Below are 70,459 nucleotides of genomic sequence, written 5' to 3' on the forward strand. Positions count from 1 at the left end.
CTGGTGAGAAGAAAGTGTCTTCTACTGTCTCACCTTTCCCCTCCTGCTCAAGTTCAGCTCAAGTTCTCTGGTTTTGTCTCCGGAGAAAACAGGAGTGTTTATGGGTTCCCTCCTTCTGACAGTTTTTCTTATGTCTGTTCACAAAGCTCTTCTCTAAGCCCAAGTTCCTTTTGTGACTCCTAGAACCCAGTTCCTAGAGCCCCTCTGCCCCCCTTAACTCTAGGACAGCACCCAAATCCATGGACCCTTGATCCTGTGGTCCTGATCTCCTCCTCCCTTTGCTGTCTGGCACACCTCAGCTCCTGCTCTCTCAGATTCCACCTTCCATTTACCCTCCGTGCTCCCACCTTGCTCCCCACAAGTGAGTCCCACAGCTCTGGAGGTTCAGCTCCTCAAAATGGTTCCTTGCCACCTTGACCCCGTCCTCACACTCCTTCCTCCAGAAAACATCCCTCTCCCCAGTCTAGGCTCAAGAGATAGATGGATCTGAGAGAATGCAGGCTCAGGCAAGTACCAGCCGGGCTACCTTATCTTCTCTAATCCTCAGTTTCTTCATCTGGAGAATGGGCTGTCAGATATGCTGTGAGGCCTGAGTAAGGTGACGGATGTGGACATGCTTAGCACAGTGCTGGTTCCTAGGTGATGCTCTGGGAGACAGACTCCTGTCCTTTCCTTCAGGACCGCTGACACCCCCACTGTCCCCCAGCTCCAGCCTGTTGGCAGGGACTACCCGTGTCTCTGCACTGGCTGCTTCTGCTCCCCCTGCCACCCCTGGGCAGAGCTCTGGCCTGGGAAGAGGGGGATGGACCAGAGGACTCAGGGGCACACAGCCCCCATACTGAAGGGATGGGGCAGATGAGGGCTCTGTGAGGACCTCAGATCTGAACTCCGTCTGCAAGGCTGTGTCCTCAGGCTACCATGCAGGAGGCCTGGAGTGGCATCCCCTCTCTTCCTCCTTGGAATTATTAGGGGCCCCTCCTGGCCTGGGGAGGAGGGGCTCCTGCAGAGTCCCCTGAGGCTTTGAGAGGACCAGAAGGGTGGTGGGCGGTGAAGGAGGGGAGGCAGGGCAGGGGGAATACCGACCACACAATATTCCTAGTCCCTTCTCCTTTCCCATCCACCCCCACCCCTCCACCAAACACGATCCCTGGGTTAATTTTTAGCATCGCAGCTCGCACATTAGTCACTCCCCGTCACCCACCTACACGGCAGGAGGCTGCTGTGCTGGCGCCGTCATGCCATCAGCTGAGAGGTGGGATCCAGCCCCGCCCCGGGCACCTCCTCAGCCTCCTCGGGGTGCACACGGCCAGCCAGGAGCCCCCTTCGGCCTGGGTGAGGGGGACTGACATCACTGCCAACACTAGCTGCAGGGCGGGGGAGTGGGGAGCAGGCTGGTAGGAGAGGGGCTGGGAATCTGTTCTGGGAGGAGAAAGTCAGGGAGGCTCTGGCAGCCCCCCAACACCAGGAAGGTGCTAGGCGATGCCCAGGCAGCTGGGCTCCTGGCAGCCTGGGGCTCTGGGAACAAAGGTGTGAGAGGGCCCCTCCCCTAGACCTGAGCCCCTGGGAGTGGCTGTTTGTCATCACAGCAGAGCAGCTGTTCAAACAGGGAGCTTGGGGAAGCTCCATTTTCTTAATCAAATGTCCTCCCTCCCCAGGACCAGGGAGGGCAGGGTGGCCAGGAGCAGGTGCCCCTGGCTGGAGCCAACACCCAGCCCCAAAGGGATTTGGTGAAAGGGGTCCAGAGATGCCAGCTACAGATGGAGCAGGGGAGGGGCCTCCACCCCACCTTCCAGGACTAAGAGGTGTGGAGGTGGTGGTCACCCCTGTGCAGGGTTGGTCCCCAGGGGACATTCTCGTATATTGAGCAGCTGCTGTGTGCCAGGCTGTGTTAAGCCCTGAAGGTACAGTGTAACACAGAGGAGTTTTCCTGCCTTAGAAAGGCAAAAGGCAGATACAATAGATGTCAGTATAATTACCAATTGAGAGTAAATGCTATAAAGAAAAAAAAATAGAGGTCTCAAGATAAATAATAATGGGGACAGAGAACTACTTTCGATCAGATCAGGGAAATCTCTTTTCCTCAAGGAGGTGATATTTAAGAGATCTGAGGTTGGAGGCATCAATCTTACAAAGACTCTTCCAGGCAGCGGGAACAGTATGGGCAAAGGCCAGAGGCAGGAAGAGCTTGGCATATTTGAGAATAGAATCAGAAAGAGAAGTGTGGCTTAAATATGATAAGTGACATAGAGGGAGAAACAATTTGAGCTTGAAAAGGGTAGGGCCCAGATCCGAGAGAGCCTCGTGCAGGGCATCCCAGTACAGTTGCAGAGGTTGGGCACTGCACAGAGGCTCACAGTTGCCAAACTGTTCAGTCTGTGTGGCTGCCGTCAACCCACAGGAAGGGATGCCTTTTCCTAATTTGTCTTCCCAGAGGGACATGTTATGGAGTTTGGATTTTGGACAACATGATAAAGAGTTTGGATTTTTTTTTTTTTTTTTTTTAATTCCAGGGGAAGCCATAATGGGTTTTAAGAAGGGTTGTGACCCAATTTCCTTTTTGGAAAGATCACCCCAACTGCTGTGTAAAAGGATGGTCCGAGGGTTAGAGGGGAAGCAGGGAGCCCCTTCAGGAAGCAAGTGCCCCGGTGCAGGAAGGCGAGCATAGGAGGTGGCCTGCCTGGGGGAGGGTGCCACTGAGACCTCTCAAGGGCGCCCTTTGTATGATCCTACTGCCACGGAGGAACGCTACTAGCACAGGAGGCTCGAGTCCTGGGCCCTACTCTGCCACTTACTTGTGACCCCTAGACAGCTCACTTACCCTGGGTCACCTCAAAGAAGGTGGTGACCACCTTTTGCAGACGCTTTGAGCACACACCGTGTTTACTGAGGTTCTACTATGTGCTAGTGTTGAGCATGAAATAAAGCAGTAAGACAGGAGAGGCCCCAGAGTCCTGCTCTCAAGAGTGTTCATCCTGTGGGGAGGGGAGCCAGGCAAAAACCCAAACCCGTTCAAGTCAAGACAGTTTCAGATGGGGATGAGTAATATGATGCAAATAAAACAAGGCTCGGCCATATTTTAGACCAAATGGGAGGGCCCTGGGGAGGCCATGCTGCATACCAAAGACAGAGCAAGTCCACAGAGACACTGAGGGCAGGACACCTGAAGTGTACCGTGGGCAAGGTGGCCGGAGCAGGGAGCGAGAGGGGAGGCAAGAAGATGAGGCAGGCAGGGGTCAGATATGCCTGCGTAGGAATTAGGATCTTATTCTGGGAGTGATGGGACACCTTTGAGGAGTTCTAGAACGAGTGACCAGTGATTTGGCTTGTCACAGGTTGGCTGGATGATGGCTAGGGACTCCTATGCAGGAGGCCCCAGATTGCTAGGAGAGAGAGCGGCCAAACAGTTGTTTACCCAAGGCTAGGTTTAGAGGAACCTCGACCCCACCTGTTGTGGTATTTGGGGAAGGGGCAGTTCCAGATGCATTAAACAAGAGGCCCAAGTTCTGAAGCAGTGTGGGGCCTCTAGTTCAGGCCCATACATGTAAGTCAGAATCCCCCAGTCTGTTTCCCTGGCTGCAGGCTCCAAGCAAATAAGATGTAAAATATAGTGTGTGTGTGTCTGTGTGTGTGTTGAGGGGCGGAGTGGTGGAGTCAGAGCTTGCCGGAGCCCAATCCTCCCCCTCAGGCAGTCACCACACTGACACAGATGCAAAAAACCGTCCATTTTATACAGTTTGTGGTTCAGAAGCAACAATATGCAAAACGGTGGAACAGTCTGTACTGCCCTCACCCCACCCGGATGTGCCCATTCCTATCTCCCAAGGCAGAGGACCCAGGACCCCTGCCCAGGAGGACCCCACTTAGTTACAGGCCCCTAGGGGGGCCAAGCCCTTAGGGGTCAAGGCTGAGAGGGAGGGAGACCAGCACCTTGGGCCCCCTCAGGCGCCCACTGGATAACTGGAACTGTGTCTGTGTGGGGTGGGCAGGGGAACGACCGGGCGGAGGCCATTTATCCGCAAGGCCAAGGGTGGGGAGCAAGTAAAGCTGAGGAGAGGGCTTCGTGGGACAGGGTCCCCCCACCTGAAGGAGGAGTTTTCCTGGATACCCCACAAGGCACTACTGACCCAGATGTAGGACGGCACGTCCCATTTTGGGCCCCAGAACTTCTCCCAACCCCGAACTCTCCAGTTCGCCTGTGCCCACCTCCCAGTGTAGTTTGGGGGAGGACGAGTGAAGAGGCCTGGGGCTGGGGTTCACCACGCTGCAGAAACTAGCCAGGACCAGCTGGGGTTGCCAAGGACCCTTCCCCGCTGCTCTGGGCTCTTGGGGTCCCCTTGGCGGCCGAGCGACCGCCCCCGCCCCCTTTTTGCACTGGCTGGAAAGAATAAATAAATAAATACGTTCCCCCGCCCACCACCGCCCCTACAGCTGGCTCTCCTCCTCCTCCAGGGAGCGATTGAGTCCGGGGATGAACTTGAGCAGCCGCCGGCGGAAGCTGCGGTACTTGGTTTTGCGCAGGCCGGGGCCGCGCAGGGCCTGCTCGCGGGCCTCAGTCCAGAGCGCGGCGCTGCCGCCGCCGCCGCCACCGCCGCCGCCCGCGGGGCCCGCGCACCGCACACTGGCGCTGCGGCTCAGCATCGCCCGGGACCCCGGGGCCGGAGCGTCGGCCGCGCCCGATCCCGGCAGGCGCGCGAGGGGCGGTGGCGGCGGCGGCGGGGGCGCAGGCGTCTCAGCGCCCCCGAAGAAGCACGTGTGGTAGACTGCATCGTCCGAATCGCCCCCGGTCCGCCGCGCTCCCCCGCGGGAGCTTCCCGGGGCGGCCAGCAGAGGCCCAAAGGGCAGCGAGCCCGGGAGCAGGCCCGCGCCGTACAGGCAGGAGCGCACCGACTCCAGCGTGTCATAGATGCTCGGGTCCTTCACCACGAGACCTGGGGGCAGAAGACACGGGGGGCGGGGGGGGGGGGGGGCGTCAGAAGGCACGGATAGGGGGCCTTCGCTCCTTCCTGTTGACCATCAGTGTGGCCCTTGGGCAAGCTAAAACTTTGAACCCTACTTCCCCGGTCTGTAAAACACGAATTATACACTCAGATCCTCATGAGGGTCGCTTATGACACAAGAGTCACGAAAGGGGCCTGAAACACGCTCTTGGAGCCTTGGTGTTCCCATCTGTAAGATGGAGATGGTTCTGTGTAGTAGTTTCCTTCAGGGCACTATTGTGAGAATGAAAATATGTGGGCCCCCAGCTCAGGGCAGCATTGCACCCAGAGCAGTAGTTCGGCAAACCTTTCTTCACCTGAAGGGGGAAGTAACCCACTAGTTTTGGGGGAAGCAGGTATGGGGGTATAGGTAGGGGCCCAAGTGGCCCTTCACACCACTCATCTACTCACCATGCACCAGCCGCTGCTCCTGCACCATTAGGGACCTGTATTCTCCCCACTTCTCATATAGGGTTTGCTGCAAGAGACACACCCACCTCACTGTCAGGAGTCAGCAAGAACCTAACCAGAGGTGGCTACAGACTGAGGGATCGGGGAGTACACAGAAGAAAGCTGAAGGTTAAAAGGAGGTTCAGGCAGATAAACGACCCCCCAAAAAGAGTGGGAGGACTTCTCTGGTGGTTCAGTGATTAAGGCTCTGTGTTCCCAGAGAGGGAACTAAGCCTCCCATGCCATAACTAAAGATCCTGTGTGCCACAATGAATATCCCACATGCCACAACTAAGACCCAGCACAACCAAAAACCAAAAAACCAGCGGGGCCTGCAGGGGCAGGGGTTTGGGAAGAGGAGCCTGGCGCCTGGATGGTTTCCAGGCTGCTTTACCTTCAGGTACTGCAGACGAGCCTCCAGTTCCGCCTTCCTGATTGATGTCCCGTACAGAGTTTCCAGTCTGAGAAGACAGGGGAATCAAAAGATGAGTGGGCCCCCAGGGTGGGGAAGAAAGGCTGGGCTCAGGAATCCCCTAGGGACCACAGCATCTGGATGTACCTGAGAACGTTGCCAGATGCCTTAATGATGTTGACAATTTCCCGATGTCGGATGCCTTCCACGTTCAGGCCGTTGACGCTGGCGATGGTATCCCCTGCCAGGCAGAGAGGGGATCAGCATTTGCTCCACTGGGCATGCGGAAGAATTCCAGCCCCCTACCTTCACCACAAACCCCAGAGAACTCTCCTGAGCTCCCCACCTCCACTCATGGTTCTGGGGCAATCTTGTCCAGACCTGGCACCCTAGCATAGGGGCCAGGGCCCTCAAACACCTACATCTGCATCTCACTCTTAGGAAGCTCTGTCCCCAAAGGCTGAGCCCTATCAGCAAGCCTGGGCTTCCCCCAGAGCTGGTTATTTTGGTCCAGCCCACAGGCTGTCACCAGTGAGACCCAGCTGAGACAGGAAGGCAGGAGGGTGAGGAGCACCACACCGGGAACTAACACTGGCCTCCAAGCTTGAGGCTTCAACCTCTGACACCCTAGGCTGCTGCAGAGCCTCCTGACCTCCAGCAGAGCAGACCACCCTCTCTTAGGACCCACTGCCCAGTTGGAAAAGGAAGTGTGGACCCCTGTGGTGGCTACCATGGGGATGTGAAACTACCTTGCAAAGTTGCAGTATACCACTTAGCTACCAGAGGCTGCTGGTGAATGGGCAACGAGATGAGGGCTTCAGGAAGAAAACAGTGATAGGATTGGGTAGGAGGGGTGGGGGTCAGTTCGTGCAGTCTCAGGCTGCCCCTTCCTGGGACTTGGGGCTCTAGATTTGACCGGTCCCAAAGGTCTCCTACTGGCAGCACCATGTCCTTGTTAGAGGAAGTATCACGGGTACCCCAGTATTGGGCCAGGTTGGGAACAAGATGGACTTGCTCTCTCCCCGATTCCTGCCCATGCTGGGTTGCCAGATCGCCAGGAGGAGCCAGAATAGCCGTGGCACCATCTGCCGTTTACCAGGCAGGCCCTGGCTTTGTGCCCGGGAAAGCCCCTCACCACACTGATGTGAGGACATGTTACTGCCCCCAGTGTACAGATGGGAATATTCAAGATCATACAGTAAATGGAAAATTTGCCTTGATCCAACTCATTCTTCTTTCTGGCCTTCTCAAAATAGGAGGAGGAAGGGGAACTGATTGGATTTCTTGCCCCCTCTGCTTGCCCCGTGTCCTGGGCTCAGGCCCCACCTGGTGTGAGCCCCGCCAGCTGGGCAGGGCTGGACTCATGAACCCGGCAGACAAAGGTCACCATCTCCACACGCTGCTCCTCTCGGTGGTGAAGGCCGTAAGTCTGTAACAGGCAAGGGGACCCTCAGCCCAGGGGTGGGGCAGGATCCAGCCGTCCCTCAGACCGGCCTCCCAACCCTTCCCTCCCTCTGCACCCAGCTTCTCCCACCTGGATCTCAAAGCCAAAGGTCTGGTTCTCCTCCTTCTCCAAAGTCAGCACTTTCCTGCAGGAGACACAGGGGCCATCTCATCAAGTCTGTCAGGATTAAAGAGGAGCCTGGTGGGCCCATAATGTGGCCCTCTGCTGATGCCAGAGTCTGCTCTGGAACATCCAGGCAGGGCTCACTGTCTCCAATGACAAGCCACACTCATCCCAGGCTGTCGGGATGGCTTTCCCCATACTGAAATCAGCTTCATCAAGCCACACAAAATCAATCCCCTCTGGTGGGGGACACACGGCAATGGCTAGCCCCCAGAGCCAGTTGAACTAGCTGAGTTTTTCGGCCACACTCCCAGCTTCCTAGTGAGCCCCAGAATACTACTGACTGACTAGCTGAGGCCCCCAATTCGGTCGGCCCCTAATTCGGCCCCAGACAGCCTGGAGCGCTGTCTGCTCCAGAGCCCTGGGGAGAGGGCTGGCCCCACCCCCAGAGGCCAGTCACGAGGCTCAGCCAGGACCCCAGCGGCTCCTCCCAGCTGTGGTGAGGCCAGCCCACCAGATGTGAGAGCTGGGGGGAGGGGAGCCTCGAGGCCGCCCCTTCCCGCACTGAAGGCCTGCCCACTGGACACAATGGTTTGGAGCAGCTCCAGATCCTCGCCTGCTGGGGGAGCCCAGAGTTTCCTCTGCCCACTCCCACCCCCTTCCTTCCCGCCCCGCCAGAAGCCGAGTTGAAGCAGCCTCCAAAGTCCTCTTCAAGTCTCTCGGCCTCAGCAAGGCCCTGGAGACCCAGGCCTCTCGGTGCCCAGCCTGACCCACATACCCCCACAAATGCTGATCGGCAACTCCTACCCCAGCGCGAGCTCCTCCCTGCTTTGAAAGCAGGCCTTTCCCCCTCTGTGTGTATCCGGGCCGGGGTGGGGGTGGGGGGCAGGGTGACTGTGTCTATTCCAGTGCTGTCTGCTTTTCTAAAAGGGTTGGCAAAGTTTTTCTGCAAAGGGTCAGACGGTAAATATTTCAGCCTTTCGAGACCTGAATTATTTGACAGCCTCTGTCCTATATTGTTCTTTGTCTTTATTTTTACAACCCTCTAGAAATATCAAAACAACTCTCAGCTCAAGGCCAATCTGGCCAGCAGGCCATAGTCTGCTGATCCATTTTAGAAACCAGGCTCACATCAGGATGGGACACAGGCGCAGTAGGGCTAGTCCTTCTGCCCTCACCTCAGGCCCTTCCTTAGAGGCCACCACCGATGGGACCAGCAGAGCACTGAGGTTTTGGGTGCAGGGCCAGACAGTCGAGCAGCTGGATGCAGCTTGCCATGGTTTGGGCCTTCAGGGTTTGCTGGGCTGGGAAGGCCCAGGGGAGCCCCCCAAACTTCTCCTGCTTCCCCGCTCCCAGATCCAGATTTCTCCAGGGAGGGGTGACTGGCAGGGACTGGGGGTGGTTTAAGGAGCACCTGATGACTCAAAAGTCCCTCCCTCCTTCCTCCGCCACCCTCTTCACACAGCCCACACCCCCACCTGCCCCTCATGCCTGGTGAGGGCACCGTGCTGAAAGGGTGGGAGCGTGACTCCCCCTGGGTGGGCTGTGATGCTGCGTCATGCTGCCCCCTCCCCAGCACCGCATCCTTTGGACCAGGGCAGAGGCGGGGGGAATGGTGACTCACCGCTGCTGCTCAGGGCTCTGGCTGAGGTTCTTCCAGCGGAATCCTGAGCCCTGGGTGGGAAAGAGAGTCAGGAAGAAGCAGGTGAGAGGGAGGTGTCCTGGAGCAGATGCTGAGAGCCCTCCTTTTGGGGGTTCCTCTCCTGGGCTCAAGTCCTAGACCCAGCATCTCACTTCCTATTGCCTATCTGTCCTGTTCCAGCTCCATACCTGCTCTGGTGCCGGGGTAACTAACCCTGCAGAGTGCCACCACCAGTATCACTCCACAGCTTTCTCCCTAAGCTTTATCCCCACAACTGGGACCTTGGGAACACAACAATCTCCTGGGCTCCAGATGCATGAACCTCTAAGTCCTGTCCTGGTTCCTAGTCTGGAGGGGGTGGGAGTTTTCATGACTCTAGGTAGAATAGCCTCTGCCCCCAGGGTGCATGTCTGCAGGGGCCCAGCACCCTAGACCCCAAATGGTGAAGCAGGGGCTCTTCCTATTCAGATATTATTCAGAGAAGGGCAGGGGCCCCTGGGCTTGCCTATCAAGACATTTCAGAGCCCCAAGGCCAGTCAGATCTCTCCTAATTTCTCAGTCACAAAGAGTGGCTTGCAGGAGCTGGGGTCAGGGGCCCTGGTCTAGAAGGCTGGAATCTCAGCTTGATCATGGAAAGGCGAGGGATAGAGGGGCCAAGCCCCCTCCCTCAAACTATGGAGTCCAGCTGCAGGTGGCCAGCTGTGCCCAGCTCCACCTGGGCCTCTCAGCATTGTGACACATGTTGTTGCTTTCTGGGACAAAACAAAAACTTAGATCTCAGACTTGTTCCAGTCTCACTACACTCAAGGAGAGAGAGGGGGAGGTTTTGTTATCATTGTTGTTTGGTTGGTTTCGTTTGGATTTTGGTGTGAGGGATGACAGAGCTGAGGGAACCCTACCTCTTTTGGGTCCTTGAGAAACTAAAGCAGTGTCTTTCCCTCCCTTAATGACTGATGCTTGGAAGAAGCCCCATTCCAGACCAGCCCTTGTCCCGTGTGCCGCAAACAACCCAGGAGCTTCCTGGTCAGTGCACTGGTTAACCCTCCCCCCAGGCTACCCCGAGGCCAGGAAGAGAAGTAAGCCCTCCTTCTCTAGAACCTTACAGACGGGCCTCAAGGGTGGGGACAGTTCCCAAACGGGCCAGGGAGGAAGGACTGGGCAGCATAGAGAGACCCCTTTGTCTTTCCACCCGATTTTCATAAAATGCAAATTCTCAACAAGCTGTTCATTGTGTTGGGGGGGGGGGGGGGAGCCAGGGGCCAGAGGAAGAGGAGGGGGGCTGAGCTGGGAAAGGCCACCAGTCCCCTCTCCTTAACCTGAGTCTTGAGTTTTCTTTCTGAGCGCTCGGGTCTCCCTCGGGCCAGAGGAAAAGCCCGGCGGAGGGGGAGACTCCGAGGGCGGGCGCGGCCCGCATCCTTCCTGCCCAGCGGGCGCCCTGCGACCCCTCCCACCGCGTCCGGTCGCGGCGGACGCCCAGGGAGCCGTGGCCTCGCGGGGGCCCCGCACCTCAGAGGCAGGGCGAGGCGGCTGAGCCCAGGAATGCGGCGACCCCTCTGAAGGGTGAGCTCTCAGAGTCGGCGGCGCCGCAGACACTTCCTCGGCGAGAGTCCCACCCCGGGCCCGCCGGCTCTCAACTTGACCGGACCAGCGGCCGGACCCCAGCTCGAGGCCTCTTGCTCCCACGGGAGAAGCCCGAGCGGGGGGATCCTGGGGACCTCAGTACTCCTGGGCGCGGGGAGGCGGGGCCGGGGTGGGGTGCCGATGGCCAGTTGGGGCGAGGGGACAGGGACTCGGGGAAGCAGCAGGAAGGAGAGCAGCGAGACCGGGCGGCGTCGCGTGGGGAGTGGAGAGCCGCCCAGCTCGCGAGCGGCGTGGAGTCGGGGAGGGGGTAGTTTGCGCCTTCTGAGCAGAGGGTCGAGGGGACCCAGCAGGATCCGAACGTGTCCGTGGGGGTCAGAGGGCGGGGGAGGAACTGGGGGACTCGGGGACCCCAGGAGCATGGTGTGGGTGGGGATCGGCAGGCGTCCATGGGGACCGTGGCGGGTAGCTCTGGTCTTGAGAAAGGGACACCACAGGGTACCGGGGGCCGAGGGGGTCCGCGGGAGTTGGGGAGGTACGCACCTTTCGACGGGGCAGGGTGCCCCCGGACACCGCGAGCGCGCGATACAGCTCGGCGGGGTGGTAGTCCTCCAGTGCTGCGTACAGCTCGTCCCCGGGGGTCCCAGGGCTGGCGGCTGCAGCAGGGGGACCCGAGGCTGGGGTCGGGGTCGGAGCGGCGGGAGCGGTTTCCGAGTCAGGAGCCCGAGCGGCGGGGTCTCGGGCGGCCGCCGCCTCCTCTTTCTGCTGCAGCTTCCTGAGTCGGCGAAGGGTCATGGCTCCGGCGCCCCTCTCTGGCGGCGCTTTCTCCGCGCGGCGTGGCTGGCGGTGGCTCTAGGATGCCAGCCTAGAGGGTGGTGGGTCGCCTCCCTTTATAGGCTCGGGGAGCGGGGCGGGCTGGTGGGGCGGGCGGGGAGCTGCGGGCAGGGAGCGGCCTCGCCTCCTGCGCGTTTGGCTCCGCCCCAGGGGCGGAGCCCACTGCTCCGGAGCCCCGCCCACAGCTCCTGAGGCTTGCCTAGACCGGGGAAACTCTTGGGGACCTCGAGCGCCCGTAGGGAAAAAAGCTAGCCGCGGAAAGGAGCGGGGAGGGGGTGGGGGCGGGCCAGGGCATCCTGGGGCGGAGTATGGGTCTCTGTGATACCTGAGGGACGGGGAGCCTGTGAAAGGGCTTGTGCACGAGGTTTGAAAAGTTAGGGATGGATGTCTTCAGAGATTCGAGGAGTCTGGCGGTGGAGTGACAGTAAGGAGTCTTTAGAAGGAGGTTTGGAGGCCCAGAGTAAGATTTGAGGAGACCCAGGGGGCTGCAGAAGACTTTAGGCTAGGAGAAGGAGGCAGGGGGAGGGGTGAGGTCTCTGGTGGGAGGAAAAAGATGGCCCTGAAGTAGCTGTGTAGAAGCCACTAGGGGGTGAAAGGGTCCAGGGTTTCTTCTTTACATAGCTCCCGAAACAGTGAAAAGAGCTGCCTCTCCTTCCCAGGTCAAGGGAAAAGGGAAGAGACGGAAACCCAGAAAGTAGTAGACTTAATTCTGGCCCGTCAGCCTCACCTCCTTATATTGGAGATCAGGTAACCTTTCTCCAGCAGACAGATGCTCACTGTAGGGCTGACTCATAGCAGGGCATATGGTGCGCTGAGAGGGTGCTCAGGATTCGGGGTTGGTGCTCAACCATACTCTGACCCTTCTTGGGGACCACCTCCCCCCCACCCTCGGCTGTGTTGTCTGTGGCTGCCAGCCTATGGGAGAGGTGGGAATGACCCAGCCGAAGTCTCTGTCGTCAGTGGTACCTGAATAAGAAGTGAGAGGAGGAAGTGGTAGGTCAGGCCTGGCGTCTGAAGAGTGGCCAGCCACCACAGGGCGTCAGCACCGCAAGCTGAGGGCTCCACATCCCGACGTCTGCCGCTAAACAGAAGCCAGGAATGCACTGTCCTCATCTGTCCCCTCCTCCAGTGTTCCCAAATCTGTGTTATGCTTTATATTAATAGCTGACATTTATGAAGCATTTACCATGTGCTGTGCACACTGTTCTGTGTATTACATCCATGAATGAACTTGTTTGGTCTTCATAACAACCCTATGAAATAGATACCATTATCATCTCTTACGGAGAAGGAAACTGAGGCCCAGAGAGGTCAAGTAACTTGCTCTAGGCCACTCTGTGACAGAGCTGATTCAAACCTGGGCAGCCTGCAGAGCCTGAAATCTACCCACTGTGTGATGCAGTCTTCTGCTGTTCTTCATTCACCTTAGGTTGAAGCCCTGCTCCGGGCCAGGTCACAGAGGCTCTTGGTCAGTGGGGAGTGATGCACGCACCAGTGCTGTGTTAGATGCATGGTATGTGGAGCACAGAGGGGCTAGTGACCCAGCAACCTGGGAAGGTTAGGAAAGGCTTTCTGTCTCCTGTGTCTCTCCGTCCATGGGTCTGTCTCCATCTTCTTGCTTCCTAGTCTCCTGACTCTGTCTGTCTCCCCCAACCCCAGGCCTCTGGGGCCCCAGCCCCTGTAGGAGGTGTGGGTGGGAAGGAGTGCTTCTCCACCCCGCAGTGATTACACAAGTCCAGATGGCAGGATGCTTGTTGGGTGGGGGGGCAGGGGTGGATTGGGGACGGCCAGGAGCCAAGTACCAGCTCCCTTAGAGCCTTCCTCTGCCTCCTCCCACCTTCCCCCTTGGCACCACCAAGTGGCCATCAGCTGAGGGGCCAAGGGGGCGTTGGTGGGGAAACATGGGGCTCTATTGTGAAGCAGTAGCACAGATGGACCCCTGGACCGTCTGCTGCCTGCTCCTGACAGACAGCATCTGTGGTGGGGGTGGGGATGGGGAGGCGAGCGAAGGCAGGAGAGGCAGTGGTTTCTATTCTCCTCACTCCTCGCCTATCCCTGAAGGCACTCTCAAAAGGGCGTCTTATAAGTGCTTCTGTACTACCACCCCACCTATCCCACAGTGGTACCTAAGGGACGCCTCCTTGCCTAAAACCTGGGGGAGCAGATGCCATGGGTGTCACAGCATTGGTGTCTGCAAGCCCTGTTGAGACAGTCCTTCTTCAGACTGACGTGGAGACAGAGCCTTCCCGTCAGCATCCAGGCCAGTCTGCCTCTCCGCCTCCAAGCGAGAGAACAGCACCAGAGAAGTGAAACTCAAGTTTCTGCCTCTTGCCAGGCAGTGTGCTCTGGAGAATCCCAGAGTAAAGGTGGCCCCAGGAGACGCAATTTCTGTCACCTTCCTCGCATGATTTCCTCAAATCCTAGTTCAGAACCGAAAAGGGCCTTGTGGTCCAGAGTGGACACCAGGTGAACCAAGCCCTCATTCAATGGAGGCAGCAAACTGAAGCGGGGAGGGAAAGATGGTGGCAGAACAAGCATTAGAACCCACAAGAGCCCAGTCTCCCTGACTCTGGAGACTATTTAATTCAGTGGTTGGTAGCTCCCCCTGAGAGCTCAGAGATCCATGCCTGCTTCCTCCTCCCAATATTCCCAGTTCCTCCAGGGAGGCAATGGGGAGCCCAGGATGCCATACGGTGGGGTAGTGGTGCCCTCTGCTGGCCATGAATCTCTTGGAAAATCTTCAAATCAATCTGGGAAGGGCTGTCCGGCATGCGCTAGAGCCCCATTTTAAGGACCCCCCACCCAGAGCTCCTCTTCCACCTGAGAAGTACTGTGTTCAGCTGAGACACCAAGCTCTGCTTTGGTCACCAAGTTCTGGAGTTTCACACCTGTTAGGAAGCTGTGTTTGTGATCTAAGCCTGGCTGCAGGTGACATTCCTCAGGGAGAGGGCAGACAGCCAGTGGGCTTCCTCTGTGCAGGAAGCTGCACGCGCCAGACAGTACACCGGGCCCGCAAAACTTTGCCTTTTCCAACCCTCCACTTCCTCCTGAGCCTGAGTCTCTAGTGTAGCATCTGCTCCCCTCATCCCATCTTCGGCAGCTCCTTAAGGCTGGGGATGGGGGTGGGGGACATGCTACACTCTGCAGCCTCATACTAGGATACCTCCCCACTCCACCCTCCTCCCCAAGGAAGCCTCCTGGTAAAAGCAAAGCCCTGTTGCTCTGGCTCCACAGACATCTGCACTCAATCTGTACCTTATTCCTGAGCAAGTGCCAGGCTTTCAGAAGAATTTCCCAGGCTTTGCATCCTTTTGTTCCAGCTGTCCTGGCTCCTAGCTCTCAGGGTGCACAGGGCTTGGTCTGTGGAGGGGGGCACAGACACGGGGGCTTGGCTGATGGACGAGGCCTAGGTGAGATTCCTTCTTTGAGACAAGCCCTTTCCCAGACACCTAACCATCAACAGTCCCTTGAGTACTATCCTCATCCACCTGCTCAAGCTCTCGGATGCCATCAGGAGATCCAGGCACTCAGGGCAAGAGCTGCAGAAGCCCAGGCCCCTCTGGTGTCTGAGTTGATGTCAGAGTTCTCCCATGGTCATTTCATCCCAGGACTGGGGTGTTGCCACTGCTTCTGAGTGGGAGGTGGGAGGGCGAGGGCTTGGAACTCAGCTGGCTGTCTGGGAAGGAATGGGGCTGGGCCCCGGGTGCAGGCCGCTAAGGGAGGCCTGGGCAGCTGGTGGGCAGCTGACTGGGCAGGGAGCGGTTGTTTTCTTTAATGGCTCCTATTTCCCAACTGTTTCCACAGGCTAGTGTCTGTGTGTGGCACTGGGGTCCAGGGAAGCCCAGCAGCAGAGGCGGGGGATGGGGGTGGGGGGCGTCTGGGAACTGGAGCAAGGCGGACATGGCAGTTTGTTTGTGTTGGATACAGCGGCCTCTGAGTCTGATCCCAGTCAGAGGTCAGGGACTATCTTGCCTCCTTAGGTAGGATGGCAAGATATTAGTATCTCAGGCGTGGACAGGTTAGACTGGCAGAGGGGAGACAGGGTCAGCTCTCTAGTTTTCCTTACAGCATCCACTTAGCACTTTTAGGACAGAGGGCATGTATTATTTTATCCCGCCTCATTTCAGACAGGTACAGATAGCTAGGAAAGAAAATGACACCTTTCAGGGCCCCGGACTCCCCACATCTCCTCCCTCCTAGCAAACCCAGCTGCTCTGGTGGTCCACCCCTGGCTCCTTCTCCCAGGGACAGCACTGTACACGAAGCTAAGATTCTCCTGTAGACTCCGAACTGAAGCTGGCTCCTCCTCACTGTCCACATCTGACCGTGCTCCCAGCCTGAGCGTCCTACCCACTGCCTCTCCCTGTCCTCCAGCGTTTCCTGCTCTACCACTCCGGTAATTGCCTTCTCAAGTCAGCATCATGTTCTTCCGCAAACACAAGATGACATGACTCTGCTGCTCAGAACCCACCGAGGGCTTGTTCCTACATGCGGAACGACAAAGAGGTGTTCACTTATGGGACAACTCCACATAAACATGCTACTGAGAATTTGGAGACCCTGTCGGGACTCAAGAGGGAAAGTGATGGAGATTAGCAGCCTGAGGTGGCTGTCACAGGGAGGTGGTAGCATTGGTGACCCTCGGGATGCAGTCCTGACTTCTCAGCAGCTCTAAGAGATTTCCTCTGTGCACCCTGGCTCCCTTGCTCTAGGATATTGAACATTTATGGTTCTTCTTCTTTTTTTTTTAATTAATTACTTTTGGCTGTGCTGGGTCTTCCTTGCTGTGCCTGGGCTTGCTCTATTTGCAGGCAGCAGGGGTTACTCTTCCTTGAGGTGTGTGGGCTTCTCATTGTAGTAGCTTCTCTTGGTGGTTTTGTTGCAGAGCACAGGTGCTAGAGCATGGGTTCAGTAGTTGTGGCACGTAGGCTTAGTTGCCCCATGGCATGTGGAATCTTCTTGGACTAGGGATCAAACCTGTGTCCCCTGGACTGGCAGGTGGACTGTTAACCACTGGACCACCAGGGAGGTCCCACCTTTAGTTCTTGAATGGTGACACTCTTTTTGACCAAATCTCCCGTCCCCAGTCAGTAGGCCAATGCCGAACCCAAAATAGATGAGACATCACCTCTCTTGACCCCATCTTCCTGTGTTCCCAGAGTATTACATGTCTGCCCTTATCATAGCACTTAACTCGCTCCATTGTAATTACCTATTAACTAATCCATTCTATCTGGTGGGGAGCCCCTGGAGGACTGGCTTTCCCTAGGCACCTCACCTGTGCTTCCATGACGCGTTACACATGGCTGTGTAGCAGGACTTGCTAAAACCTGCCCTCCTGTTCTCTGTACAGATTCTCTCCATCTCGAAGGGCAGGGGCCACAGATTGTTCGTCCTTCTGTTCTGCCTACTGCTTTACACACTAAGGTTGTTGAACAAATACTTCTTACTTAATAATAATGAATTTAGAGCCCAGTCCATCCTGTTGTTCCTTAAACTTTCCTATCCCATTGTCCTCCATCCTTGACCTCCAAGGACCATTCCCAGGTGGATCCAGAGCTATCTGCCATATTCCTTAAATCTGATCCTGTCTGGCCATGGGATGCCCAACTCCTCTTGGGGTGTGGTGCCAGGGGTTTGGTCAAAGACAAGTCCGGATGTTACTGTGAAGTTATGTTTTAGGTGTGATTAACATTTAAATCAACAGACTTGCAATAAAGCAGGTAACCCTCCATAGGGTGGATGGGCTTTACCTAATCAGTTGAAGGGCTTAAAAGATTGCCGTCCCTTGAGGAAGAAAAAATTTTGCCTCCAGACTGTCTTCTTTCCTGCTTCTCTAGCCTCTCTCTCTGCTCTGCAGATTTCAGATTTGCCAGCCGCACAGTTGTGTGAATCAATTCTTTTAAATATCTATCCATCCAGGCTATTAGTTTCATTTCTCTGGTGAACCCTAATAAACCATTCCTGTCTTGACCCAAAGCTTTCCCCAGGCCTTCATAACATGTCCCTCACATGTTCCTGTGTGTCTCTTAAACTTTTGCTATTCTACCCCTCATTCTGTTTTGGTTGTATTTAGCAAGATCCAGACTGTAGATCAGAAGATATGGTCTGGTGGGAGGACGGCAGGGACAGAAATTTTAAATGTGGGCAACAAAACCCCCACATTCAAACGAATTCAGGTCTCCTGTGTCATGGGCCTTACAAAGGTGAAATGTTAGTAACCTTCAAGGGCACATGAAGAGGTCCCAGTGTGGTTGCCTTCTGATTTTCAAAATGATGGAAGTTGAACCTGCAGTTCTTAGCCTAGTGGATTTGGGGTCCATAGTTGGCAAGATGACTCACTACTGATTAGCTTTTGAACTGGGATGAGGTCCACTATAACCCACTTCACCTTTCCTTTCGACAAACACAAGAATACCTTGCTACATCTGCTAGGTGCTTGTGCCTTTGCTGTTATTTTGTCCATTAAAGAATTCTGGCCAGGATGCAAGGACAACTTAATTAGTGGCTGATTTGGGTTACTGGGATGTATGCCAGACTTAAAAGCCAACTTCTAGAGGAAAGTTGCTTGATTTTCTCCAGTCCAACAATCTCAGATGACAGGACAATATAAAACTCTGGGTAACAAATCAGAATTTTAAAATATTGACAGGCTGGAGCCATTGGCAGGTTCTGTGGTAAAATTTAATGGGGTAAACACATAACATCCTGTACTTGAGTTCAAAAATACCAATTTCTCACATACAGGATGGAGGAGGGGGGCTGGATTTTACTCAACCCGCGACATGCAGTGCAGTCCTGGGATGTGACCTGAAGGTGTCAAACAGTCTGGGATTCTCAGCCTAGTCTGTGCTGTCAGTCAATGTCCGGGTGGACTGCTACGTGCCCTCCGTGGCCCCAGGCTCCAGCCAGGTTCTTGGGAAGCAGCCAGCGTGGGGGAAGGACATGGCGTCATGGAGGCAGGATGTGCCGAGGCTGAGGGGCTGCAGTCTCTGGCCAGACACTGGACCCAAGGTCTTTTCCACCCTTGTGAGCTACATACGTGGGCAATTTGTCTTCTCTAACCATCAGTTTCCTAATCCACAGAGGATAATAATGGCCACCTCATGTTGTTTTGAGGATGAAAGCAGTTCATGTACGTAAGGCCAATTTTGGCACACTGCCCAGCACACAGTAACTTTTAAGTAAGTATTTGCTAATATTAATGGTAGAAGCTCTAAGCTTTGCAAGATTCATGAAAACATAACAGCTGCCTTCAAGTATTTTAAGGGACCTTAAATGGAAGAGTGAATTAGTGCTCTGAACCATCTGTGGAGAGAACTCACAGGGAGGCTGCCCAGTTCTATGCAAAGAAGAGCTGTCTGCTGAGCAGATGGCCAGCAGGTGGGGGCTGTGGTCCTGAGTGTCACGGCATGAGGCTATGGCCACTTGGCGGGGATGCTGTGGGGGAGTCAAGCACGTGATGGGTGGTAGACCTCTGGAGTCCCGTCTAAACTTGAGATCCTATTCTAGACTTTGTCTCTTGGGTTCCTCGGCCTAGAGATTTTTAAAGACATTCACAGCCACCCACACACTGAAAATCCCAGAGTAACCACTGTACACTCCCATATCAAAGTCCCCTAACCCATCCCCAAATTCACATTTCTACTCCAAGTCAGGAGTGGGGAAGCGAAAACTGAGGAGGGTCTAGGCTGCTGTGGAGACTAGGTGGCTTGTGACTTACCAGGATCAAGACCCTCTTTTATATAAAGAGAAAACTGCCAAAAGACAAATACGGACAAAGCCCAAGAGAAGGTGCTGAGTTTGTCCTCCCTTCCCTCTCCAGGCCAGGCCCTCCTTCTATGAAATGCAGAGAAACAGCCTCAGGAAGACCCTCCCGATGTTCCAATCAGGTTCTCTTCTGACGTGAGCTGCTGTAGCAGATGTTCATGTACATCATGCCCTGGCAAGTGGGAGGGGAAAGATACTACCTGAGAGCATCTGCCCAACTCCCCTGACAAAGGCCGGGCAGCCAGGTGGTCCACAGATGTCAAACAGACAGCACCAGAGAGGCTCTGTGAATAAAACTTTAATAATGTACAGCAGAAATTGGACAGGCTCATTCTTATATTAAAACAAAAGATTTCCTATATTACAACTTATTTACATTTGCATACTGAAGAGGTAAAGTGTCTAAGTGGCTATTTTACAGTCCATTCTAATAAAATGTACAAAAACAAACAGAAGTACCGAGAATGCCGTTCAGGGGCCTTGATGGCGACATTAAGAACGGGCTTGGACTTGGTCTGTGAATCCAAAATCCAGAGGTGCAGGTAGCCCTATGGATCAGGGTTAGCCTCAGGGAGCCAAAACCACAGCTTTAGTTTCTCCCCAACTCTCTAACTCCTAACTCCTGGGTTAAGAGTGGCGGCAGTGGGGCTGGGAGCTTCCCCCCAGAACTGCTGAGTCTTCCCCGGAGGTGGAGGAGTGTGTGGTGAGGACAGCTGGGCCACCTGGGCAGTGGGCTAGTGGCTTGGGAGTCCCTGGGTCGAGGAGTGTCGGCAGATCCCAGAGGCTGGTTGAGGCAGGGAGTGAGGAGTCTGAGTTCCATCAGCTCCCATAACCCGCCAAGCTCTGCCGGAGGGCAGACAAGAAGGGGGAAGCGCGTCAGCAGGGGTAGGGAAAGAAGATCCCCCTAATGACACAATTGGTATTTAAGGGAAATTAATCAGTAGCCAGTAAATTGGCCCAAAGGGTAAGGGGAAGATCTCCTTTAACGCAAGGAAAGAAGCACTACACCGGGAAAATAAATAGGAAGGCCAGGGCACTGGGGAGATGGATGGAAGTGGGGGGAGGGCTCCCCCCTCCTCCACAAGCTTTGGCAGAGAATCGCTGGGCTAGAGGCAGGGATGGGCTGAGGCTGCACACACACTGTGCCTCCCCTGGGGGGCAGGAAGGGGGCTCTGGATGAACGCAGTGATGGGGGTTTCACTGCCCACCACTGGCCTCTTTGGTGGGGGGCAGGGGGGCATCCTCGCCTCCTTAGTGGTCTTGTATAAGAGCAATTGCTCCAGGCTCAAAAGGCTCAGAACCAACTATGAAAACTTCTGGTCTCAAGATAGGCACCCCCTGACTTGAGTCAGTCCCATTGTCAGCGCTCCAAGAGCAGGACCCAAGCCTATCTTTGTTCACAGCTGTATTTCCCAGCACCCAGCATGGTGCCTGACACCCAGCTGGCACTCAGCGAGTGTCCGCTGAGTGAGTGCCTGGAGGAGAAGGTGCAACCTGTGGGCGACGCACAAAAAGCTAGAGCCCCAGTGCAAAACCCACTTTGGGTGGGACTGGGCAGGGAGGCAGGACGCCAGCGAGACCAACCCCCAGGGCAGAGGAACTCTTGCAGGTGAGGTTGGGGGGGAGCAGGCTCAGGTACAAGGAGAGATATTTCCAGTGTGATTGAGCTGTGTGCGTCTGATTGAAGCATTTTTTTGTGTGTGGTTGTTTTTATAGGGATTTCCTTAAAAACAAATGGATTGAGAGGTAATTATCATATAGAGATGGTTTTCCTTTTATAAAAACTCAACAGTATTTAAAAAAAGTTAAAATCCAGACCCTCCCAATAAAATTAAAAAAAAAAAAAAAGAAAAGAAAACCAAACCACTCCAGTTAAGTTATGGCTTCAAAGTTATTATATACCTAAGATATGCTGACCGAACCACCACCCACAACCGTGCTTCTAGACGTCGTTAAATACTACACTCAGGTTAAATAACAGGTTCAGCTCAGGCTGTTCCCTTTAGTAAAGCCCCTGAAGTGGATGCAAGTCTCACATCTTCCCTCCACCATGATCGGATAACCCAGTAAAAGACCCATGCAGATGCCTCCCTCCCCCCCAGCCTCCCTCCCCAGTCCTCATCCCTGCTTCCCTTCCCCGCCCTAAACCCACCACCACCGAAAATACACACTGCTGTCTCCAGAATCTGGGATATGAAAGACAGATGTGACATTCCAGTCTGAGTCTCCCCAGGTCTGGGCTGCAAATTCCTCGGCCCCTCCTTGACGCTGCTGAGGATGATGCCCTTAGGCTGGCTCATTTCCCACGGTGGCCGCTGACCACAACACCCCAGGTTTCCGCCGAGATTCTTGCCCTGCCCATCCCACCCTCCTCCCTCACATTTGGACCCAAAAGCCTCGCCTGCCACGGACAACTGAGCCAGCTTTGGTTCCACAGTCTGAAGTGGAGAAGGAGGGCCAGGCGACACAGGGGCAGGCGGAATAGCCTGCTGGGGGGTGGGGTACCACTGTGGAGTGGGGGTTCTGGAAGGAGGGGTGGGGAGGGAGACCACTGGGAGGGGCACCAGGGAAACTAGACGCTGCTCACTACTGAACAGAGGCACCAGCACGCAGAGACGGCATGACGACCACAGCCCCGACCTGTACATGCACAAAAAGCTCAAGCAGGTAAGTGCGCACCTACAGACACACACGTATACACACACACGTGTAAGGGCGTGGCACAGACCAGGCACAACAGGGGACGCACCTCGGCACATGCACACACGGCTGGACAGACAGGCACCAGCAGTCCCTCCAGGGGTCCTCGCAGGCGGAGAGGAGCCGGAGACCTGGAGCTGCCAGGAGGGGCCATCCTTCTGGTTCCCGGGGCCGCTCGCTGCACTGGGGTTGGTCCCGGGGTAAAGCCCTCAGTGCTGCTTAGCACGGGGCCACACTCAGCTCCTCCCGGGCCGCGTGTCGCCACACCAGGCTCCTCGCTGGGGGCACCGAGCTCTGTGGGACATCCCACGACAGCCGGTCCGGGTCGCGGCATTGAGTTCTCCATGCCATTTGCTCTCAGAGGTTCCATGCCACTAGGAGGTAAATATCAAAGGTGTCTGTGTCTCAAACCCATCGTGGGAGTGAGCGAGTCTCCCGGGCTCTGTCCCTCTGTGGGCCAAGCTCCTGGCCACAGAGGGCTGGGCAGAAACGAGAGGTAGGCCTCCATTTGATGCTCGACGCGGCCGCTCGGCTGTAGGTCCCGCGGCCTGGCGGCTGTGGGGGGCGGCTAGATCTTCACGTCCTCCTGCACACTGAGCTGGGACAGGGTCTTCTTGATGCGCAGCGCGGTCAGGCGGGCTGCGCCGTTGGCGTACCAGCACTCCCGCATCATCTTCCCCATCACCCGCAGCGCCTGCACAGAAACGGGGTCACTGGAGCCTGCCCCGCTGCTGCCTGCCCGATCCCCCACCTGCCCTCCTTCTGACCCCGGGGAAATGCCCGCGAGCCCACTCCCCCGGGGCTCGCCAGTCCTTAAGCGACAGCCTGTGGAGGGGCCTTCTCTGCAAGCATGGTCCGCCATTCCCCCAAGTCCAGGTGAACTTGAGAGCAAGACCTGCCACAGCCTGTGATCTGAAAACCACTTCTGGAAGGTCCAAGTAGCCACGCTTATGACTGTTTACTGATGGCTTTCTCAAAGCAGCAGGTGAACCAGGCCCAGCAGGGACAACCCCCGCAGGCGCACGCACGCAGCGGTGACCCCACGTTCACCCGCAGAGACACAGTGGAGGAGGAAGGGGAGGAGGCAGCGGTTTGCAGCCAGGGCCTGGATGACACAGGCGGCCACGGCGGACAGGCGCGGGGTGGATCTGGGGGGGTCACCGGTGGAGGCTACAGAGCTCCCTGACTGCTGACCCAGGCCAGTGTTCTCGATTCCTTCAGCAGTGGGACCTGTATTCCCAAGCAGAGTCCCGACCCACGAAGAGCCCTGACTGAAGACGGAGTGTGGGGGGCAGCTAGAGACTGGCTCTCTGCTTCCCTCACCCTCTGAAGTAAACAGGCCCTGAGGTTCCGAGGAATATTGTGGAAAATGCTGCTCTGTCAGGCAAAGAGGAGGCGCCACCGAAATGTGCACTCTGTTCCTCAACGCAGAGCTGCCCTCTAGTGGTGACACGCCTTAACGCAGAGCCACCAGTGAAAAGGGGCCCCAGGACCACCAGCTAAGCAAATCCTGCACCCCCAAAGACTCGAGCACCCCCCAACTCCAGGTTTATTAGGAATCTAGATCATAAATTTGTCCTCGCGTCTATTATTTCCACCGAATGTCGTCCCCTTCCCACTGCATCCACCATTAACCCCAAATCCAAACCCTCCGCACCCTCCTTGCTTCTGAGTTTTCAGAAAGCCACCTCCCTCAGACCTGTTTTCTCACTGAGTCCACCTCTCACTTGCTGACCCCTTGTGGATGCTGCTTCTGAACTCTCCCATAGAGCTCAGCTCACCCACTATGGCTCCAAAGCCATTTTTCTAGTTGGACAGGTCTAACAGCCCACTCAGATTTTGTTTTGTCTCTGATCTGTGTCTTGGGAACAAGCCTTTCTTCTTCTAAGTTCCAAAGGGGATCCTAAGTGTCTAAGACAATGACTTAGTATGTAACAGTATGTAACAGAAACATAATAACTATTATTACACAGGTAGTAGCCCTGGGGTTCCCATTTTTGGGAAACCCTTCTTTAAGGTAGAGAAATTGGGCAGATGGAAGGGCACAGGAGACGGGCGCTTCCTACCTCATAACTCTGCCACCAGTTGGGGATGTTCGGACGGAGCTTCTGGTCACATACAACCTTCCGCATCTCCTCAATGGAAGGGTCAGAGGGCACTAGGTCATAATATGGCAGCTGATATTCTTCATGGACTCCTAGGAGAAAAAAAAATATCCACCAGAATTACCAAAAGAAGGAAGGGATTACTCAAAAGCCAGTGACAATACTCATGTCATGATCAGTAAATCCGGCCCACCACTAAGAGGAACCAGGGCTCCTTGGACAGCCTGGTCAACGCTAGGTATGGGACAAGATATACACGGGATTAGCCAGGAACAAATTTTCCATAACAAAAAGCAAGGAAACTACCAAAGACTATAAGGTTATGTCAAAAAGTACCACCTTGAAAAGCTCCCAACTGGCCAAAGATGAGAATATTTAAGCAATAGTAAGACTTATAACATCAATGGAAACAAATATTTTAGATCATCAGTTCATGATGACACTAAGAAGAAACAAACCAAAACTTCAGTCACCTTTGTAGGATGATGAAGAATAAACTCATTATTTTGAAAAATGGTAAATAAATGGAAAGAATCAAGTGTTTTTCCCACCTTTCCTTTTCAAATTAAACATCTTTGTAACCAAAGAGACAATAAGAGGACATTTTTCTTTAACTAAAAATCTAGCTAATATGAGAAGTTTGACAGAACTGGAATGCTGGCACTTTTCAACCTCTGATAAATCTGGATTTGGACAATGATCAACGATGGCTGTTATCACAAAAAGAGAGATAACCACCATTATATGTGCCTTTAACGGAAGGATTTTGGGGGGAAAATGATTCTAGTCTTTAGATGTAATTCCCATAGGAAATTCACAGAAACAGTAGAATGTGTAAACTCCATAAAGAAGCAATCAGGAAAATCTACATAGGAAAATCTTACAGGACAAAGGACCTGGATTCTCCAACTTTAAAAACTGCAGAAGGAAAAAAAATGGAGTGGTCAGCTGTACATCATAAGAGACTTAAGAGGTATATCAATCAACTGCAGTGGATGGATATTCACCAAGCTGTTTTTAAAAAAATTAGGAGACAACGGAGGAAATCTCAACACTAACTAATGTTAACTGATATTAAGAACTACTGGGACTTCCCCTGTGGTCCAGTGGTTAAGAATCTGTCCTCCTGGTGGGGGAACTAAGATCCCAGATGCCTCGAAGTAACTAAGTCCTTGAGCCACAATTAGAGAGGCTGAGCCCTGGAAGGAAAGATCCCACAGGACACAACGAGGACTCTGGGTGCTGCAACTAAGACCTGACGCAGCCCAACTAATTAACTAACTGAGAGAAAAATAGCCAGTAAACCCACCAAAGCAGCTAAAAAATTTATAAAAAAGAATTACTGTTGATTTTTACAGTGTGATAACAGTACTATATTTTTGAAGTCTTTTACCTTCTACAGCTACAAATGGAAATATTTTCCATAATAAAAAGTTATTAGTATTTTAAAAAATCAAATGTAACTTTCTCATGCCTTTTTTCCAGAAAAATTCTACTGCCCTGAGCTGATGGGACAGATTTTTTAAATGGAGTCTGACTTGGTAATTAGCTAAGATGCAGTTAGCTTCAACTCTGGCCTCAGTCCGCCAAGGTCTGAATCCTAGTTTATTAGCAGTGTGACTCTGGACAAATTACCTAACCTGTGACTCATATTCTTCATCTGCAAAATGGTGACAATTAACAGTACCCACTTCATAGGTTTGCAGTAAAGATTAAGTGAGTTTATACATAGCAAGTGGTGAATAAATCTTAGTACTATTATTACACACTTAGCCCCAATTTCTGGATGGTATGGAGAAAGAAAAATTTAACTTGTTCAGTTTAAAATCTGTGTGGCTAGATATATCTTGATCTCTTTTATTTGTATATCATAATCAAAATTTAAGATGTACAATACCTAGATGCCTCCCTATGACTCGGACCTTACCAAACGTATCACAGAAGGAAAAAGGTAGTACAACACAGAAATGGGCTCTGCTGGAACACCCACCAGTTGTTTTTTATTAATTTAATTCACTTCCACTGATCTGGACTCTCTTACATCAAAGATAAATGGCTGAGGGCAGGGTTCTAGCGGCTCTTGAACTTGATCACATGACAGAATACTTGGACGTCACTGTAAAATTCTAACGTACTAAGCTGATGATAAAAAGTGTTTTCTGCCAAATCCGGTACTGCTTTTCACTGGGTTCTGACATGGTTGAGCAGTTGCAAATGCCAAAGATTTAAGAAAATGTTACAGAAGAAAAAATTCACTGTGAGAAAATTCTATGTGTTAGTAAGCTTTCTGCTACGAATTGAGAAATCACCATTATCAATAAAACCCCACGTTCCCCAGGCAGGTGGCTTGAGAACCAGTGTGTCAGAATACCCTGGCTTCAGTGTGAAGGAGACCCCCTGCATTAGTCCTGTGCTATTCCTGTCCAGGGCTTTCCCAACCTCAACAGACCACTAAAGACAGTGTGTTTAAAAAAAAAAAAAAAAGCCAAATGAGCCTCTGGAATGGTCACCACAACATAAAACAAGAGTAAACACACTCTTAGCAACTGCTGCTCCCAGGTCCCCTCCCTTGGCTAGGATGAGAATCCTACGTGTGACGCGTGCTGGCATGAGGCATCTGACAAGCTGTGAAAAGAAAGGAGGCTGCAGTCAAAACCCAGGCTCTCAGGTGGCCTGGCACTCTGGACGGGGAGGTAGGAGCAGGGAAGGCAGGAAGAAAGGTACCTCCAGAGTTGCATCTTCGGGCAATCTCCCAGTACACAAGACCGAGGGCATAGATATCAGCACACTTAAAGGAGTCGAAGTGCTTCATGTTGATGGTTTCATCGAGTACTTCAGGGGCCATGTATCTGCAATGGCAAAGGAAATGTGGTCATGCATGGAAAACAGTGACTTCTCTCCTGACTCAAAACACTGGTTTCAAGGGTCCCCTGAATGTGGGACAGCCATCACCAAAGACTGTCCCTTGGGGAGGAGGAAGTGATGGATTCTTCTTATTGCAAACTCCCATGTTTTGCATTCATTCATTCCTTTTTTAAATTTTCTGCCAAGCCACACGGCATGTGGGATCTTAGTTCCCGGATCAGGGATTAAACCTGTGCCACCTGCAATGAAGGGCAGATTCCTAATCACTGGACCAGTGGGGGAGTTCCTGTCCCTTAGTTCTTTTTCTAAATATTTAGTTACTTATTAGGTTATGCTAGGTCTTGGTTGAGGCACACAGGATCTCTGATCTTTGTTATGGCATGCAAACTCTTAGTTGCAGCATGTGGGATCTAGTTTCCCGACCAGGGATCAAACCTGGGCCCCCTGCACTGGGAACGTGGAGTCTTAACCCCGGGACCACCAGGGAAGTCCTTGTCCCTTATTTCTTACTTTACTTTTCTATGAAGCAGGAGGGAGACCCCACAGTCCTGAAGGGGGCCCCTTATTTTCTACCCTGGAGTACCTCTGCTCTTGCTAAGTGAAACTGCTCTCCACACCCCAAGCAAAACATGTCCTCTGCCTCCTCAGGGGTCCTGCACAGGCCACCCCTCCAGACTGCATTCTCCCTTCCGGCTAGCCAAGCCCGGTGCCTGTTCCCCTTCCAAACCTTGCTCCAAGCTCTCTTTATCCGCTGCCTCACCTGCCCAGCGTATACCTATGGGTATACGGTTCTATGGAGGTATGCTGCTGACACTTGTATCTGCTCCATGCAACCTGTGTGGCTTTCCAGTGTGGGGGCAGGAGTTCAATTCAACCGCCAGCTGTCTGAGACCACACTCCCTCTCCCGTGCACATGGGCCAGGGCACACATGGGCTATCAGTACAAGTGTTGGGCAAGGGCACAGGCCCTGGGCCTTCCTACCGTTTAGTTCCCACCCTCTGGTTAGGGGCAATGTCAATGGTGTCTGTGACCGCATCGTGACGGACAGCCAGACCCAGGTCTGCGATGGCGCACATGCCATTTTTCTTCACCAGGATGTTCTTCGACTTTAAGTCTCGATGAGCAATTCCAGGTTTCCCTGGTGGAGGATAAAAACAGGGATCTTCAGAGAAAGACAGCATAAGCGTTTAAAGCACAGTCTCTGCAGCTGGATATGGGGGTTTCAGTTCTGGTTTTGCCCCCCACTAACCCAGGAAATGCAACTTAATCTGTCTATACATTGGTCGTCTCATCCATAAAATGAGAGTAAACACCAGTGTGTGTGTGCGTGCTAAGTTGCTTCAGTCATGTCCAACTCTTTGGGACACTATGGTCTGCAGCCCACCAGGCTCCTCTATCCATGGGATGCGCTAGGCAAGCATATTGGAGTGGGTTGCCATGCCCTCCTCCAGGGGATCTTGCCGACCCGGGGATTGAACCCACGTCTCTGATGTCTCCTGCACTGGCAGGCAGGTTCTTTACCACTAGCACCACCTGGGAAGCCTAAACACCAGTACTTCACGGGAATGTTGTGAAAGTTAAATATATTAATGTGGGTGATTCAAGCGCTTAGACAGGGCATGCAGATTAGCTAACATTACTTTATGAATGCTATTCCTGCTCACCTTCCCTGAACTCACATACTCCTGTACAGAATAGTCAAGGACTTAAGAAAAAGCTGCTATACTGACTAGGTTCTCAGAACCAAACAGGGGAGGTAAGAACCACTACTTTCTCTGCAGAGTCTAGGGATAGTGTCAAACTCTCACGGCTGGTTTTTGATCACAGACAGAAAGAGCTCCTGCCCAACTGACCAGGCACCAGGAAGCAACGTGCCACCTGCCAAGACCTGGGGGCTCCCAGAAGGCTGATGTCAGTCAACAAGCAGGGACACACGAGGTAGTGTTCCTCCAGGAGAACCTTCCCAGACAGTAGAGCCCAATGTCTAAGCATCCAGCTGACCCAACGATGAGCGCGTGCGCTCACTAAACTGAATCTCGGCACAGTGGTTCAATCCATCTTCTCAGTCCCTTCATTTACCTGTGAACTGTGGGCATCTGAGACGATCTCTCAGTTAACACCAGCTCCCCAACCAACAACCACGCCAGGACACGGGGAACAACCAACCAACATTTCCCACAGGAGTCCCTCAGGTAGCTCTGAAGGCAGAGGCACCTCTCGTTCCTGCTCAAGTAAAGCTCAGACCCCTCTCCATTAGCCCAGACCCCCGTCCCTGAGGCCCAGCTCCAGCTTTCTCAGCGCACAGGAGTTCCAGGAGCTCGACGGGGATGGGATGGTTGCTCAGCAGGTCCACTCACCTTGGGTGCCCACGATCTCCATGTGCAGGTGTGCTAGCCCGCTTGCGGCAGACAAGGCCAGCTTGATCATCCCCTCAATGGTCACCGTGTACCGGTTCAGATAGTCAAACAGGGAGCCGTGCTCGTGATAGTCCGACACGAGCCACAACTGTGTCCAGGTGCCGTTATCTGCGGAGAACCACAGGGGAGTTCCAGAAAAGGCACAACTACCAGCAGAAAGGGCAAGGTCGGCGAGGAAGAGTATATGCGCCACGCAAACCCCCCGTGACCCCCGAATTCCTGCTCCTCGCCCCCACACCTCCTGAGGCCCCTCGGTGCCCTTCTCATCTATAGCCGTCCACAGCTTTGGGCTCCAGGAAGATAAGAAGAACAGCTTTTCTTAGTTAGACCTGCTCCCTTCTGGCAGGTGGCTGTAGGATTCTGAACCTTGCCTCCCCTATTCCAGATTTGAAATGTGAGGCCTTCAGAAGAAGAGGGAGCATGTGCTTAGGGGAAGTAACAGGAGCATCTGTTTCTTTTGCTTCTGATCCTGACAAGACCCGTTCATCAAAACCATGACTGGCTGTGTCCTCCCCATCAAGGAGGAAGGCTTCATAGGCCCTCCTCTGCGCTCCAAGACCCTTCGAGCACAGCCCAATCCCAGCACCATGCCCATCTGTAGCGCTTCTCTGAAGTCTACTGCTCCTACCAGGCTATGAGCTCTCCAAGAGAGGAGGAAAGAGCTCCTTTGTGCATTACTGTGTTCTGGGCCAAAAATGCTTTTCAATACATGAAGAGCACACTTTCCAAGGATTCCAGAGAGGAATCTTATCATCTGAGCCTCAGAAGAGCAATGGGAGGCAGTGACCACACACTTTCATCCAAGGGGAGGGGGATGTGCAGTGTACAGGGGGAAGGATGGAGGGAGGGAGGGAGAGAAAGGAAAACCAAAGCTGGTAATCTAATGAGCTTGTGCTACTGTCAATATGAAGACTGGAAATTGGATTGAGATCTCCCAAATTCCAGGCTGGCCCTAGTTCTAGGGCACTACACTACACATATCACGCTAACAAGACAAGAACTAAAGAGTCTGCTCTTTTCCTCCCCTGGCCCTGATGTGGGTTTCAACAGCCAGATCCTACTCACACGAGCTGCCAGAATCAATACTGGGAGTGGTTCCTGGGAAAGCACCAACCTTCGCTTCTCTGATTACCAGCAAGGGGTCCATCAAACACACCCCTGAGGTCCAGAGGACCCTGCTTATAAGTTTAAAGGGAAGATGTCTTTTTGAGCCTTTAAAATACATGTCCGATTTAAACTAATCATCAAAAGCTAATGCTGTTTAAAAAAGCACCAAGCTCACTGAGAAGGAGCAAGGAATTCTCTCCTCCCTCACGTGAGAGGTCAAGGCTCTTCAGTCTGGGGGCAGCTGAGGCCCCTACAACCCCCACAGCACTGTGAGAAACAAGCAGCCTGCTGTTGTTTCAGGACAGAAAAACAAACACTTAGCATCTTCTGTAGCCTCTGCCAGCACCAACTTCTAAAATTTCTGGACCACGGAGCGAACTGTGTCCTGACTGCCAGAGACACTCTTCTAAAATGCAAACACCACCACCCACGGTCTTTCTGTCTTAAGTGAGCTGCCTGCCCAGGTGCCAGCTGTCCTCTCTTCCTGGGCACTGTACAGGCAGGAACTGTGCCTTGGTCTTATGTGTGATGACCCCGGGACCAGACAGTAGCCAATGAATATTACTCAATCGACGAATGAAATGTCAATTACTACCCTCTCTCTAAAATAAAATACAATCCTCTCAAAACGGCTCCCCATGACCTGGCCTCCGCCACCTCCCCACCCATGTCTCTGGCTGGAATGTTCTGAGTCACCTGCAGCTTCCCAAAGACACTACCCCTCTGCACATGTGTCTGGACTTCTCTTTTCATTGGTTTTTCTTTCTGACCAACTCCCTGCCACCTTTGCCTCAATCAATCTCAGGTATGATCTCCGTGACCCTCATCTCACCCCCGTTTTGTGCTCACGGGAACACCTGTTGTTTGATTACCTCCTATAATCAACCATTAATTTACTTTTCTCTTTTGCTAGGCAGTGAGGCTCTTAAAAATGAGTACATGCCTGGGCACATGAGAAAAACTCAAAAAAACTACAGCAAAACCAGCGGAGGAGGGAGGAGGAACCAAGGAACCTCAGATATAAGTGGATCAAAAGCTGAGCGTGAAGGCCACGGGGGGGCAGCGGGGGAGGCAGGCTGTGGCTCTGGGGCGCCTGCTCCCCTGCAACAAGGCATGTGATGCTACTCTGCCAAGGAGTGCGGGCCCAGGCTTTCCTGGGGCTGTCCTTTCCTTCCAGGTGTTAAAGCTTCCCTTCTTCCTTCCAGTTGTTTTCAAAGTAAGTTTACTGAAGCTCCTCTAGGGACTACCCTGGAGGTGGGTTTGGGGGTATCACAGAAGGGCGAGCGAGCAGGTAGGATGAGGGCTTATTTATCTGTTTAATAACTGCTTGTTTACTTGCTTAATAACCTGGATTTCAGTACAAGCTTTTCGTAGAAGGAAAGTTTGAAAACCACTGCCTTACTCATATTCTCGTTCTATGGGGAGCAACTGTGAAGGCAAAGAGAACTGCGCTGTCTCGTGGCCATTCAGGCTCCCCAGTCATCCCTCCATCTGAGCCTGTGGGGGGCTCCGGGACACCTTGTCTGTAAGCCCAGCCCTTTACCTTTATTGTCAGCGGCGATGAACCCAAGGATGTTCTCATGGCGAAGCATGACTGTCTGGTAGATCTCTGCTTCCCGGAACCAAGACCGTTCCTCCCGAGAAGAGAATATTTTCACAGCCACATCACCGCCCCGCCAGCGGCCGCGCCACACTTCTCCAAACCGGCCCTTGCCAATAATCTCCTGTAAAACGATGGTCCGGGCCACTGTGCGCTGGACAAAAAGGGGTAACCCTGGGGAACAAAGAAGGGAAACAAAGCCGACATTGTATACATTTGCTGAACTTTGCAACTCCCGCTCTCACGGCCACACTGGAGAAGCCCTTCCTTCCCACGGTGCCTCCCTGCTAGTGGTCCACCGACCACCGAGAGCTCGGGAGCCCAGATGGGGAAATGCATATGATTAGCTATTCCTCATCCACGCAGGTTCTCCTCCCAGCCAGTATGGACGACAGATCTGAATGTAACTGTCTAACCGGATTTACTAACTCTTCAGCCAGCCTCCAGTGGGCCAGGCCACCCACAGCCGCTTTATGTGGAAGAGCAAAGTCGGGGGTTGAGTGAGCGGAGCGCCTCTGGCTGCTCTGCCCAGTGGCCACTAGAGGGCAGTGCTGTGTGGCCCATGAAAGCCAACGCCAGCTCAGGGCACACCAGGTTCCCACCGCTCTCCAAAGGGATCACAGTTCTGCTCACGGAGAGCTCCAGATGCAGCAGGAGTGGTGGGGAGGGGAACGACTGCCCAGGCTGGTTCTCAGATTAATTTCACTGTCTTTATAGGACTCATTTATCACCTCATTTGATCCATGCAAGGAGTGCCTCCCTCCCTCTCCAGTCAGCTCCACCATCGTGACTGACTCTTACTCTCCCTCTCCTTGACTGAACAAATCAAAGTGTTATCAACCCCCAAGCTGTTTACTGCCTGTTTACTATGCAAGAGGAACTTGCATAAATGACCTCATTTCCTCACAGCCACCCATAAGGTAGGTATTATTATCATGTCCATTTTACAAATGAGAAAACCAAGCCTCAAAGGGGAAGGTTAAGTTATTCACTGGAATTCATACAAGCTGTAAATGGCAAAGCACGCAAGACTGACTCCGAAGTTTATGCCTATAACTCCCACAGCACAGAGCCGCCAAATGCTTCTCAATTTGGCCCCCTCCTCTCCCAGCCCTGCTGACCTGTTCTGACCTCCTTTGGAAGACGTCCAGCAGTCTCTCTGCCTGCCCTCTGACCTGGCCTGCCCCACACACCCCGCACAGCCAGCCTCGCCCTGCCCTCCCTAACAGGGGGCTGCTAGATGGATGAATTCACCCTCCACACCAGCCAGGATTCCTTCCGCAGGAAAACATGAGCACACGCTTTCTCACACGACAGCCTTCGGTAGCTGCCTCTCCCCTCCCCAGACAAAGCACAGCCCGAGCATTTTCCCACCAGAGCCTGGACAGGCCGGCCTCTGGATCATTCCCTAAACACTCAGTGAATGTTCGTGGCTCTTTGTCCTCTTGCTCAAGGGTTTTCCGGTGGCCTGGAATGTCCCCTGTCCTGTTCCCACTCTCAAAGCTTCCCACGCAGGACCCCTTCAGACACGACCTCCTCTGTGAGATCCCTCCCCACAATCTCTTCTATCCAGTCCCGGCTCGGCCTCTTGCTCATCTTGTTTACCCTGTATCACCCACAGGATGCTCAACACACACTTGTTAGTGTGAACTGAAAGTTACACAAGCAGCAAGGACTTATTACTTTCAGGCCACAGGATTAAAACCCCAGCACCTTGGAAGCTTTGCATATTCTGAATTAAGAGTGGACTAAACCAACCAGAGAGAAAACAGTTACTTATCATTTCACTCGAGATGATGGAGTAACCACCCTGGACCTGCCCTTGCCTCAGCTAATCCCGATCTTAAAAAAAAAAGACTCCAGAAAACCGAAGCCACCCTCCTCCAGCAGCAAATCAAGTCACAGAGCCAGTCAGTTCTAACCACTGCCCTACCCTCTTTGAGCAAAGAACAAGCCATATATTTTCTCTCTTCCTAAAAATATGCAGCTTTTAAATATATCCATCATCTTGGCACTCTCTACTGCAGAGCTTAATAAAGGCAAAACCACGGAAATTCAGAAGATGTCAGAGCTCAAAGTATTCCTGTGCTCAAGAAGGGATGTCTGGCCATGACTGATGGCATAATTTCCCCTCAGAAGAGTCTGTCATGGGCTGAAAAAACATACACCAACACACATGGAACTCTCATGGACATGAGCCTGTAAGTTTGAGTTAGAATAGCAACAGTGGCCTCTGTATCCACATTTTTCCCCACAGGGACAGAATACCACTGTCACTAAAATAACTATTTATCTTCCTAAAAAGACTGCTTTGTACTCCCAGCCACACTTACTAGCTAGGTCAGCTCTACTCTGAGACCGGAACCACCCAGTGGCCCTTACCCTAAGTTCTAGTCTCAGTTGAGTTCCATCTAAGAAAGGCTCGGTCACCAGGACAGGCAGCTCCGGAAGTGGTGCTGACGCCATGCTGGAAGCCCTGGCTGCTTTTCTTTCAACTGCCACCATAAACCCCTGGGCAACTGATACGAGTCAATGATTTACCCAACTCCAGCTCTCTGGCCTTACTCGGTGTCCTTAAACTCCCCTTGCGGTTGCTCACAGATCAATGATTAGCTGCCACCACCTCGCAGGAACCCGGCACACTCCAGTTTCTCAAAAGGGGCCCTGACACTGAGCACTCCGCTGCTCAGGCGGAACCAGGTGAATTTTAATAGCTGCATGGTTACAAGACTTGAAGAGAGGCAGGGACTCTGGAAGGGAGAGTTCTGCAGCTGATCCTTGGAATTCCAGAGAAGGAGAGATTTTCTGTGAACCCCATCATCTTATTACGTGTCAAGACTCCCAAAGAAGGAGAATTCTGAAAGCAAATAGCCAGCCTTCTTCCTGAACGTTCCATCGTGTTGGGAGGCAGTGAGGAAGGCTAATGGCTGGCCTGAGGCCTGAAGAGGCGGTACCTGAGCCAGACCCTGACGTGGAGAGGTCATAGACCAGGTCCTGGAGCGTCTTGTCCTTGGAGAGACACATCTCACACGAGGGGTCCTCCATGTCCAGCCTCTGGCGGTTGTGATAGACGCGCTGATGATAGTTAATGACAAGGAAAACAATGATGATGATGAGAAACAGGAGGAACACTGGGCCGGCAATAATGCCCACCAGCTCCACGGGGCCCCACATGGAGGGGTGTTCAGGCTCCTTAAGATGACCTGGGGCAGGTGAGAGAGGAGAGGGAAAGAAGAGAGTGAAAACGTGGGATCGCCAAGGCCTCCCTCTCCCTGGCTCCTCCATCCAGGTGGAAATGCCCCCTTCCTCTCCCCACACTTTGGCTTCATTGGGCTAGTGGATCTGTCTGGACACTCTCACATGCCAGCCTCTCCAGTTACGGCACCTTCTGGTGCAGTCAGAGCCACAACCCGCTCGGTCATTTCACAGTACTTCACGGTGTCTCCCCACCCCCATGCCCCAGGCACACACCAGGTTCTGCTCCTCCATTTGTGATGGCCTCTTGAAGCTCAACGCGGTCTCTCTCCGCCTCCTCAGATCTCCCCAGTCACGCCTCTTAAGTGGCGGACCTGTGAAGGCTGGTGTCTACTACTCCCCAGCTTAGCGCGCCATCCTTCCCAGCTCGAGTCCCTCTTCCCATTTTGCCATCACCGTCACACGGCTCATGGGCTGCCTCCTCCGGGATCACCCCAAAGCCTCCCAAGGGGGTCTCTGTCTGGCTCGCCCACTCCCCACCAGCTGCCGATGGCTCCTCAGCCACAACCCAAAACGCGGCTTTCACCTCTGTGGCGCACTCGACAAGTCTGTCTCCCTTTCCTGGGATCTACAGACCAGAACTGGCAGGAATGCCCTCCCACGTCACCTCAGGGAGCATCCAAAAAGGCAGCTTCACCTAGCCTCCAACAAAGGGGCGGGGGCAGAGTAGAGAAGGATGGAATGACGGGGTGCCCTACCTCCACGACGCGCCAATAGTCCAACAAGGGCGTCCACTCACCGCTGGGCACCCTCAGGTCGATCTTGTTGCAGAAGTCAGTGTAGCAGCAGTGTGTGTTGCGCAGGTCCTCGGAGCTCAGGCAGTAGAAGGGCTTCCCAGCGGGGACCAGCTCCACTTTGGGGATGCAGGTGCGCACGTGGTGCTCCATCCCGTCCAGGTTGAAAATGGAGACCATGCAGGCCCCATCCGTCTCACACGTGTAGTTGGCTTGGAGGCAGCTGGTGCATGCACACAGCAGAGCTGTGGGGAAGTTGGGAGTGGACAGTGACGTCAGTGGTGACATCTTGGCCTAGGTCCTTCTCTGCAGTTAGAATAGAATCCCCTAGCACACTCGCGGTTCCAAAACAAGCTGCTTTTTACAGGGATGGGGCCAGCGATGACTTCGTCAGGGGAAGCCCAACCTTTTCACCTGTCTATTCAGATCACAGACAAGGCTTTCTGCTCTGCGACCCCCCGCCTCGGCCCCGAATTTTCCTCTAATTGCTCTAGCTTATGTCTTCAAGAAACAAAGAAACTACCTTTTTAACTCTGCTTTAGACTGTTGTATGTTGTTATTTAGTAGCTAGGTTGTGTCTGACTCTTTGTGACCCCATGGACTGTAACCTGCCAGACTCCTCTGTCTGGGATTTCCCAGGCAAGAATATTGGAGTGGGTTGCTACTTCCTTCTCCAGGGAATCTTCCCGACCCAGGGACTGAACCCTTGTCTCTTTCTTTGGCAAGTGGATTATTTACCACGGCACCACCTGGGAGGCGGGGGGGGGGGGGGCCTGCTTTAGACTTAGACTTACTTTAAAAACCTGTCTCCTGGCTCAGAAAAGGGTTTTCCTTTGAATTTAGACCCTAAGGATGAGAGCAAAGCTCGGTCCCCTGGGAGACGAGGGCCCCTCCCCCGCGTGCTCCTTCCCACACCACCACCGCTTCTGAGAGCCATCTTCAACCCCATCTCCTTTCTCTGCACCAGAAACGCCCACCGTTTCCTGAATGCAGTGTGCGTGCTCTCTCACACAGGGTTTTGCTGCAATGGTTTTTTCCTGGCTAATTCTTACAAGTTCTTCAAAATTCACCTTAAACGTCACTTCCTTTGACAAGCTTCCCCTGACTGGTCCAACCACCTCCTCCTCCCTTTTGTTCCCAGCAGGAGCCCCTTTCAAGAGGGGCAAAAAGAATGCCCTCAAAAAAAAAAAAAAAAAGAACGCCCTCCAAAGAAGGTAATGTTAGTGCCTCCTTCATACAGTCACTGTGAGGATTAAATACGCTAATGCACAGAATGGGTGCATGCTATGTCGCTTTAGCCCGTGTCTGACTCTTTGCAACCCTGTGGATTGTAGCCCACCAGTCTCCCCTGTCCATGGGATTTCCCAGGCAAGAATACTGGAGTGGGCTGCTGTGCCCTTCTCCAGAACTTCCCAACCCAGGGACTGAACCCGAGTTTGTTATGTCTCCTGCGCTGGCAAGCAGGTTCTTTACCACTAGTGCCACCTGGGAAGCCAACGTATAGTAAGTACTCAATAAATCTAACGCATTCTGAAAGGGCCTTGGATAGCATCACTTAAAATGTACTATCTATCTATCTATCTATATATATACACACACACACACACACACACACATATATTTTCCCCCCCAAATAGATAGTATATGCAATCATCTCTGGGACTAACGAGTTTGGCTGGGTGTGTATTATCCCTAAGTGTGCACTGTTGACAGGAAATTACTGTAAATGAATTTGGTGCCTCTGAAAGTCAGTTCAGCAGCCCTGGAATCTGAAATCCTTTATTTATCCATCTAACAGGAATAGCACAGACAGCAGCAGTTGGTTCTCCCCAGCACTGTCTCCCAGGAGCCTAACCCAGCCCTGACCTCTGGGGATGGGCAGGAGAACGGCTCGACCCACCAGGGTACCGAGGCTGGGGCTCAAGGTGCTGAACTCAGCACTCGCCCATCAGGGATGCAAGTGGCGGGGGGACCCAAGTCCCCAGCTGGACACTAAGCGCATACTATCTGGATACCAAGAGGGAACATATTCAAACTATGGCCCCTGGAGAAGAGGCATTTATGACCAGTCCCGTGAAAAACTATCCTGTTGTAACTCACCCCTTTCGGCTGTAAACAGTCTATCTTTGTCTCTTCCTCTAAAACACTGAAAGGCATCTCCTGGCCTTTCAAATCCAAAGACAGATTAGAAATATCTCTGGGTCCAACCCCCCAGTCCTGCAGGCTTTCTGTAAACGACAGGATCCTTGCCATCCCCACCAAGGAGACAAAGGATAGTGAGCATGGACAGGTCCTCGGACAGTGAGGATCTTCACCGCATGGCCTGTGGGGTTTTTTTTTTCCTACAGCGTTTGATCAGAGCCCTTTCTTCTGGGAGAAATTCCAAGACACGTAGCTCCCTGCTGAAGGGCTTGGGGAGTGTTGTATTTTAAAGGCAGGAAGTTTAAAGCAGGTACCCTTTAGACTAGAATCCCAAACACAAAAGGAATTTTAGAAGTAAATTCCTTCTAAATGTCATTCTTCTTGCTGACTGAAATTTACTTCTGCAACTCTCAGAACACTCAGCCCAAACCCCTTTGACTCACACTGGAGTCCTGCCTACTCATCAGTGAGTGCGAACGCCCATTCCTCTCTCTGTCAATGGGGACATTCAGGCACAAAAGGGGTCCCCGTGGCATGCACACCTCTCAACACACGCGCCCCGACGGCCGGCTGGGGATGAGCACAGCCTCGGGGCTATTTTCGGAAGCCAGAAGGGAAAGCAAACGACTCCCAGAGGGCTATTCTGAGCACAGTGGGACACGCGGGCCAGACCCGCGGCCGCCTTTGGAAAAGCAGCTCACTTCGGAGTCCGTCAATTAGCAGCAGGGGAAGCAGAGCCCCTGCTCCCAGACATGCACTCCCCTCTCCCTGGTTCACGGCCTCTTTCACAGTGATTCATTCTGGAGAACGAGCACACCCACACGTGGCTCATTATTTTTGGGAAGTACTTAAACAATCTTGGTGTAAGACAGGAAAGAACAAAAGTGGTGAAATCTATGCTAGACAGGACGAAGAACGGAACTGGGAGCGGGGCCATGCGGCTTTGTGATAAGAGATTGGGCAAGTCCCTGACTCTATCTGGGCCTTGGCAGCCCAGCCAGAAAATACCATTTATGTGACAGAGACGGTTTGAAGATCAGCCCACATCTGCTGAGTGCTGCTGGTCCTCTGAGAAGGCTGCCTACATCTGTGCACAGCTCTACTTTATACCAAGGGAGTGAGAAGTCTGAGAAGGGTATTTCTGAGATAGCCATCACCACTGCCCACGCCCTGGCGAGGTTTCTGTTACTCTCTCTAGAGCCACAGCAGGGGGCATGGCAGCAGCAGGTCACACAGACCCAGGGCTCAAACACCAGCTATATCCGTCACATGACCTTGAACGAGTCAGAAACCTTCCTGCACCCCAGCTGCCTCATCTGAAAAGTGGGGCTGTTAATTACCTCACAGGACTATGTAAGAATTACATGAAATAAGAGATTTACGAGCCGACTCAGTGGAAAAGATCCTGAGGCTGGGAAAGATTGAGGACAGGAGGAGAAGGGGGTGACAGAGGATGAGACGGTTGCATCCAACCACTGGTGATGGTTGCATCACCAACTCAATGGACATGAGTTTGAGCAAACTCTGGGAGATGGTGAAGGACAGGGATGCTGCAGTTCACGGGGGTTGCCAAGAGTAGGACACAGCAACTGAGCAACAATGAGACTTAAAAAGTGCGAAGCAAACAGATATTCAATAAATTTTAATCACTCCCTTTAGTGTAAAACTCAAGTAAACACATTCACGTACAATGTGTCTCTCTAACCACTAATTAGGAAGTGCCAGGTTACAGCAAGACCACAGCAAGGAACTGCTGTTTGAGTCTCAGCTCTGCCAGTAACTAGTTGCGTGGTTTTGGGCAACTTGTTTAACCTTCCTGAACATCATTTTCCTCATCATTAACCAGAAAGAAGGGGCTGAACCAAATGAGCTCCAAAATCCTCCAACTGAAATCTGAATCTAGTTTGTCTTTAAATTCACATTGCTTGGATCACTGATTCAACACTGGGAAGTTCTGCGTTAATTCCGTACACCTTTTTCTGAACTTTAAAGAAAGACTAGTCTTAATCATTTTTTAAAAATACTTTTTTATTTAGTTGCCCCGTGGCATGTGCAATCTTAGTTCCCCAACCAGGAATTGAACCCACATCCCCTGTATTGCAAGGAAGACTCTTAACCACTGGACCATCAGCAAAGACCCAAGAAAGACTGGTCTCTAAATTGTCTTCTGTTAATATTCATTTTTCATTGAAATGAAGTGATCATAAAAGTACAAAAACATCTGAACTATGGGATTCTCTGGCAATCCAGTGGCTAGGACTCTGCACTTCACTGGCATGGGCCCAGGTTCAATCCCTGGTCAGGGAAATAAGCTCCAGCAAGCCACACGGCATGGCCAAAAAAAAAAAAAATCTGAATTTACTAAAACTTTTCTAGTACACTAAATCACAAACTTAGCTTTTGATTTCTTTGAAAGACTAAATCTGGACTACTGATAACAGCCGTTTATAATCTGTTTCATAGTGACGCATCAGGTGAAATCAGCCTACACACAGGTACATAAACAATACATACCTAACACTCTCCGTGTTCCTGACCGAAGAGTTAGAAATAACACAATTAGGAAAGCCAGTCACAGATGAGTCACAAAAGCAGGTTAAAAGTGGTCAGAGTGAAATTCTCACTAGTATAGCATTTTGATATGAACAAGCTAGTCAAACCTGAACTAAAGACATTATGGCAGGATTTGAACGTGTTTTCAAAGTATGATGAGAAGGTGGTCTGTGGTAGAATATCAAAGCAAATTTAATTTGTGAGAGAGGCTATGTTTGGAGGAAGGCTGACAAGTCCCGACTTGGGCAAACTCTGTCTTGCTGCATGTTATGGAGCTGCTCTGAGCAAAGACAACCCCCAGGCCCCTCTCTCCTGCCCATGGCATACTCTGGAGGACACTCAGTCAAGGCTGTTGTCCCAACTAGAAATTCCCAAGAACCAAGTGGCTAAACTCACTGCCCTTCAGCCCGCATCACCAGTGGACAGGGTGTGGGAGGGGCAAAGTGGAGGCACCAACCTCGGAAGGTAAGAGGCAGCCGCAGAACACCCACATTTGTCCTGGTACATGAAGGTTCACGATGTTTTAAAGCTACAGTATCTATGATTTTTGGCTTATACGTGTGTGTGTGTGTGTATACACACATACACACATACTCCTTGGAGATGGTAAGTTTCATGAGTTTAGTGTGGAACATTGTCCTGTTTAGGGATACTAAACCTGCCTCTTCCAAACTTCACTGGGCAACCTTCTAGTTCCACAAAAGTTAAGATTTGGCGCCCAAATCAGCCTGTGCCCACCCTCCCTTACTCTTCATGACTTTCAGTTCAGTTGCTCAGTCATGTCTGACTCTTTGCAACCCCATGAACTGCAGCACACCAGGCCTCCCTGTCCATCACCAACTCTCAGAGATCACCCAAACCCATGTCCATCGAGTCGGTGATGCCATCCAACCATCTCATCCTCTGTTGTCCCCTTCTCCTCCTGCCCTCAATCTTTCCCAGCATCAGGGTCTTTTCCAATGAGTCAGCTCTTCGCATGAGGTGGCCAAAGTACTGGAGTTTCAGCTTCAACATCTGTCCTTCCAATGAACACCCAAGACTCATCTTCTTTAGGATGGACTGGTTGGATCTCCTTGCAATCCAAGAGACTCTCAAGAGTCTTCTCCAACACCACAGTTCAAAAGCATCAATTCTTCGGCGCTCAGCTTTCTTTATAGTCCAACTCTCACATCCATATGGAAAAACCATAGCCTTGACTAGATGGACCTTTGTTGGCAAAGTAATGTCTCTGCTTTTTAATATGCTGTCTAGGTTGGTCATAACTTTCCTTCCAAGGAATGAGCGTCTTTTAATTTTATGGCTGCAATCACCATCTGCAGTGATTTTCAAGCCCAGAAAAATAAAGTCAGCCACTGTTTCCACTTCTTATGCTTATTCTTATGCTTATTCACGACTTTACAACTTGATCATAGCTGCCTCTGAGCGCTCCTCTTTCCAGATGACAGCATCCATCACACAGCTCAAACTGATGAGAACAGCCTATTACAACCTGTGATCATTTTAAGTATTCTTCCTTGGACCATATCTAAACTCCCTACAGCTTTCTTGGGATAGAACAAAGACCACAATTCTACACAACTTTGTGACCCTGAAAAGCCAAGATGATCTTGGGAGAGGGAAAAGAAAGAGAACAAAGTTGGAGGACTCACACTTTCTGATTCAAACTTATTACAAAGCTACAGCTATCAAAACAGTATGAAACTGGCCTAGGTACAGACTATAAATCAATGAAACAGAATTGAGAGTCCAGAAACAGTTCTATATATCATCAACTGATTTTCCACAACAGTGTCTAAAACATTTTGGGGGTGGGAAGACTAGTCTTCAACAAGCAGAAATCCACATGCAAAAGAATGAAGTCAGACCCTTCACACCACACACCAAGATTAATTAATGTAAGTTATTACATAATGCAAGTAATGTAATTAATTCAATGTAAGTCAAAGACCAAAATATAAGAGCTAAAGTTTATATTCTACAATTTTTTTAATGAAAATAGGGGTAAATCTTCATGACCTTGGATTTGGCAATGGGCTCCTAGATATGACATCTAAAACACAAGCAACAAAAGAAAAACAGATGAACTGGCCTTCACCAAATTAAAAAAAAAACTTTTCTATCTCAAAGGACAATAACAAGGCAGTGTGAAGAAAACCAACAGAATGAGAGAAAATATTCAAAAATCATGCATCTAATAATGGTCTTGCATCCAGAACGTGTAAAGAACTCACTCTTAAAACTCGATGACAAAAAATAATTTTAAAATAAGCAAATGATTTGAACAGACATTTCTCCAAAGAAGGTATACAAACGACCAAAAAGTACATGAAAAATGGTCAACATCATATCAAATGCAAATGAATTTCAAATTCAAATGTAAACCAAAACCACATATAATCAAATGTGGTGTTTTAGTGATGTTTTGATAATGTACAGTTTTTTGGTGAATTTATATTTCTTTCTATATTTTAGGACCAATATAATTTTTATTTTTTTAATATAATTTTTAATAAGGTAAAAAAGAGGGGAAAAAAACTAGAGAAAAAACTTCTGTTTTTGCCATGTGATGTCCCAAGAGTGCATCTGTAGAAAAGTGCTTGTCAGCTAAATAAAAATCACATTTGATAGAAAAACAAAACAAACAGAAACCAAACCACAATCAGATACCACTTTACACCCACTAGGAAGGCCATAAGAAAATGCTGGTGCAGATTCAGAGGAAACTGGAACTCTACACACTGACTGTAGGATCACAAACCGGTACAGCTATTATATAGAAAACAGCTCGAAGGTTCCTCAGTAAGTTAAACATTGATTTACCATATAACCCAGCAATTCCACTCCTAGTGCAATATATCCAAAAGATTGAAAGCAAGTGTTTAAACAAAAACTTGTACACCAACGTTCCTAATAGCACTATTCACAACCATCAAGAGGTGGAAACCCAAACGTCCACTGAACAAAGAGTGGATAAACAAAATGCGGCACACTCATCAGATTGAGTATTAGTCAGCTATAAAAAGGAATAAACTACTGATATTTACTACAGTGTGGATGAACTCTGAAAACATTATGTTAATTGAAAGAAGCCACGTATTATAAGTCTATTTATATTAAATATCCAGAAAGCATATTAGTGGTTATTAGGGGCTGCATAGGGGAGAAGATGGGGAATGCTGGCTTTAGGGATTACTAGGTTGGTTTCCTTCAGGGGTAAAGAAAAAGTTCCGGAACTAGAGGTGATGGTTTGCCTAACATCATGAAGGTACTTCACTGAATTTTACACTTTAAAATGCTTAAAAATTGTTATATGTGTTTCACCACAATTTAAAAAATACCATAAATCTCTAAAAAGCAGTATATATAATATAATCTCAACTACAGAACAAAACCAACAGAAACCCAACACATGCACACCCCCCAAAATGAAGGTACAATGTTGTTCTGTGCCGTTCCCAAGTCCCTGGCTCTCATAGGTCCCAGGAACCCGTGAACTCCTAGAGGAGGGAACCAGAGTCCTTCTTGCCTTCATTTTCTCACTGGTATCCTGCACAGTGCCCACACACAGCACTGTGCTTAATAAATCATTCAGCAGCTCTCAGCCCAGCAATCTGAGAGGGCAGGGGGCTCTGCCAGAGAGGACATGCTTTTATCTGTTTTATATGCGTTTCCACATTTTCATTTTTTAAAGGTTTTTACTGCTTTAAGAAGACAGAAAGAAAAAAAGAAAAAGTTGTTTAGTAACTATTGATCTAGACAACTGTCAAAATGTTTATGAAAATGTTGAATTGGGCTTAAAAATGGAGGTGTCTGGTACTACACTATCACAAAATAAAGGTAATGTCTGTTTTTCCAGAACCAACAACAGTACCAGGCAGAAAAGTCCTGCTGCAGAGAAATAAAGTAATCAGGTGCTATTGGTAACAAAGATTCGAGCTGCATTTTCAGTTTTCACAATCATCAAAATTAGACTGTAAAAACACACTAAAATAAAACAAAAACTCTCAAGTACCAAAGAGCCATAATAAAATCCAATTTTACATGTGTAGCTGGCGATACCCAAAAAGTGTACTGGTAAAAAGCACTTCTAGCTGACTTAATAAAGGAAGCTATTTGTATGATTTCGAGAAAAAAAAAAGCACAGATTTAACAATAAGACATTTGATAAGCTTGGTATTTAATTTCAATCTGGGAAAAGGTCTCAGAGTGGGGTTTGCATAAGAGAAAGGTGTTTGAAAAGCCAGCTCCACACTATATCTATTCTACAAACTGCCTTTCTGACATTCTACTTGGAGACAAACCCAACCCCAGAGAGCTGTTTAAACAAGTTCACCCTTAAGCCTCAGGTCTAGAGAATGAAAGCTTTGTTCTCACTCAAAAGAGACGTTTGATGTTTATGCTAAGGAGACCTGTCATTGCGACTTAATTTATGGCTGGCTGTAAATGCCTGAACATCCAGCAAGGGCCCACCTGCTGCCCAGGGGAATGTCAAGGTAAAGCTGGAAGGAGTGGTGTCACTACGACAGAGCATGCCCTGTGTTCCTGGGACCTAAGCGTACAAACTCAGGCGTCACATTCAGACTGTCTGCTCGTCACTTGGTATTTCTCCTTTACCCACAAGTTTATATTGACATGTACAACCTTCTCTTTTCTTTCTTTGTTGTACTTAAACAGACACGCTCCTGGCTCATTAGAGCAGGGGAGAGCATTTATCAGCGGTGTTTTGTATTTGCTTCCTGACCTACTTACCACACTACGATGTGTGGAGAGGTGACAGTGTACATCACAGCTTTGAGAAGAGGGATAGGAATGGTTGTTTCAGACAACTAGGACAATGAAGGAGAAAAAATACCAGCAAGGATCGAGAATAAAACTAACGAGGTTGAGGACTTCCCTGGTGGTCAAGATGCCATGCTTCCAGTGCCCCTACTGCAGGGGGCACGGGTTTCATCCCTGGTCAGGGAACTAAAATCCCATGTGCTGTGCATGGCACAGCTGAAAAAAAAAACCCCCCAAATCCCCCAAAACAACTAATGAGGTTGAGATCAAGTTTATCTCAAATAAAATGGGCAGGTAGTGGAATCAACAGAGATGAAAGAGGTGAGGTACAGATTATGACGTTCCCAGTAACGCACAAGTGTCTGTGGCATTTTCGAGTGACCAGGATGAAAACCATATATACAGGAGATAACGAAATTACAGCAGGACAGAACTGGAATTATTTATCTAGGATTTTGCTGAGAGGATGGAAAAGAAATGAATTCAATTAAATTATTAAGTACCCAAAATACACAAAGCTCTGTGATAGAACAAAGACACATAAAGAAAATATAAGGCAGTTCCTAGGATCAACTTTCAGGGCGTAGAGGGTGGGAGAGTGGGAGCAGCAGAAAACTTTAAGCCAGTGTGAACCTCTATGTTGCTGACATGGACCAACAAGAAAAGCAGAGAGGATGGAGTTACTGGCTGGGGGACAGTAGGAAGACAAAGCAGGTCCCACACTTGGAGGATGTTGGATTTGGCTGAGAAGGCCAAGACCAAGAAAAGCACAAGGCTTGTGAGGTCCAAAGAAAATGGACAACAGGACAACAATGCCAGCGTTCTAGCCAGAGATAAGGGCGATAAGCCAGACCAGACTAGACTGCATGGATCGTGATGGCCGGCGAAGGGGTCTGCAGTCCATCTTGGAGGCTACATAAAAGTGACAGAGGAGGTGCACTTTCCAGAGTTGAATCCAGTCGTAGGATGGGGAGGCAGGGACTGGCTGGAAGGCTACTTTAACAGTGACCACAGCACATAGCAGAGCACAGGATTTTAAGCATGTCCTGTGGAGTCAGACTTTAGGCCCACTGCTTAACCTCTATGCCCCAGTTTTCTCACCTGTAAAATGGGGATGAGAGTGGCTCACAGAATGGCCGTACAGAGTAAGGAATGCAGCCCAAATGCCCAGTGTAACACTTGAGTAGATGGTGCACGTTCAGGAAATCAGATGGCTGTATTATTGCCGTCATCCTAGTGAATGAGAAGGGGCTGCGCTCTGTGTGGTTTTACGGTTGTTCTAACACGCAGAAGTCAATCTGTGCGCAAACTTCCTAATGGCAAGGACAGATTCTTTCCTCAGTATCCCCCTCAACACTGAGCTTGAGGAGTGCTCCCTAACAACTAGGGAGATGTTAGGAAAGAACACTGATTGAATTTATCTACTGCAAGTGTAGAAAGTAATGTACAAATGTACACCAAGACAATACATCACGATCTGGGGCCAGGGGTGCTCAACACAAAGAATACTTTTTATAAAAATAAAAACCCCTCAAGTCACAGATTCCTCAACACATCAACATCATTTAAAGCATCCACAATCTTCTCTCTCCTCCAAACCTCACAATGTCTAGGAAAAGGTAACAGGCAGCAGCTGAAAGTCACATGTGGTCTCAGGACTTCTTTTCACATGTAAGTCCATCCATGAGATGGCAGGGTGACCCAGTCTCAAGGAGCCTTAAGCCTATCTTGGGGAGTGCGCTTATGCCTCAGTCCTGTTTTCCTTCTCCTCATATAACCATCTGACTCACCCCACATGCATTTTTAAAAACAATACCTATTTACTATTTCAGTTTCTGTAGGTCAGAAGTCCAGGCATAGCATGACTGATATTGGCTGGGGCTTTCTCATCTAGGGCTGGGACCTCTTTCAATTTCACTCATTGCTGGCAAACTTCAATGCCCTGTGGATGAAGGACTAAGGCCCCCCACTGCCCTGCTCGCTGATGGCCAGGGACCACTCAACTCCTAAAGTCGGCCTGCAGTTCCTGGTCACGCGGCTCCCATGGGCAGTTCACACTAGAATGTTTACTTTCTCCCAAGCCAGCTGGGGCAGCACTGCCTTCCTCTTCTGCAATCAGCTGAGAAAATGCTCTGCTTTCAAAGGGCCACCTTGATTAGGTCAGGTCCACCATGACAGCGTGCCCATCTGAAGGTCAACTGATTTAAACCCTTCACAATACAGTTGACCCTGGAACAACTCAGGGGTTAGGGGCACTGACCGCTACAGAGTCAAACACCCATGGATAACTTAACAATCACCCCAGTAGATCTGCAGTTCCCCATCTGTGAATTCTGCCAACCTCGTACTGCATACTACTGCACTCTGGTATTTACTGAAAACAAAACAAAACAAAACACCCATGTATAAGTGGACCCATGCAGTTCAAACCGCGTTGCTCAAGGGTCAACTGTACCACCTTCGTTCATGTCTGAGTAACTGAGAACAGGTGTGTGCACACCTCAGGCTGGAAATCACGGGGAGAAGGGAGCAGCGGGAAGGACTGTGGTAGACATAATCACCTTGTACTTTATCATCTATTTCACCTGCCAGAAGGTGAGCTTCATGAAGGTAAGCATTTCGTCTCCTTTTGTTTACTGGTGTATCTCTGCACCTACAACAGTGCCTGGTATATGGTAGGTGCTCAGTAAGCCTGTGTTATAGGAACCTTTAGATCACCACAGCAGTTCTCAATATATGTACATATATACCTGTTTATTCACAGGCTAGAAACGGGACTTAACACTGTATACATTACACTGGTACAGTGAAACCATTTAGGAGTCCTGGGAATTCCATATGATATGATTTTCTCTTTGCCACAATCATTGCACTGCTTGAACAAAATACAGTCAATTCTCATTATTCATGGACTCGTATTTGTGAATCTGCCTACTTACTAAAATTTATCTGTAACCCCAAAATCAATACTCTCAGTGCTTTCACGGTCACTCACAGGTGAGCGCAGAGGGGTGACAAATTTGAGTCACCCAGCACACACGTTCCCACGGAGGTTGAATGAGCACGCTCTGGATTGCTTCAGCTCTCACACTGTTAATATGTGTTCCTCTCATGGTATGTTCAGTGCCGGGCTTTCTATCTTTTTGTGGCTTATGCTGGTGATTTCACTTTAAAATAGCCCCAAGAGTAGTGAGGAAACGCTGTCTAGTGTCCCCAAGTTCAAGACGACAGTGACATGCCTTAGAGAGAAAATACATATGCTGAACAAGCTTCATTCAGGCAGGCATTATAGTGCTGCTGGCCCTGAGCTCAACTTTAATGGATCAACAACATATATTAAATAACTTGTCTCTGGGCCATGTGCCTGCCCTCCAGGTGTCACCATTCTCGGCCATGTGCTCTCCTTACACTTCTCTCACCCCTGAAGCCCCTCTTAACTCTCCTCACTGCCCCTCGCTAGCCTGGCCTTCCTCATCTGCAGCCTCCTCTTTCTTTGTCCACTTCCAGCCACATCCACCCCTCCTGACTGCCCTGTGCTCTCTGCAAACAGCCAGCCCCTGCACCCCCGAGGCTTGACTTAGAAGGTTTCCTCTGCCCCAGGGCCCTCTCCTCTGCTCCGCCTTCCGATCTGAGCTCAGCTGCCCCCAACTCACTGCAGCCTGGCAGGTGGAGCTGGTGATGGCCGCTGTGATATTGGGTCACCAGGCACACAAAAGAAAAAAAATAATAAATAAATAAATAACTTGTCTCTAAACAAAAACACAAATAACCTAAGGTTATGTACTGATCAGCTGATGAAAGCACTGCAAGCAGCAGGAGCAGCGGTCCAGTATTTGCTAATCCAGTGTTCAACTGGGCTTCACACAACAGTTGCCGAAAATAAGGCCACCTGACTGTGCTAGCCCCATTTTACAGATGAAACAATGAGGTGGACGGGGCTGTGACGTGGCAGCCCCCAGCGCACTCCAGCACACCATCCTGTTTTATTTCCTTCACAGCACTCATGACTGATAACTGTGTTTACTCATTTATTTTCAGTCTGAGCCTCTGCGATCCTAAGTTCCATGAGGAGTTAGGGATTTTTGTCCCTCTGGTTCCCTGTTGCCTCCTCGTGCCAAGAAGCATTCCAGGCACACACCCAACCAAGTGAATAAAGAAACCTCCTATATGCAATTGTGTAAATATTAGGGTGATTGATACTTTAAAGGGAAAGGCAGTTACTTTCATTATGTTAAATTCAAAATATTTAGCAAGACAAATGAGGCTTCAGACTAAATGGAGAGAGGGAAAAAACCAAAAAGAACACCATAGCTGCCTAAGGTGGCACCGTATGGGATGCCCTGCAAGCAGGTAAGACTGCCAGGGAGGCTGGAGGACCAAAACGACAGAGGAAGAAGAAAGCTACACTAGGAATGGTATTTACCTGCAACGGAGAAGCTGGAGGGCAGAGAACAGGCGAGACCAGAGATGCTGCCTCCAGGCCCAGCTGCAGGTTGAACCATGTATGAACCGTGTATGAGGGAGAGAAGCTGAGGAGAGCAAAACCCAAGAGGTGGGACATGGGACTCAACTGGGCCATGAGGCCCCCTGCAGAGTGACAGCCTGCAGGGGACTGCCGGCTCCGATCCTTTCAAAGGTCTGGGCAATCCCAGGCCAGGTGGAACTGATGGGCTCCAGAGGCCCTCAGCAGTTCCAGCATCAGAGGGGGCTGATGAGCAAGAGGACTCGAGGATTTTCTTCTCATGAACACAGAGAGGAAAATGAGGTAAGACCCTCTGACATCAACTCCTGCTGTAACAGACAAATAGCACAAGGGCTCGAGACAAAGAGGCGGGATTCCAGAATTAATGTTCACCGCGCCTCTGAGCAAAGATTGAACCGTAAACAATAAGCATTTCAAAATTAAAACAAAAGAGCCACTTCAGGATTCTAATTTAACCTTCAAAAATAAAGATCTCAAGCACTGCAGACTGAGAATTCCATTCCACCTCAACACCCTGTGCTCCTGAGTTATTATGAGGCTGAGGCTGCAACGCAATTCAACTCCGGTTCCAAAATGCAACAAGCAGCTTCAACAGGCCATGCTGGAAGAAGCAGCACGCCCCATCGTCTCCTTGTCTCCTGATTCATATTTTGGTAGCAAGGTTACAATTAGCTCACCGGTGGCGAATAAACCTATTTATAACACAGCAGTCCACCTGAAAGACACAATCATCTAAAAAGGTTTTTAGAGGAAAACGAAGTGCAGCTTCTTCTTTTACTGACTGCAGATTCCCAAGGTCCTTGCGGATGAAGAACTCAGTCTAACCTTCCTGTGTTCACAGGCACCATTCCGGCCACCTCTCTGCCTCCATGTTCTTATGTAACATTTACATAGTGCCATAAACATACCCAGAGTTGCGTAAGAATGAAAACGTTGCCAAACCAATAAAGCCTAAAGCAGGTCACTCCCTCCAGACTGTCTTTGATTAGCACAGGTATGCTGCCAGGTCTAGGATGTGAGGGCTTGTCAAGAGACAGAAATTAACTTGAGGAAATCTGAAAGGGGTCCACAAAAATGCAACAGAGAACAAATTAACCACAGTGTGACATGTGTTGCTTCTCTCAATCCCAGGAGTTACTCTCTGCCCCATAAGATAAAAAGTAACCCAACATTGCATGTTCACTGAAGTCAGAAACTGTGTCTAAAAATACCACCCAGCCAACTGGCTGTCAGTAAGTCAGTCTCACAAATGTCCCAATAAGAAAGACACAGACCAGTTCTTTACTTCAAGGAGGCAAAACTGAGGCAGCCACAGAAAGGTGAAGTGCCTGACTCAAGGACAACCTGTCAGGGAGCAAAGTTCTGGGGCTGGAGAGCAGCCTCCTCCCCCCACCTGGCTCTAACCTTTAACCAGAGTAGCCATTTTATTGTGTTAATCACATCTGTTCCAGGAGCTCTTAACAAAACTAATCAGAGATTCTCTTTTTCTCTACCAGAGTTCACTTCTGCAGTATTTCAAATTCATGTCCACTCAACAAAAGTATAAGACTTGGCCTGAGATTAAATTTTTGGTTTAATCACAGAAATTCAAAATATTCCCATCAGAACCTCAAATGTCTCCCTTGTAGCTTTTGTCTTAAGAAAATCAATGTCATGTTCTCCTGCTACTAATTCAGCTTTACATTTTTAAATACTAAAGTGAAAATGCCAAAGGTAGGCCTTAGAATTTGGTCCACCTATTAAACGGATGCAGTTTATAGCTCTGTACCACTGGCCTTTTACTAAGTCGCTACTAGTTCACTATTTAACACAGACACCTATCCCTTGCTGTCCTCACATCCTGTCTTCACAGGCATCAGGGCTGCCTGGCTGGCCCTGCTGCTCCTCCCGGCCCACCTAGGGGAGCACAACAGAGGAAGTGTGGGGAGGACAGCAATCAACTTCTTGTTATCTCACAGCCTCTATATTCCCAGAACTGATGCTTCACTCTAAGCCTTTTGCAACAGTGGTCTCTGTAGCATGCACTATTGGCAACGAGATGTGTCCCGGAAAAAACTGTAGTGTCTGGCCAAGTTTGAAGGCCTTCGAGAATGTTTGCTGGATACACAACCTAATTTCCAATTAACCAAAAACAGAAACCAACTCCCTACTATGCCCACCCATCCTCACCCCAACAAACATCCATTTCGGGAAGGTTACAAAAAATGAACCTGCCCCGTTCAGAACCAGTTGGATCATCAATTAAACATTCTTAACTAGGCTCATGACAAGAAATACCCCACCAGACACTACACCAAACCAACAGGGAAATGGCTGTTAAGAACCTCAGATATATTAGTAACAGGATAAAAATTCCTAAGGAAGGAATTTACAGATTTATTCATACACATGTAAAATAACAAACCTGACGGCTGAATCTCCTTATTTATTACCCAACTAGAGAAATAACATCATGATACACACTCCAAAAACATGGTCCAAAAATAAGGCCCAGCGTACATTATTCATGAAAACCATTAACTTACCACGAATGTCAGGCTGTGTTCACATACCTTCACCACATCTATCCGACCCCACAGCGCGTTACCTCTGCCACAGAGCAGCGAGATCCAGGAACACACATGACAGCCTTAGCAGAAGCATTAACCAGTGAACAAAGACCCCACCACACAGGCTGCACCACTGGAAACAAACATCAAGGCTGGAGGGAATGAACTTGTTTGTGAGATGCCAAAATGGGATCAAGTCTTTGGCTGATCGTCTCATTTCTGAAAGAAGCCTGAACCCACCTGAGAACCATTATGTTTTTGGTGGAGAGAAGAGAGCCACGGAACACACACTTGATCCCCCACTGCTAGAAGGTTAGGGGCTGCTGAGAAGTCAGAGCAGCAGGCTTTGTACATGGGGAGCAAACCCAGTCCTGACTGTCTCTCCTGGACCCAACTGTGGGTCAATAATCACTCCAATATAAAGGCCAAATATAACCTTCATCTGCTACCCTAATGCCAGCACAGGGTTGAGACGACTCCCTTAAATATTTTAGGGTTTCATCTGCTTTCCTCAAGCCCGTATAGCCTCACAAACGAGACACCCAACTGAGTGTCCCACAGAAAGGTACCACTTCGATAGTGAGAAGGATGGGGGTGCTACCAGGGTGCAGAAGGCTGTGGGAGTTGGAAGGTGAGGGGTGTGCAAGGGTTGGGGAGGAGGTAGGGGGAAGGGCTGGGAAGAGCGCTGGTGTGGGAAGGTAAATAAATCCTGACCAAGGGCCAGGACCTGGTCTGGTGGTGGGGTCCTAATCTTGGGGGTGGGGGGCAGGTTCGACGATGTCACCTGAAAGGCATCCACAGTGACCAACTGAATGGACCCCCTGAGGTGGGGTGGGAGTGGCGAGGGAGAAAGCAAATACACCTAGATGCAGATTAACCGTTCTGGAACGAGGTTTCCTAGGGTTAGAGAGATTCTAAAGCCAAGCTCCAGATAGGGGCCTGTTCGTCCCATTTCCTCCACCAAGCTTCCCCGGGGCATGTGGACTGGAGGTGGGGGTTTGGCCCCACTGAACTCAAGGGACTGCCCGAGGGGGAAATGTGACTCGCTTTCCCAGAACGACAGGGAGGAAGGAGAGGGAGGGGAAGAAGCACCCCAACTGCAGGAGGGAGCTGACGGAAAGGCTGAAGACCCCCTTCCCCTTTTATCTATGGTGCGCAAGGGCTCTCAACGTCAGGATACCTCGGAGAGGCAAAGACCCTATCGCCGAAGCCCCATAATCTTGGCGGGAGAAAAGGCGCGCCCCCCCCGCCCCCCCACGCTGGAGCATCTGGACGGAGGGAATGAGGACCCCCGCCCCTGGACATGCTGAGCGGCAGAAACGTGGATCTCCAAATCTCGGGGAAGGAAGCCTGCACTCCCTTCTATGGAACATAGGGGTGCTGGGAGCGCGACCCTCGAGAGCTCCCCGAATCCAGTCCCTCCTGGGAAAGGGCTCGGGTCCCCAGGGGCCCGGCGTGAGCTCGGTCCCGGCCGGGCGGCCGCGCCTCGGGGATCGGGGGAAGCCGACCCGGGTGGGGGGTCACCGCGACTCCCCCGCGCCCCCCGCCCGGCCATATTGTGCGCGTGGGGAGGGGGCGCGCTGTAGCCTGGAGCCGCGGCGCGAGGCCTCGCCCTCGCCCGGCCCGCTCCATCCCGGCCCCCGTCCCCGCCCCGGGACTCACCCTGGATCCCCCGGGGCCCGGACCCGCCGCTGCCGGCAAGCAGGAGGACAACAAGGGGGAAGAAGGAGGAGGCTCCGGCCGACTCCGCCATAGTAACCGCCGCCGCCGCCGCCGCCGCAGCCCAGCAGCGCCCAGCGCGCGCGCGCGCGCCCCCGGCGCCTCCCCTCCTCCCGCGGCCCGGCTCCCGCCTCCCTCTCCTCCACCCGGCGCCGGCACGTGCGCTCCCGGCGGAGCCGGCGCCGCGGCCGCCGCGCGCGCCCCCGAAGGGCGGGGCCGGGTGCGCGCGGGCGCCCGCCTTAAAGGGGAGTGTCCCCGTTAAAGGGGTGGGAGGGGTTCGCGCCTCGGCCAACCTCACCCGTGGGTGCCAAGCGCGGCGCAGAGGCCGAGCCCCACACGCGGCCTCCGCCCAGTTCTGCACCCCCCGCAGCGCGGCGTGATCTTATCAGCACCGGCCCCCACCCCTCGCATGGAACGTTCTACGAGTCCCGTGCGCTTGTTCCCTTTTCCTTCGTGCCTACTGCTTAGCCTCAAGCGCCCATCACGTCCCACTGGGATCGTCGCAACCATCTCCTAATTAGTCTCCCAGCCCCAGTCGCCCCCTGCGATGCGCAGAACGCACAGCCACCTGTGTGATCGAATCATGGGATGCCCCTTCTTAGAATGTACAGGGCTTTTTCATGACAGTACTCGGTGTTGGTGAGGGTGCTTCGTGAAGCACTCGCATGCTGTTGGTAGGTAGAAACCTTTTGGTAAACAATTTGGCATTATATATCAAATGTCTTAAAATGTTCATACCCCAGTCTCCTATCTTCAAGCAATAATAGAGATGAGGATAGGTATTTGTGAGAAATGTTAACTATTGCATGTTTATCACTGTAAAAGCTGGAAACAAATAGTATTTTAGAAAACAAATAAATTATGCCCCATCTATACGATAAAACATTATTTACTAATTAAAAATTATGTTTGTAAAAATAATGACATGAGGAGATATTCATGAGATAATGCTAAATGAGAAAGCAAAATACAAAACTACTTATAGTATTGTTCTGATTTTGTTGATACTATATAACTGCAAGGAAAAAAGACTGATAGGAACTTAGTCAATATCTGTAGTTATCACTGGAATAATTTTTTTTTTTACTTTTTCTTTAAACATTTCAGTATTTTCTAAATATTTTGCAGATAAGCTACTGTTACTTTCAAATTTAGGGGAAAATGCTTATAAACAGTAAACTGAATCGCTCATATCTTTTTGAAAATATTCACTTTTCTTATCTTGAAAAAGAGCTTGAAATCATGACAAGGACAGGGTTTTGGACCCAGAGTTCTGGATCTGAATTCTCGTTTTCTTACTAACTTGCATGAAAACTTGGGCAGACTTTTTAACCCCCATAAGCAGAGTCTCATCAAATGAGATTTAGAGGTGGAGAGGATGACCAAAGGTGGGAGTGGGAAGGTGGAGCTCCTCAGATGGAATCCTCACCTTCAAAGCTGTTACCAACCTGAAGAATGCCCCTCCTAATGTAAAGAAAAAACTGGACTGCAGATATCCCAGACACCGCTCACACACAACACACATATGCAAAGTTTTATAGAGACACTGTCTACACATTGGTCAGTAACTGAATGATCAAACACCTTATTTTTATAGTGCTCTGCCTCTATGTAGTCTTATAAGTGTTCACCCCCCAAAATGGGCATCCCCTCCCCTATATTTTATCTAACTGATCTCCCAAACTCTGTTCCACCCGCCTTTTAGGATTCCCAGCTGTGGTGGGCACAGTGTAAGATTGCGTGCTCATGTGCTCATCACCCAGTCATGTGGGACTCTTTGCAACCCCATGGACTGCAGTCCACCAGGCTCCTCTGTTCATGGAATTTTCCAGGCAAGAATATTGGAGAAGTTTTCCATTTCCTCCTGCAGAGGATCTTCCCAATCCAGGAATCGAACCTGCATCTCCTGCATTGGCAGGTGGATTCTTTACCACTGCGCTACATGGGAAGCCCTATAGTGTAAGGTTAGTTTCTAGGACTGTCTCAGAGTATTATACCATGAACTGAGTGACTTAAAGAACAGAAATTTATTCTCTCAGTACTGGAAGCTAGAAGTCTGAAACCAAGGTGTCAGAACCCTATCCTCTCTCTGAAGGCTCTAGAGAAAAGTCCTTTCTTGTCTCTGGTTTCTGGAAGTTCCCTGAATTCTTAGTGTTCCCTGGATTGGGGAAGCATAGCTTCAATCTCTGCTTCCATCTTCACATGACTGTCTTCCCTTTGGGTCTGCATCTGTGTCCAAATTTCTCTCTTTTAAAGACACCAGTTAATCTAGTATGAGTTCAGATCATTGTAACTTGATTACATCTGCGTAAGTTCCTATTTTTCAAATAAGATCACATTCACAGGTTCTGAATAGACATGAAAAATGGGGACACACTACACCATAGGACATTCACCAACCCTTGTGGTTGGGAAGGAAAAGCTGACCCCCTCAGGAGCACATCACCAGGCCAAGCGGGGAGGAACTGTCCTCCCCTATACCTTGCTAAGTGCTATATTGTGGCTGCAAGACCAGGAGTCCCAGAGGGGACCTGTGGTTGCTTTACCCCTGGTTTACAAGGATGGTCCATAGCTGAAGGCACAGCCCAGGGAATAATAAGACTGGGTCCACAGACCGAATGCCAGCTCACTTGAGAGCATTTAACTTGGGAAAGATATTTTACCTTCCTAAACCTTGATTCCCTCATCTGTAAAACGGAGCTGATATTAGTTCTGCCTCATAGAGATATTGTGAGGATGGATGAAGATACCGTCTGTAAGCACTTGGCACAGTCTCTGACACATAGGAAGTGATATAAAAAGAACAGCTATTGTAATGATGGTGAATTGACCTTGACTATAATCCTGTGAAGTGGTTGAGGCATGTCAGGGTGTGTGCAATTTACCAATGAAGCAACTGAGACCAAGGGAGGGTAAGCCACTTACCTGAGCTCACATCTAATTAAGTGCTGAACTCTAGCTTACTGATCCTGTGCCTCTTCAACATCACAGCATCTTGTGCTTTTTCCAGGGACTAGTCTTCAAGAGCCAGCTGATGGTGAGAAATTAGACTTGATGGGGATGGGGAGCAGTGAGTTATATTCTTCACACCCTATTCCTGAGAGTTTGCAGCATCTCCTCAAGTCAAAACTTTACTGGAAGATGCACATACCTTCCCTTTTACATCCCAAGCTGTATAGAGACAGACCGCCAACTCTCCCTGTGCTCCCTCCCACAGCTTGGCTCTGCTCCCATCCCTGAAGGTCTCAGCAAAGTGTCCATTTCTGTAAGCCTCCTGAATCCTAGGACTGGACCCACATCACATTCTATGAACTACTCATCTGCCTTGCTCTGTCCCTTTGTCATGGAATTCCCCAGAGCTCCCAGGATTTACTTCTCTAGGAAAAAGTCTTACTCTCCAGGCTCTACTGATTACACCACCCAGTGTCACGGCTGCTGACTTGGTCATGACACACCAAGGCACTCCACCTCCTAGGGGATTCAGCACAGTTTGCCTTGGTGAGCAGCAGGGTCATTCATTCCAAGAAGGCAATAGCTCATCTTCAACCATTCTGCAAGTGCGTATTGAGCACCTATGGTATATATGGCCTAACTTATGGATAAGTCATAGTCCTTGTCCTCATGGAATTTACAGTCCAATAAAGATGAGCATGAGGAAAAAGGCACAACATGTTGTATGTGCTGTACCACACACACGTGAAGGTTCAGCAGGGGCACTCCAGAGGGCTTGAATGATGCAGCTCTGCAGGGTTAAGGAGATGGGAAAGATCACAAAGAGACCATGCTCCAGTTGACTCCTGAAAGATCTAAGGGTGTTCCTTGGATAGTCAGGCCTATGTGGGGCAGAGGGAGGCAGAAATTATCCCTGGCAGAGGAAGCAGTATGAGTAAGACACCAAGGTGAAATTGCTCGCTGTTTAGGCATGACAGCACACCAGAGGGTGCAGGGTGAAGGGGGGCTGGTGGTGGAGCTGAAAGGTAATGTGGGAGAGAGAGACAGATGTGGAAATCCACTTGGAAGTGTCCCTTTCTCTGGTACTCCTGGAAGGGTTCTAAGCAGGGAGTGGGGGTAAATTGATCATATGTGTGTTATAGGAAGACCACTTTGTTGAAGTAAATGAACTTAAACTTTGTGCAGATGGTTGGAGGAAGGCAAGACTGGTGGTAAGGAAACCAAAGAGGCGGCAATTCCAGTAGCTCAGACAGAAAGACCAGGAGGACCTGACCATAGGCAGCGGCAATGGAGATGGGGAAAAAATAAATTCAAGACATTTTAAAGAAGTAGAAGCTACAAGATTGGTTGGATGTGAGAAGTGGGGAAGAAATGGAGATGCCCATCATGTTACCAGCATAATCTGACTTGGATGACTGGTTACGTGGTGACTTCATTCAGCAGATTAGCAAGAGCAAGCTTGGAAGAAAGATAATGAGTTCCTCATTGGACACACTGAGTTTGTTCTCTGTTTATTTATTTGGCTGCGTCAGGTCTTGGTTCGGGTCTTAACTGCAGCACTCGTGATCTTTTGTAGCAGCGCATGGACTCTCTAGCTGTGGTTTGCAGGCTTAGTTGCTCCAAGGCATGTGGGATCTTACTTCCCTGACCAGGAATCGAGCCAGTGTTCCTTACATTGCAAGGTGGATTCTTAACCCACTGGATCACTAGGGAAGCCCCTGGACATAGTGAGTTTGAAGGGCCTCCTGTAGGTAGGAGCAATGGCGATATGGATTAGAAATCAGCAGCATATCATAGTTGTTCAAACAGCTCAGGGGTGTGCAATAATTCTGAAAGTACAGCAACACAGACAGGAAAGAGGAGACCAAAAAGTAACAGTCAGAGAAATGGGAAAAGATGTGGGGAAAAAAGCAGGATCATGGAAACCAAGGCAGGAGAGGGTTTCAAGAGATCAGTAGTTTCCGGTGTTGAGAAGGAATCAAATAACATGAGGACCAAAGAATGTCTAGGATTTGATAACTTGAAGTCCTGCTGTGCCGTTTACTTAAACAGGTTCAGTGGAAGGTGGAGTGGAGGCCTAACTTCAGGAGGCTACAGGTGACTGGGAAGGGAAAGCTTAGAAAGACTGAGTGTCATCTGTGTTTTTAAAAGAACTTGGCAGTTATGGGAGAAAGAGATTTGGATTTCTTTCAGAATGATAGACCAGGTTCCCTAAGCAAAACTTCTACTAAAGAAACAACTCAAAATGCTCAGTAAACTAGCAAGAAAGTGAAAAATAAAGTGGAACACTAAGGAACAAAGTGAGGAAAGCAGAGAACCAAAGCTGGCTTTCACCTTGAGAGCATTTGTGTACTAGGTGAATTTGAATTTTGGTGTTCTGAAGGTGAGCAGGATTCAGGAGACAGAAAACAAAGCCCAGGCCTACCCAAGGTGGAAGAGTCTAACAAATCACCCTCTGCTTAAATCTGAGACTCACAGGGATAGTAGAACACTTGGTCAAGGAATAAGCTAGATATTATTCACTCCTCTAGAAGGCTGCCAGGAAAATTGCCTGACTTGAACCTTGGCTCTGAAAGAGAGAGGGTGGAAATTTTTCCTGAGAATTCAGAACCACAGGTTGGCCTGTATGATTTAATTTCATTCCAAATTAACCCTACCTGGGTGGTCTAAAAAACTATACACTATTTAGATTCCAGTGGGGCTGGGCTGGTAGGACCCCTTGGTAGTACCCGGAAGAAAAAAGAGCAAATAATCTCTAGAGGAATCCATATTTAACTCAGGTTACAAGGAATTCTCACAGACAAAATTCAAAGAAATATAATCTATGTAATGAAAGTGAAAGTGAAGTCTCTCAGTCGTGTCCAACTCTTTGCAACCCCGTGGACTGTAGCCCACCAGGCTTCTCTGTCCATGGGATTCTCCAGGCAAGAATACCGGAGTGGGTTGCCAGTTCCTTCTCCAGGGGATCTTCCCGACCCAGGGGTAGAACTCAGGTCTCCCTCACTCCAGGCAGATGCTTTAACCTCTGAGCCACCAGGGGACATCTATATAGTAAAAAATCCAAAAATAACTAAATAGGGTTGAGGGAAAAATAACAACCTAAAATTATGTACTCACGCATAGAAAATATCTTCCAAAAATGAGGGTTAGATCTTAAAAATGTATGAGTTATACATGAATTCATGCCTACTTTGTTAATTGTCAGATATTCACTAATAGAAAAGAAACAGCCTATATAACTTCCAGGTTAAGAGAAGGGAAAAAACAGAATAAAAAAGTATAAGCAATCCAAAAGGGGACAAGAAGGAGTGGGGGAAGGTTAGTATTAAGGTGGGATAAATAGAAAACACAAAATAAGATGGTAAAAGTAAATTCAAATATAATCTGTGATTATAATAAATATGAATGGGCTAAATAATCCAAACTAAAAATACAGATTTCTACACTAGAGAAGAGAAAGAGAGAAAAAGGAATTTCCAGAGGATATACGAGGTCAAGGAGTGTTTGCTGTGCGTTTTGTTGCTTTAAGAAGGGAGAGATTGCAACTTAGAGTACAATAAAGGAGCCAGGAAGAGTTCAAAGATATAGGAAGAAGAAAAAGTAATGTAGCTGGAAGTTGGAGGAAGGGAGTGAAACAAAGTTTACAGGCGTGAGAAGGTCGCCTAGATGTCCTCAGTCAATGTGATCAGGAGGCAGGATAGCATACGATGGAGGACATGCTTGAAAAGAGTAGTGAGAATTTGCAAAATCCACTTTGGGGCATAGGATGGTGTCCAGACACATAAGACAGCAGAAGATAATTACCAGAGGAGCAGTGGGGCCCAGCAAGTGTTGCCAAACATTATGCTGAGGCCATAACGAGCCTCTGTGATGCTACAGTTTCCTCTAGAAATGCTCAGCATCCCAGGATGAAAGCCAAAGTGGGGATGTTGGGAGGCTGAAGGGGTGGGGGAAGCGATACAGGGTCTAGTGGGAGAATGGGTTGGTCAGGGAGTTCAGGAAAGCAGAGGAAGGGCAGCTAAGGCGATGGAAGGAAGTTGATGTGATGTGGCTGACATCTGAGGATGAGAGGCCGGCTAGAGGCACTGCTGACTAGGGGCCTGAGGATTCCGAAGGCCCAAATCAGCGTTTAGGATCTGATAGAGCCGGTGGCTGCAGTCTGTGCTCAGGGGCCCCCATGGGATGGTGCTGAACTCTGCTGTTCTTGAAGAAAACCCTCCCAGGATTTCCCCCTTCACTTTCTGCTCCAGAGGCATTGCATGATTGTAGATTACTATAAGCCTCACACTGACCTCGTTCCACCCCAGTGCCTCCTGGGTAAACAGGCCCAGTGCCCTCGGCCGTGATGATTCATACTTCAGTTCTATCGGGCATGCCCAGTGGGCAAGCAGGATGGCTCTCCCAGTCGTTCTTCTTTTATGCGGACCTCTGAGCTTTTGTCTATCTGTGCCCCCTTCTTCTCCATGCCCCGATTAAGGCCCATGCGGAGCTTCATATCACACACTCTGCTATTGCTGTCACCTCCCCGCCTCCTGATCACCCCTCCTGCAGTCCCCAGGCATCCTGTGCGAGCCCGTGTTCCCTCTCACTTTGTCATCTGCCTTACCGAGAACACACAGGCTCCCTATTGCCCATAACATCAAGACAAAACCATGACATGCTAAATCTGGAGGGGATTTTTAGAAATTATTTAGTCTGACCCCATTGTTGTACAGATGGAAAAACTGAGGTCCATTTTTCTCAATGACTTGTCCAGGACAAAACCAGAACTGGCAGTCAAGACCTCTACATGCCAAGCACTTAATATTCATCCAGACTTACTTCCCCTACACAGAAAAAGAGTGTATGGAGACTGACCATGTACTCTCCTAAGACCTCTTTGTGGATTATTTATCTTCACAAACTCAGTGGACATTACTGTTCACCCCATTGCGGAGATGGGGAACTGAGGTACAGAGAGATCAGATAATTTGCCCAAGATCACCCAGTTCTGACAGCTCCCCTCTCATCCTGGCTCCCGCCCCTCCTCAATCCCTCCCCCTCTTACACACTTATACACTTTCAAGCACACCTGCCAAGTCCTAACTCATTGTCTTCCCTCTGCTTACACAGCCCCTGCTCTCTTTTTTTCCATCTGGATCACAAGAATGTATCACTCTCACCTGCCTACACCCCCTTCTCCTAGATGAGTACACGGTCTACCCTCTGGCCACAGATGATGGCATCAGTGTTAGACATCTGAACCAAGAGAAAGTGGTAAATAGACTGGCTGAGCTATTTAGTTTTTCTTTCCTGAGCATTTGAACCAAGGAGGCATAGAAACTGAGTTACTTGGATGGTGGCAGAAGCTACCGAGTAGTATCTGGAAGCCATGTGGTATCGGGATGTACTGGAAGAAGAGAGTGGAGTGGAGCTGAGGCAGGGAGGAGGAAAGGGTGGTCACCAAGGTGTGCTCGTGTGCACACATCCTCTAGCCACAGCCACTCTTAACAGTCAAGTTGTCCTCCACACTGATTCAGTCCAGATCCCATGAGATCTGGCCGTATTTCCCACTCAGTTTCTCTGAGATTCCCACGTATCTTTCCAGGAAATCCTCTTTTCTCACCTCCACTGGTTTGAGTGTGTTGGTTCTCTTAGCCTAGGAGCCCTGGCTAAAACACCATCTCAAGGAATTCTATCCATCCTTCAGACCGAGCTCAAAGCCCTACTCTTCCAGGAAGTCTTTCCCCTTCCTGGGTGTGTTGTCCCTGCTTCCCCAGACAGATCATAAACCCCACCTCTTCCACTGCCCTCCCCATGTTCAGAATGTACTAACTTTGGTGTCCCCAGTTCTGATTTTGCCATATGAAGCTGGATTATCTTTATCCCTAGCATTTTATATTCTGGCATATCCATGGGTCCAGCCATCATTTATTCATTCTGGAACATGTTTTGAATGTCTTGGTGCCAGGCACCAGGCTAGACTTTGGGAATGGTTCAGATGCAGTTCTTAGTTCTTTGCCCAACCGGAGTTCACAGGCCAGGAGGGAAGTCCATGTTCTCCTTGCCAAACTAGTCATACCAACACCGCCTCCGGTTTCACGATTCCAGACACACACACACACACACACACGCACGCACACACTCCCCAAACAAGACTATGAGTGCTGTCAGGTTGTCACACACTAACCCAGACGTGGGCTCTGTCTTGTCTTCTCCTCCTGGTTCATCCATCCCCTTCCTCAGGCCAAGTGCCCACCCTTCCAGGGCCTGAGCTCACACTTGCCATGCTCTCTGCTCAGGAAGATGCCCTGGAGTTCCCGCTCCTCTCTCCCCGTTTTTGTGATCACTCTATGGTACGGGAATTGACACTATAGTCTGAGTGTGTGTGTGCCTTCCTGCTATTTTAAGACCCCAGCACTTTTCAAAAACCTGGTGGAGATTATAGCCAAAGCTAGAGGCGGGGGAGGGGAGGATAAGCAACCTGAGCCCCAGGCGGCTGGGTGTCTGTGAGCCTGGTTAGCCTGGAGCCAGCTGCAGAGGCTCCACTGTGGACGGCTGGCTGCCTGGCCCGATCCGGCCCAGCCTGACCCGTCCTCTACCTTCTGTTTATCACGTCGAGTCCTCATCCATCCCCAGGAGTTGCTTTGGAGTTTGCACACCAGGCAGCATGTAAAATTGTTTGTGCTTCTGGAAACACACTCACACACACACACACACACACACACACACACAGAGGCACGCACGCGCAGAGAAGCCTTGAAATTCTTCTTGGAACAGTTCCAGGGATTTATTTATGAAATTCCCAGGGGGTGGGAGAGACAGAAGTCTGGACTTTGCAGGCTGAGTGCTGTGTCTGTCATCTCATCAACATAACCAGCGGCTCTGGTGTGCCCTTACTAAGTGCCCACTGCGAGCCTGGGCCAGGCTGGGCGGGGGCGGGGAGCATGCACAGGTGCCCTGTTCTCAAGGCAGCAGGGATGCCCTGCCCACCGTTCCCCCAAGAGGGAAAAACAAGCATGACATTGACATATTTTGGCCGCGGTCCCTGCCTCTGCCCTCTCTTCCACCACCCCCCGTTCCCCGCTTTCTGGCTCTCTCTCCCTGAGCCGGCAGCCTCTCTCCCCCTTGCCCACTCCTGGGCTGCCCTGTGGTCGGACATCTGAGTCCTCTGAAGACAGGCTTCGTGGCTGGTTTCTCCGCAGGTGAGAAGCTGGGAGCTGCCTGTCGAGTGTTCCCATCCCCACATCATTCTTCTCTGATCCCTGGCAGTTTGGCAGGGAACAGTAACAGAGTCTAGGCACAGGCTTGGCAGGGTCTGCCAGCTGCTGGAGAAAGCTGGGGTGTCCAGGCCTCCTAGGATGGCTTCCAAGTTGTTCCCCCTGGACTTGGGAGTTTCAGAGAGAAACTGGATGGAGGCAGATGGTCAGGCTGATAGAGGTGGGGAGAGAGCCTTAATTCTGCTTCTAGTGGAAAAGAGTGCAGAAGCTTCCTGCTCCAGACAGGCTTCAGTAGGTCTTCTAGCCCCAGTCAAACCTTCTGATGACTGAAGCCCCAATCGGTGTTATAACTGCAACCTCATGAAAAACCCTGGGCCAGAACCACCAGTAAGCCACTCCCAAATTCTAGAGCCACAGACATTATATGAGATAATAAGTGTTTATTACTGTTGAAAGCTGCTACAGTGTGGGATAATTTGTTGCATAGCAATTGATAATATATGACTTACAAGTTTGCATGATATATACCCCTCCTTTGAGCCTAGACCCCATCTCCTACAACTCTCTCCCTTATTCATTCAACACCAGCCACAATTTACCTAGTTGGCTTTACCGAGTGATCTCTAAAATCACTTATAAGCCTGAGGGTTTAGAATACAGATCATAGAGAATAAACTAAGAAACAAAATCATCTATGTTTAAGAAATAGACTCACAGACAAAGAAAACAAACTTATGGTATAGTTTGTTTGTATAGTATATATAAAAACACTGTATGGTGCAGGGAGCTATATTTAATATCCTGTAATAACTTTTAATGGAAAAGAACCTGCAAAGGAAAATGTATAATTGAAGCACTTTGCCATACACCTGAAACATAGATCAATGATACTTCAATTGAAAAAGTTTTTTTAATAATAAAAAGAAATGGGTTTGAAGTCTCTGCCCCTTATCTAGCCCACCACCTGAGAGGAACTTGACAGAATGTGAGGCTCTGTTGCCACCCACCCTTGACTCTGTAGAGGTGGGAACAGGTGGGTCTAAAAGTGTCTTTAGTTTTCGGTGCAAACTCTGCCTTTCGGGGGAAAGTTATAGGATCAATATCCATGCAATGACTGATCTAAAGCAAATGTTGTGGTTTTACTTCAAGACCTTAAAGGTAATCTCCCAGGTAAAACTATGGGATGGTCTGACAGAGATAAAACAGAAGGACAGACAGAAGGCCACCACACTCACTGTGGGATGTTGCAGGACTTTTAAAATCAAAGACCACTACCCAGAAAATAATTAAATCAGGGGAGAAGTAATTAAGTAATTAAGTAAAAAAGGGACACTGGAAGAACAACAGGAATGATATCCTTTAGGGATAACAGAACCTCCCTTTCTTTAAAGAGCCCAGGCTCCGAGCTCTGAAGTTTAGGCTCCCCATTCTCTTTAGGAGAAAAAATCCCCAAAAGTCCCAGGAGCCTCACAGACTTCCGGAAGTTCCTCCCTCCGTTGGGAAGCCCCAGCCTGGTTATGCAGCATGAGCTGGGGTGGAGAGACGTGCCTTCCAGCAGCCTCTCCCACCTGAGGCAAGCAGGCGTGGGCAGGCTCACTCCTGGGAAGACTGTTGTGAGTGGGCGGGCCCATTCCTGGCTGGGAGGAAGGCAGCGTCATCAGCCTGCCAGGGCCTGTGTGCCTGTGTGTATATGTGTGTATGCATGCGTGTGTGTGTGTGTGTGTGTGTGTGTGTGTGTGTGTTGACACAGTGCTTAAGGCACAGAAACACAACCCCCACACATGCCAACCATACACACCCCTAAAGCTATAGTAAGCAACTATAACCTGTCTCTCCAGGCTTATGAACAAATGGACCCAGGTGAAAATGTGAAGGTCCAGATTGATTTCCTTAGGAGTGAAAAGGGCCATGGGCTCTGGGTTCAGACAGATCTGAGTTCAAATCCCAGCTCTGCTACATACTAGATGTGTGATTTGGGGCCTATCATTTAACTTCTCTGACTTTTGGGTTCCTCATCTGTATTATGGGAATAATGAGTTTTATCTTAAAAAATTTGGTGAGGATAGAATGAAGCTATCCTTTATCACTTGCCAAAGGCTGAAGACAGGAGAGTTATGACTTCCAAGAGGTCTTTGATGCAGACACTGAAGTCAGACTGCCAGTTTTTAAACCTCACCATGCTAGTCTCTTAAAAGATGCTTGCTCCTTGGAAGAAATGCTATGACAAACCTAGACAGCATATTAAAAAGCAGAGAATTTACTTTGCCAACAAAGGTCTGTCTAGTCAAAGCTACAGTCTTTCCAGTAGTCATGTACGGATTTGAGAGTTGGACCACAAAGAAGGCTGAGCACCAAAGAATTGATGCTTTTGAACTGTGGTGTTGGAGAAGACTCTTGAGAGTCCCTTGGACAGCAAGGAGATCAAACCAGTCCATCCTAAAGGAAATTAACCCTGAATATTCATTGGAAGGACTGATGCTAAAGCTGAAACTCCAATACTTTGGCCACCTGATGCAAAGAACCAACTTCGCAACTTGATTAGAAAAGACCCTGATACTGGGAAAGATTGAGGGCAGGAGGAGAAGGGGACAATAAAGGGTGAGATGGTTGGATAGCATCACCAACTCAATGGACATGAATTTGAGCAAGCTCTGGGAGATAATGAAGGGCAGGGAAGCCTGGCGTGCTGCAGTTCATGGGGTCGCAGAGAGTCAGACACGACTGAGCAACTGGTCTCCTCTCCTGTAAAACAGATAAAAGAATGGCCCTACCCCGCAGGTTTGTCCTGAGGATCAGACAAGTCAATACATACACAGCAGCACATTTAATGGTGTCTGGCCACGAGAAGTACTCCAAACATGTCAGATGTTGCTCCATAGATTGCCTAGCACTGAGCCTGTGCTCACACCTCTGTGGTCTTTATCGCAGGACCTGGCCTCACCACAGAGCCCCTGTCCCAGCTTGCCTTGCCTGTGGTTTCTGATCAGTTTTTCTTACAGTAAAATCTGGTTTTTCCTCAAATTGGTCCTTCCCAGGCGTGCCGTTGTCATGGGAACCTACAGGGGCCACCTGGGTTTGGGGGAGGAAAGGGTTGTGGATGAAACCCAAAGAATCCCACCACTGCTGTTGCAGCCACTACAGCAGTAGGCTGGCCACCATTCTAGCCCCCCAAAATAGATCCTGACCATGCCAGAGGGCAGGGTTTCTAGGGGCTTACTCCCGCCCCGACTTGCCACAGGTCACATGGGTGAAATCCCATGATTCAACATGCTCCACCATCACATCTCCATCTAATTGTCAGGAGTGGATTCTGATACTAAACACAAGTGTTTCTTTCTGAGGCTGAACCAATGCATAGCTTAGAGTAGGGATTTATCATTGATATATTACTACTCCACCTTCAAGACAAATTACAGGACTCCAGAGTAGGTATAATTAACCCTACTTTACAGATGGGATAACTGGTGAGTCCTCAGAACACCTAAGTCATTTGCCTGAATCATTTAGCCAATAAAAATTTGGAACTCGCATGTGGAACCCAAGTCTTTTGAGCTTTGCCATTGCCCAGAAGTGACTGAGACTGGAGGGGAGTTTGTCCCAGAGAGAGCAGGGGAGGAGGGAGGGGGACCAAGAGCTGGCCCCACAACCCAGTGCTTGCCACCTGCCTCTTCTCTGGAGGTGATTCAGAGAGGACAAAAACCCCCTCTCCTGTCCCACTAAAATTCCACTCAACAATTAAGGCAGCCTTTTTTTTTTTTTGAGTCCTAAGAATTTCTATATTTGGACCTCATAATTTCACTCCTGGGAATTATCCCAAGCACATCCATATACTTCTTGACCCTAAAATTCCATTTGTAGGAATTCATCCTAAAGAAATATTGTATTCAGATACCTGCATAATGATTTGAAAATCAGGAATGTCATCACAACTTCAGCTGAAATAGTAAAATATTGGTAACAAATGAAAGCTATGACAAATCTAGATAGCTCATTAATACGCATCACTTTGCCAACAAAGGGCCCTATAGTCAAAGCTATGGTTTTTCCAGTAGTCATGTGCAGATGTAAGAGTTAGGCCATAAAGAAGGCTGAGCGCTGAAAAATTGATGCTTTCAAATTGTAGTGCTGGAGAAGACTCTTGAGAGTCCCTTGGACTGCAATAAGATCCAACCAGTCAATCCTAAAGGAAATCAACCCGAATATTCATTGGAAGGACTGTTTTTGAAGCTAAAGCTCCAATACTTTGACCACCTGATGTGAAGAGCTGACTCATTGAAAAAGACCCTGAGGCTGGGAAAGACTGAGGGCAAAAGGAGAAGATGAGAGTGGAAGATTAGATAGTTAGACAGCATCGCCTACTCAATGAACATGAATTTTAGCAAACTTCAGGAGATAGTGGAGGACAAAGGAGCCTGGTTGTGCTACAATCTATGAGGTCGCAAAGAGCTGGGCATGACTTAGTGACTGAACAGCAGCAATAAATGTTCAAAAAGAGAATTGTTCGTGTTAGATACATCTATACAAAGGATTGCAGAAAATTTAAAGATGTTTATGATCTACAGTTAAAATGGGGAAAAGGTTATAAAATATGCAGTATAGTATAATCTAATACTTACTTTTTAATTATTATAAAGAAGATCTGGAAGGATATTTAGCAAAATGTTTACAAGAGTTATCTCTGGGCGGTTAAAATACAAATATTTTCCTCTTGACTATTTTATCAACATGTTCAAAGATGACTATATATTACTTTTATAACTAAAACAATCATTTTCTAACTTTAAATGGAATAAAACCTATAAAAATATCAAATCACTATGTTGTACACCTGAAATTAGTATAACATGGTAAATCAATTATGCTTCAACTAAAAAAACAATGTAAGCTGAAGTAGTATTTCCACAAAGATACATATTGCAGCATGATTTACAACAGAAAAAAACAGGAAATATATATATTTTTGAAATGTCTTAATAATTACATTATTTTGGAATGGCTTAATAAATTAATGGCTTAATAAATTACTTAAGACCACCACTGTTCTTATAGAAATAAATTACTTAATAAAGTAGCATTTCCACAAAGATACATATTGCAGCATGATTTACGACAGAAAAAAACAGAAAATATATATATTTTTGGAATGTCTTAATAAATAAATATGTATATTTTTGGAATGTTATTAAACATTATACAATTATTAAAATGATTATGAATTCTATATAGAAATATTTAAATGTTTATGATAAAAGTAAAAAATACTGGCCACAAAATAGAATATGCCCCATGGTTATAATCATTTAAAGTATGTATGCAAATATTTGCTTCAGTTTGATAGGATGAGATAAGGTGTAGTTTTTTTCCTTTTTTCAGAAATACAAAAATATGATACTTTGCCTTTTCAATTAAAAAGAAAATACCCATGGGATGATATAGTGCTAAGCACTAGGCCCTATTTCTGAGACTGTTTTAGAGAAATGGGTGCAGAGAGTTCTGACATCCCTTCCTCAGTCATTTATCCTTTGAATGTAAAAATAATATTATCACCATTATTTCTTGATTACCTACCATATGTGTACATACCTCATTTCTAACTTTCACAATAACTCTGTAAGATAGATAGATTACTTCGGATTTCATTGATTCTAAATAGTAGAAATTCAGTCTAGCTATTTAAGAAAAAATAATTTTTTTTTCCTTTAGTTTCTCCCGGACTCAGTGCAGTTGGACTCAAGCTGTGTCTGGAAGCAGGAGTCAAATGGACAAGACTCTCCGTTTCCACCCTCTTCCCCTCCTGCTTTTGCTTCATCTGTGCCTGTGCTTCCACCTTCGCTGATGTAGACCAGCGTTCTTTGCATCCCATCCACAAGGAACATATGACTTCAGGAGAAGTCATCAGGTCTATATTCTCAGGGAAGATTCTGGTATGACGCTGTATGGGTCCCAACTCCTCATTCAGGAGGTAGGGACTGATGATCCAGATTGGGTCAGGTGTCAACCTGTGGTCCAAATATCTGTGGGGAGGGGATTTGGTCATGTTGTACAAACAGGGCTGCCGGGGACCACCACT

General features: G+C 49.8%; 2 protein-coding genes across 4 annotated transcripts; both read right to left on the reverse strand.

Moving 5' to 3' along the window:
* Window positions 1–3,707: 3,707 nt before the first annotated feature.
* On the reverse strand, window positions 3,708–11,520 carry TAMALIN (trafficking regulator and scaffold protein tamalin). Of its 2 annotated transcripts, none has more exons than XM_061127510.1 (8): window positions 11,169–11,520; window positions 9,030–9,079; window positions 7,373–7,427; window positions 7,165–7,267; window positions 5,986–6,079; window positions 5,821–5,887; window positions 5,388–5,454; window positions 3,708–4,928 (listed from the first exon to the last, which is right to left on the reverse strand). In XM_061127510.1, the coding sequence occupies exons 1-8, from the start codon at window positions 11,418–11,420 to the stop codon at window positions 4,423–4,425; spliced, it is 1,194 nt and encodes a 397-aa protein (XP_060983493.1). In that variant the 5' UTR covers window positions 11,421–11,520; the 3' UTR covers window positions 3,708–4,422. The 2 variants fall into 2 exon arrangements, with proteins under 2 accessions (XP_060983493.1, XP_060983501.1); XM_061127518.1 differs by lacking the exon at window positions 11,169–11,520 and adding an exon at window positions 10,554–11,143.
* A 7,991-nt stretch (window positions 11,521–19,511) lies between these two features.
* On the reverse strand, window positions 19,512–54,309 carry ACVR1B (activin A receptor type 1B). Of its 2 annotated transcripts, none has more exons than XM_061127487.1 (9): window positions 54,182–54,309; window positions 36,019–36,258; window positions 34,979–35,227; window positions 31,968–32,198; window positions 29,258–29,425; window positions 27,882–28,038; window positions 26,759–26,883; window positions 23,996–24,126; window positions 19,512–22,623 (listed from the first exon to the last, which is right to left on the reverse strand). In XM_061127487.1, the coding sequence occupies exons 1-9, from the start codon at window positions 54,270–54,272 to the stop codon at window positions 22,498–22,500; spliced, it is 1,518 nt and encodes a 505-aa protein (XP_060983470.1). In that variant the 5' UTR covers window positions 54,273–54,309; the 3' UTR covers window positions 19,512–22,497. The 2 variants fall into 2 exon arrangements, with proteins under 2 accessions (XP_060983470.1, XP_060983479.1); XM_061127496.1 differs by having other exon boundaries at window positions 34,979–35,099; window positions 35,978–36,258.
* Window positions 54,310–70,459: the final 16,150 nt, after the last annotated feature.

Source organism: Dama dama, chromosome 3 (genome assembly GCF_033118175.1).
Source record: "Dama dama isolate Ldn47 chromosome 3, ASM3311817v1, whole genome shotgun sequence".
Taxonomy (NCBI): Eukaryota; Metazoa; Chordata; class Mammalia; order Artiodactyla; family Cervidae; genus Dama; species Dama dama.

What these genes read in the sequence shown, in the direction of transcription:
- TAMALIN (XM_061127510.1), bottom strand. Translation starts at nt 11,420, where the DNA reads ATGACCCTTCGCCGACTCAGGAAGCTGCAGCAGAAAGAGGAGGCGGCG. An exon ending in CAGAGCCCTGAGCAGCAGCG is followed by an intron (nt 7,428 to 9,029) that starts GTGAGTCACCAT and finishes TGTCTCCTGCAG; the next exon opens with GAAAGTGCTGACTTTGGAGA. An exon ending in CTCGTCTGCAGTACCTGAAG is followed by an intron (nt 5,455 to 5,820) that starts GTAAAGCAGCCT and finishes TGTCTCTTGCAG; the next exon opens with CAAACCCTATATGAGAAGTG.
- ACVR1B (XM_061127487.1), bottom strand. Translation starts at nt 54,272, where the DNA reads ATGGCGGAGTCGGCCGGAGCCTCCTCCTTCTTCCCCCTTGTTGTCCTC. An exon ending in CGACCTGAGGGTGCCCAGCG is followed by an intron (nt 35,228 to 36,018) that starts GTGAGTGGACGC and finishes CACCTGCCCCAG; the next exon opens with GTCATCTTAAGGAGCCTGAA. An exon ending in CATCGCCGCTGACAATAAAG is followed by an intron (nt 29,426 to 31,967) that starts GTAAAGGGCTGG and finishes GGTTCTCCGCAG; the next exon opens with ATAACGGCACCTGGACACAG.